General features: G+C 39.4%; 2 protein-coding genes and 1 pseudogene across 2 annotated transcripts; all 3 read right to left on the reverse strand.

Moving 5' to 3' along the window:
* Positions 1-10964: 10964 nt before the first annotated feature.
* Positions 10965-47558, reverse strand: LOC127488955 (vomeronasal type-2 receptor 116-like). The gene is made up of 7 exons (XM_089315560.1): positions 47509-47558; positions 28109-28400; positions 26485-26871; positions 26065-26376; positions 16045-16272; positions 14443-14566; positions 10965-11878 (listed from the first exon to the last, which is right to left on the reverse strand). Exons 1-7 carry the CDS (start codon positions 47556-47558, stop codon positions 10965-10967), a joined length of 2307 nt encoding a protein of 768 aa, XP_089171686.1.
* A 5409-nt stretch (positions 47559-52967) lies between these two features.
* On the reverse strand, positions 52968-53553 carry LOC138847760 (protein LSM12 pseudogene; annotated as a pseudogene).
* A 6185-nt stretch (positions 53554-59738) lies between these two features.
* On the reverse strand, positions 59739-65012 carry LOC149121522 (vomeronasal type-2 receptor 116-like). The gene is made up of 4 exons (XM_089315561.1): positions 64863-65012; positions 63546-63669; positions 63004-63009; positions 59739-60652 (listed from the first exon to the last, which is right to left on the reverse strand). The coding sequence occupies exons 1-4, from the start codon at positions 65010-65012 to the stop codon at positions 59739-59741; spliced, it is 1194 nt and encodes a 397-aa protein (XP_089171687.1).
* Positions 65013-72089: the final 7077 nt, after the last annotated feature.

The raw sequence follows: 72089 nt of genomic DNA on the forward strand, positions 1-72089 counted from the left end.
AAGATTGATTCGAGAATCTGGTATCTGGAGGTAGAACAAGATGTATGATTGCTCAAAGTTTTTTGCCAGATGTGTAAGTTTTAGATGACACCAATGGTATAGTTTATATCCAGAAGATTAAAATTATATATTCTTAATATTCTTAACCTATAATAGCTAACCAGAAGTATCTTGATACCTATTTATACCTAGTTATTAAGATATTATGAGAAAAGTATGCTACATGTTGGTACAAACCACAAAATGGATAGAGCATGAAGACATTGTGCAGTGAAAGGTGCCAGTCAACAGAGGTTTATTTGAATCAATTTATATGAAGTCCCCACAACAGGCAGATCCATAGAGACACAAGGTATGCAAGAGGATGGACTGAAGAATGGGGAGACAATGGGTATGGGAATTTGTGAGGTAACAGAAATGAGTAGTTTTATCAGCAAGGATTTGTCAAGAAGTATCAAAAGCTTTATAAGGGAACATACTTCATGATCCAAGAATTTTCCCTAATTATTTTCATCAGATAAATATGCAAATAAAATGATCATCAGTATAATACATATAGTTGCACAAAATGCATGGCATTCCAAGTATCTAATATTGAGTAAACAAGTGAGGGTTATGCATACAAAATGACACTTGGTGGTCATGGAAACAATACCATAATGTCCATCAGTTATGAGGAAATACTTTCATAACATATAGCTTCATGTGTAAGTCTAATGACACATAGAATTGGCAGACTGTGCCCATAAAGGAATTTTCTACATCTAGGAATAGTAAATTCTGGGACATGACAAGTACACACATGATGGCAGGCTCTCTTCTGCATAGAATGGAGATGGACAGACATCTGCCAGTTGGAAAACAGAAAGTAGAATGCAGAATTTGGCCTCCACACTTGTCTCATGGGCTCCTGAACAAGGCAGGCCCTGACTTTTCCCATATAGAATACCAGTGATTAAGGATTGTCCCTTATTTTCAGGATCTGATGCCCAAAAGACTTCTATGGAGTAGATTTCAAATGTTGATATATGGGGGGACAGGCTGTATTTTGAGTGGTGGATCTCAGGCATGAACAGCTTCTCTACCAGACACACTTGTTAGCAATGACACCCAGTGTGAGTGCCTTAGACCTAACACTGACTTCAGTCCCTTCTCTCTTCCATGTGTCTGCTGGTGCAGGCAGGTGGTGGGGGCAGGTATGGGAGCTGGAGTTCCATTAGTCTCACTCATTTTAAGATCTTCAGAAGCTGATCAGGAGATGAGAACAATAGAGTGGTACAGAATATGTCTATCTGTCTCTGAATGGAGAGCAAAATAAAATGGAAAGAGAAGGTGGTAAAAGGAAAAAGAAGGGAAGGACCTCCATCCTTCATTGATCTGCTTTCTTGCTACTTCTGTGTACAGTTTTTAGAATTCTTAAGCAGGTTAACCAGTGAAAGCACACACTTACGTGCAGTCTGAACAATAGTTAACACATAACTTGATGTTGAACTTACCAATTAACTGCATAAAAATACAAGAAAGATTCTCACCATATATGATTAAGTGATTTAGAATGTATACAGAAATATATGTGGTATCTATAAGTTTCTGTGTATGTGTGTGTGTACTTCTGTCTTCTTAGTTTGCTTCTTTCTCCATGTATTAATTTTTTTTTCCTACCATTTACTCAGCTGCTGGTACAAACTTGCACATCTGATAGATATTGGCTGAGGATGAGGACGTGTATGAGGAACATCATATTTTATGCCTATATGTGAAATGAGAATTGAATGCATATTTAAAAGTTTCATACTTCATCTCCTCTCAGCTCTCTTTGTTTCTAATTCATCTCATGGGCCTACAATTTCTTGAATGCAGTAGGCCATTCTATCATCTGCATTGGTGACCAAGGCTTGGTCATGTACACTCTTGCAGGGAAGTTCTCCAATTTTAGCCAGCAACCCAAGGTCCAGAGGAAAATCCACACACTATGGATATCATAGTGTGTCATATGATGCCTTGATCGTGGAAGGATACATCACCCCCAGCATTGTTTGCAAATTGGCTTTTCCTTGGAAGTTACTGAAGCTGTGGGACAGGCATAATTGGAAAGAAAGAGCACTCAAATGAGAGGTGGGAGGTGCATGTGTACTCAGCAGTCCTTATTTTTCCTCACCCTCCCTATCCTCTAGGTGTCTTTTGGTTGAAATACATTTTTTTTTTTTTGGTGGCCACCATCTCATGAGTTCAAATGGTGAGAAATTATTTGTCCATGTACCCTTCCAGCAAATCTTGGAGTATTTTATTCAGTGTAGGCGTATGATATAGTTCAAGGGTGCCTAGGATGTGACTTCTTGTTTAACCTATCTCACAAAGGTTTGGTTGCAAGTTTATGGAAGCTAATCATAGTACTTCAATAACATAACAGAGAGGCCGGCGCTGTGGCTCACTTGGTTAATCCTCTGCCTGTGGCACTGGTATCCCATATGGGTGCCAATTCTAGTCCCGGTTGCACTTCTTCCAGTCCAGCTCTCTGCTGTAGCCCAGGATTGCAGTGGAGGATGGCTGAAGTGCTTTGGCCCTGCACCCCCACGGGAGACCAGGAAGAAGCACCTGGATCCTGGCTTTGGATCAGTGCAGTGCTGGCCATGGTGGCCATTTGGGGGGGTGAACCAACAGAAGGAAGACCTTTCTCTCTGTCTCTCTCTCTCTGTCTATAACTCTACCTGGATGGAAATGTTATTATGATTTTTGTGTAGGTTGGACAAATGACAAGTATGTACATACAGGGAGAGGTTTTTTTTAAAATTCTATTCAAGTTCAAAAAATGAAATTCAAGCTACTTTTTTTGTTCAACAATTACAAATGCACGCATAGATTTTTCAGAATTCACAATTTCTGTTTTTATGCACCTTGTATCATCTGGTAGGCCCAAGCTTACAAAAATGTATACATTATATAAGTGCAATTCTTTGTATACATATTACTTAAGTTATTTTCTGTCTCTACCATTGGACTATTTTATGAGAATGGCATTTCTTTCATATTATAAGAATCAGGGTATGACCAAAAAGAAAACTTCCAAATCTTCTGACTATATTTAAATTATCTATATTGTGAGCTAACCCTTGTCTTCTGGGTCACATGTTACCTAATGTAGTGTATATTAGAAATATATCTTTGTAATCCATTGACAAATTCATTTCTTTTCTAAAAACTGACTAAATAAGAACACAGGGTATTTCTAATCCTATTGCTATACGTACAAATAGAAATTAGATGGTGATATGAATTTTCTGTGATTAATTGTTACGGATGGTTATTTGCCTTTTTCTTATACTTTAATTTCTCCAGCTAATTTATTTAATGTGTTTGTCCCATGTACAGGCATATATGAGTTCTAAATATATTGTACATGTTAGTGATGTATTCTGATAATAAAGGGATAAAATCCAGACAAATCCATCTATCACTGAGGAAGAAAAGGCATGCTCAGAATATAGTTATATTGCTTTCAAGATGAACACAATAATTTCCTCTGCAAATGTGCACATACTATGTGGTGATTTAAAGAGTCTTGTCACTGTACACATTGTGGAAAAGTGCTTCTTTACATGAGGAAGGTGTGGTTCGTGGAAGCCACATGAGGCATTGCTGTGGATGAGGCAGTCCCCATGCTGCTCTATGTTGTTCTGTGCACAGATATGCTCACATTTCATATGCCCAGTGTTTAAGGAGAGTGACTTACTGCTCTTAGCATGCAAGAAAACACGCATGATCTCCATGGGCTCTGTACGCTTTGCAATTTCAACTGATGAGGCATGAACTTTGGATGTAGCATCATCAGGACAGTGGTATTTTCCTCATTTTCTCCCCATGTCTCTGAGGAGCACAATCCCTTCTCTCAGAACCCAATGTTATATGTTTACTCTGAGACTAATGTAAATCTTTACTGCATTGATATCTTACAACTTTGGGTTTCATGTGCTCTGTATTACCATGGAAATAAAATAAATTTCCAGCCCAGAATCCTCTAAAGCTACTGTGTTCTGGTTTTGGCAGTGATATTTCCTGATAGAGGTTTGTTTGAAATGGTCCTTCCATTATGAATCTCTGAGATGCTAATGCAGACCATTGGAGGCAGCAGAAATGGCTCAAGTAGTTGGATTTCTGTATGTAGATGGGGAACCTCGATTGAGTTCCTGGCTCTTGCTGTCTGGTTAAGGCCAATTGGGCTTATTCTATGAAGATCTTCCAATGAGTTTGTTTTCATTCATTTATTTGTTTACTTATTTTTAAAGGAAAGAGTGAATTGGAGGAAGCCTGACAGACTGGAGGGAAGGGCAAAGAAGGAAAATAGGGAGGAGAATGTAAGAGAGAGAGAGAGAGAGAGAGAGAGAGAGAGAGAGAGAGAGAGAAGATATTGAGACAGAGAGAGAGAGGATATATATATATATATATATATAGAGAGAGAGAGAGAGAGAGAGAGAGAGATCAGGAGATGGAGAGAAAGAGAGCCACATGTTCAGGAACAGGCCCTCCAAAAATTTTCCTGGGGGATGGGCAGGGAAGTAGGAGCAGTGATTCCCATTAGGAAAGGGGTGGAGCTGACACTGGTGGTTTGGCCATGTGGTCACCTGGCTTCCAGCAATGTCAGTGGGGGCTAGAGCCTAGGATGGTGTCCAGGTGTAGATCAAGCCATAGATAAGAATGTGGCATTTTACTGACATTCCCCCCTTGTGTTTTTTATAAAGTAAGGGTTGCATGGGATTATATTCACCCCAAAAGACCAGGAAGGGTAGAGGGGTGATGTTCAGTGTTTAAAGCTACTTTCTGCTAACATTGAGCAATGAGGTTCTCTTTGCTACATGGAGTGATGTCTCAAGCCACTGTCTCCTGGGTGGGGAGCTGAGTATATCCCTGTAGCAGCATTTGGTTGACCACCTGGATGGTGAAGGCCTTGATTTGTTCCATTATCACTTCCTGTAAACGCTGTAAACATTATCATTTCCAGTAAATAGCAGGAAGTTAGTAAAATGCCACAATCTTATCTATGGATTGATCTACACCTGGACACCTTCCTAGGCTCTAGCCCCTGCTGACATTGCTGGAACCCAGGTGACCACATGGCCCAACCACCAGACACAGACATGGTAGAATAAAAGACAGGGTGATAATAGCAACTAATGATCCTAAGAGTGGCATTAACCAAGTAATGCGAGGATCTCATAGAGGAGAGGAAATGAGGGGGTGTGTCTCTGGACCCTTGGGAGGACTTTGATGGATATGGTTTAAAGCTGATTCCAGCCAAGACTTGGAGAAAAGCCACTCATCTTTTTTGGGTAGAGGGGTTTTTCTGTAGAGAAATTCTGAAAAATCATGCAACATTAAGTGGGTTAGAGAACCATCAATACACACAGGCCAGGAGTAGAGCCATTGATATTAGAGTAGAGGTTATGATTACAAAGGAATGAGGCCCCAGATGAGCTAGATATGATCTAGAACAAAAGAACAAAAGACAAAAGTTCTCATTATTGGAGAACCTAAGAAAGGTGCTTTCAAAGTCACACATGAGTTCTCCAATTTGGAGGCAAATAGAAACTGACAGAAAGGGCCTGATAATAATCTGGTGGGTTTTAAGGCCTTGTCAGTTATGAGGTCCAGACCTCATCTCTTCCCATGGGGTACATCCTAAGGGAGGTGTGAACCTCCTTGGGAAGGCATCCTGTTGACTTCCATTACCTACTTGGCCTGTGAGGAGAGCTGGCCAGGTAAAGGCAGGTGGCATCTCTAACAGGAAATTTACAGTTCTGCCTGCAATATTACTGACCTTACTTGGCCATTCCCTCAGCAGTGGTGGTTACTCTGGAAGCTGGACTGAGTGAAGGGCTTTCAGCTTAGAGCCAGAAAGATCTGTGGTTCTGACCTGGGTGTTCTTTGACTCCAGGACAGTTTCATTTCCAGTGATCCAACTCTTGGCTGGCAGCTGCCAGGGCTCTTCATAAGCTGACTTATGCTGAAGCCCTGGATTTCCACATTGAAAGCCACTGCAGTGAACAGGCCTGTTGGGTCTCTTTGAGGGCAGATCCCTGTAGAGAGCTGCCTTTAATAGGCCTGCCACCTATTTGTGGTGGAATGAGAAAGCCATGGCAAAATGGCCACTGGCAGGTGAGTGTCAGTTATTCAGGAATGGGTTCGAAACCCACCTGGCAATGGAGCCTGCCTGGCTTCAGGCTGTGATTGGTTAGGGCATAAATGCACCTTGACCGGATTGGCTGCCTCAGCTATATAAGCTGCTGTACCAACTGAAATAAATGGGTCTGTGGGCTGCTTGCCTCTGGCCCGCTTCCACCCGACTCCTGGTATCTGTGTGGTGACTCTGCACTTGTTGCTCACACTGGACTCCTCCTCAGAATGAATCCACAGCAACACCTATGTTTACATTGCTTCTAATACCTAGCTTTCTTCTGCTCCTGGCTTTTGTTAAAGCAGACCAGAGAATGAAAGTCAAGGGGTGCTCAAGTCCCATCTCTAGTCTTCATTAGGTGAAACTAGAAGTCTATAGTCACAGGCAGGTTCTGGTAGTGGTTTTTTTCTGAGGCAGACAATGCACATGAGGAAAGCTATGTCCTCACTTTAAATTTTTTTCTCCCATTTTTGGTCTATTTACTGTGTCATGTCAAGGTAAACCTAGCTGTGAAATCATAATCTAAGCTCTCATTTTTGACTATTCTATTATTAGAGAAAATGTTAGTCATCCCTTTTATAAGATCTAAATTCAAATTGTGCATCTTAGAGAATCCTTCAGTATAGAGTCAGTTTCCCACCTTGAAGAAAATAGAGAAATAAGGGAAGAAGAATAGAGAAATGAGGGAGCAAGTCCCAGATCACTTACTGACAATAGCAATATCAAATAAAAACTTAGAAAGGTATTTCAACCATTAGATAACAACTTAGGAAAACATTTACCAGAAGGTCTAATGCTTCTATGAATTCTAAGAATACATGTAACAACTAACTGAGCACCAAAAAGGAAACCTGTTAAAGTGAAATGAACACTATGAGAGACAGTGACTTGATCAGCCCTCACCCTGACTGTTGATGAGCAACTTAATATGTTATCCCTCTTAGTATTTTTTTTTGTTTGTTCTACTTAATACTTTTGGTTGAATACTGTAATCAATACACAATTCTTCTTAAGTGCTGAAACTTAACTGAAAAGTGATTGCTGTTAAATATAAGAGCAGGAATAAGAGAGGGAAGAGATGTGCAATCCAGGACATGCTCAAGCTGACTTACCTCAAATGGTAGAGTTAGCAACATACCAGGGGATTCCAATTCAATCCCATCAAGGTGACATGTACCAATGTCATCTCACTAGTCCAAGTGATCAATTTCTGTTCACAATTGATCATGATGATAGGACTAAGAACCAAAGGGAGCACATAAACAAGAATAGTGTCTGCAAATAGTAGCTGATAGAATAAAAAAGGGAGAGAATGATCCAACATGGGAAGTGAGATACACAGCAGACCCATAGAATGGCAGATGTCCTAAACAGCACTCTGGCCTCAGAATCAGCCCTTAAGGCATGCGGATCCAGCTGAAAAGCCCATGAGAGTATTTCAGACATGGAAAGCCAAGACACTCTGGGGGAAAAAAACCTAAATGAAAGATCTCTACAAGTGAGATCCCAGTGGAAAGAAGGGGTCATCAAAGAAGGAGGTACCTTTCTCTGAAAGGAGGAGAGAACTTCCACTTTGACCATGGCCTTGTCTAAATATGATCAGAGTCAGTGAACTCAGGGGACTTCCATAGCCTTGGCAGGTCATGACAAGAGCCTAGGGTGATTACTGATGCCGTAAACAAGAGTGTCAATTTGTTAAGTCAACAACAGGAGTCATTGTGCACTTACTCCTCATGTAGGATCTTTGTCCTTAATGTGCTGTACATTGAGATCTAATGCTATAACTAGTACTCAAACAGTATTTTTCACTTTACGTTTCTGTGTGGGAGCCAACTGCTGAAATCTTTACTTAATGTATGCTAAACTGATCTTCTGTATATAAAGAGAATCGAAAATGAATCAATGTGAATGGAAGGGGAGAGAGAGCAGGAAAGGGGAGGATTGCGGGTGGGAGGGACGTTATGGGGGGAAGCCATTGTAATCCATAAGCTGTACTTTGGAAATTCATATTCATTAAATAAAAGTTAAAAAAAAGAATACATGTATTTGGAAACATCTCTAAAGTATCGAACATTGTGTAGCTTGTTTAAGCAGCAAACTCAAGCACAAGCACATAAAATATTTTTAGTTTCTTTGTACTAGCAGATTTAAAACATCTGAAATAGAGATTCAGGTCACATGGATTAAAATGTATCTTTGATTATTTTTAGCAGTTTAAATCGATGAGCAATCTTTTTATCTATAAGGCAATTAAAACAAAGCTCTTAATAAATCTTCCCATATAGACATACAATATGTGCACATGTGTAACATACAAGGTAGAACAATAAAGCAGTTTCATTAATAGCTTCTTGAAATCTTTAGGTCTTTTTTATTACCATATATAAAACTGTAGATGTCAAAAGATTAAATTGCCACATTAAAAGTTATAACCTCATTAACCAACAAGAGGCACTTGCTTACTCCATTGTTTTTGAAAGCACCTGTAGTATTTTACAGAACAGTTAACCCTTTAGGCCTCTGGGCCTTTCTCATTAAGATAACCATCACGTCTAGTAACACAAAATCATTAGACTTTTTAACTTTCAGACATTTATATCAGCAGCATTTTATATTATCAAAACTTAAAATTTAGCACCACTTCACATATTGACAGTACTTTTGATATAATCCAAATAGCCAACAGACACATGAAAAAATGTTCGAGATCAGTAGCCATCAGTGAAATGCAAATCTAAACCACAATGAGATTTCGCCTCACCCCAGTTAGAATGGCTCTCATACAGAAATTAACAAACAACAAATGCTGGTGCGATTGTGGGGAAAAAGGAAACCTAATCCACTGTTGGTGGAATGTAGACTTGGAAAACCATTATAGAAGGCAGTTTGGAGACATGTCAGAAATCTGAATGTAGTCCTACCATATGAGCTAGCCATCCCACTCCTGGGAATTTACCCAAGGGAAATGAAATCAGCATATGCAAGAGTTATCTGCATTCCCATGTTTATTGCAGCTCAATTTATAATAGCTAAGACATGGAATCAACATGAATGTCCATCAACTAAGACTGGGTAGAGCAATTTTGGGATATGTACTCTATGGAATACTACACAGTGGTAAAAAAGGTGAAATCTGATCATTTGCAACAAAATGGATGAATCTGGAAAACGTCATACTTAGAGAGAAATAAGCCAGTCTCAAAGGGTCAAAACCATATGTTCTCCATGATCTGTGATAACTAACAGAGCACCTAAAATGAAAGCTATATAAATCAAACTGTCACTATGAGAAGCAATGACTTAAACAACCTTTGTCTTATCTGTTGAGGAACAGTTTTTAATTATTTTTATTTTTGCCTACTTAATAACATTGGTTGAACTCTTTCTTTAACATAGAATTAATCATATGTGTATAAAGTCAATTGAAAGTAGATCCCTATAAAAATAAAGGTGGGAATAAGAGAGAGAGGAACTGTATAGTTTTGCATACATCCCCATGGACTTACTTCTAAGGGTAAACCTAAAATCTCACTCTGATACTCCAAATCCCATGAAACTGGGTGGTAATAATGCCATCTTACATGTTAAAGTGATCATATTATGTTTAATTGATCATATAGATAGGATTAACTGTCAGAGGGATTATATAAATATGATCAAGTGTTTGGTAATAACAATAGAGAGAATTAAAATGGAGAGAATGTTACAACATGGGAAGCAGTCCACACAAAAGATTATAGAATGACAGGAGTCCTAAGCAGCAAACAGTGTGTATATTTTCAGGGATAGCCCTATCATATAAAATGGCATTGGTATTTATAACTTGCTGGTCAGCTCTGTTTCCATTTTAAATATCACTCTTATTTTTTATTAAACTATTTCTAGATGGCATTGTGTTTTTTGAGAGGTAGAGAGAAATGGAGAGAGAGATGGCTGAGAAACCAACCTTTCACTGCTTCACATCTCAGTGCCCACAGTAGCTGAGCCTGAACTGAGGCCAGGGCCAGGAGCCAGGAAAAATATTGATTGAAAGGGACCCAATATCTCTGAGTCATCACCACTCACTGAAAGGGTTTATTTCCTGGGAATCTGGGGTCAGGGGTCAGAACCAAATTACAAACCCAAATACTGTCATGTGGAACAAGGTGATTTTTTTGGTAAATAAATCCACTTTATTGCAGAATCTATAGCAGAAGCAGCAAGAAACTTAAAAATTTAATAGAAAAAAGATCTGACTTGATACTAGAAACAGAAGTTGTACATAGAAAAAAAGCTGACAAAGACATACAAGAGTTTTATCACCAAATTAGGAAATGTTTTTGAAGGATATTTAAAAAGCAACATAATATTAATATATTGGATGACAGAATTTTATAAAGATGTCATAGCTCCCCAGATTGAACCTATAAATTTAACTCAGCAAAATACCAAAAAAGATTTTTAGTGGAACTCGACAAACTGAAACTAAAGTTAGTATAGAAGTCCAAAAACAGATAGTACAATTCTGAAAATGAACAAAGGTACACACCCTTCTACATATCAAAACTTTTTATTACACCACAGTAAGTAAGAGTGTGGCATTGGCTCAGAATTGGTTTGATCAGTGGAAAAGGACAAACTGAGGACATATCCATGCATATATGGAAACTGTACAATCATGGAACAAGGTGATCTTAATTGCTGGACTCATTGCCTAAACAACAACGGTTTTTAGTTTTGCTTATTTTACAGTGTTGGAATGCAACTTCCTTTTGATTACAAAGTTGAAAATGTGAAGAAATGCATGAGAAAAATTTCAGGATCCCCTAGAACTGCGTTGGTTCTTTAAAGCTTTCAAAGAATTTTTATCAGGTTTTATGAGAATAATGTAGCACTTGGGGAGGAAGATGCAGCCCAGGAGCCCTGCACTGGAGGCCAAGATGGAGAAGATCTCCACAGCCACCATGACCTTCCCCTTGGTGCTGTGGTAGACAGGAAGGAAGGTCACCCAGACACTGCAGAACACCAGCATGCTGAAGGTCAGGAACTTGGCTTCATTGAATGTGTCAGGCAGATTCCTGGCTAGGAAAGCCACAGTGAAGCTTGCCAGGGCCAAGGAGCCCAGGTAGCCCAGGACACAGTAGAAGGCAGTGACTGAACCCTTATTGCACACCAGGATGATGTGGTCAGGCTCAGAATGTGCATCTAACTCAATAAATGGAGGAGAAATTCCCAACCAGATGACACAGAGAGCCACTTGGATCAAGGAGCAGATGGGAATGATGAGGTTAGAAGCTCCTGATACCAGCAATCGCCTGATAGTTCTTCCAGGTTTTGTAACTTTGAAAGCAAGAATCACAGTGATGGTCTTGGCCAGCACGGTGGAAACAGCCACTGTGAACACAAGGCCAAATGCTATTTGCTGGAGAAGGCAGGTGGCTGTGTTTGGACGGCCAAGGAAGAGTAAGGAGCAGAGGAAGCACAGGAGGAGGGTGATGAGCAGGATGTAGCTGAGGGTCCTGTTATTGGCCTTGACGATGGGAGTGTCTCGGTGCTTCACAAAGACCCAGAGGACTGCAGCTGTGAGGACAGAGAAGGACAGAGCCACGGAGGCCAGAGCCGTCCCCAGGGCATCCTCAAAGGCTAAGAATATCACCAGCTTGGGGAGGCAGCGGTTTCTCTCCATGTTTGGGTACTCGTGATCTGCACATGGGATGCACTGCTCTGCATCTGCGGAGAAAAGGAAGACTGTCTCCACTTCACAATTTGCTCCTTTTTCCCTGTTAAGGAAAATGGTCCCCTTTGCAATGTCATGGTGAGTCCAGCCTGCTCTAATGTGTACCAGGACACACTAAAGTATATTTCTGTACTCCTGACCCAGAGAGAATGCTCGTCTCTAGGTGTAGGAAGCTCACTGAAACAAGCTCCTTAGCACATGGGGCTCTGGGGACTCATTTTGTCACTCAGAGATATTTCTTTCAGTGTTTTATTTTCTCAAAGTGATGTATTTCCTGTATTTCATATGGGCATAGATTCTTCCAAACCCTCTTCTCTACTGTCCCTAGTGTTTTTCTCTGGAGAAGCTTTTGTTCACATGGGTTAAAATATTTGTCTGCAGGCCGGCGCCGTGGCTCAATAGGCTAATCCTCCACCTTGCGGCGCCGGCACACCGGGTTCTGGTCCCGGTCGGGGCGCCGGATTCTGTCCCGGTTGCCCCTCTTCCAGGCCAGCTCTCTGCTGTGGCCAGGGAGTGCAGTGGAGGATGGCCCAGGTGCTTGGGCCCTGCACCCCATGGGAGACCAGGAAAAGCACCTGGATCCTGGCTCCTGCCATCGGATCAGCGCGGTGCGCCGGCTGCAGCGGCGGCCATTGGAGGGTGAACCAACGGCAAAGGAAGACCTTTCTCTCTGTGTCTCTCTCTCGCTGTCCACTCTGCCTGTCAAAAAAAAAAAAAAAAAAAAAAAAAAAAAAAGAAAATATTTGTCTGCAGTCACCAGGTTTAAGGTTTTTTTTTTTTAATACTCAAATGTAGATGACCTATTTAAAATATCTATCACTCCTAGGACTTCCATACATCAGTCAATACTCTAATTTACTGCATGGACTCATCACTCTTTCCATATAAATGTTGATATGCTGTGATTGCATAGAAAAGAATTATTGCTACTAGTTTTTTTTAAAGTTTTTTTATTTTTTTTTAATTTTTTGACAGGCAGAGTGGACAGTGAGAGAGAGAGACAGAGATTAAGGTCTTCCTTTGCCGTTGGTTCACCCTCCAATGGCTGCTGCGGCCAGCGCACTGTGGCCGGCACACTGCGCTGATCCGATGGCAGGAGCCAGGTACTTATCCTGGTCTCCCATGGGGTGCAGGGCCCAAGGACTCAGGCCATCCTCCACTGCACTCCCTGGCCACAGCAGAGAGCTGGCCTGGAAGAGGGGCAACCGGGACAGAATCCGGCGCCCCCACCCGGGACTAGAACCCAGTGTGCCGGCGCCACGAGGCGGAGGATTAGCCTAGTGAGCCGCGGCGCCACCACTACTAGTTTTTTAATGGTTGTATGGGAGTAAGTGATATTTTCATCACAGTATTGAAAGAGAACTTTCCACTCCTTTTCACTGAAAGCATGGCTTGTTCATCATTTTAGTCATGTGAACACCACATGGACACCACATTGTCTCTGTTGAAGTAATACACTTCTGCAGCAGCAGCATGAAGGAAGTCATTAAGAACAGGCCAGTTGGTGACCATGTCTCTCTCTCAATCATATGTCAATTTAAGAAACAAAAGTAGATTCAGTGTTGTGGCATGATATGTAAAGCCACCAGCTGCAATGCCAGCATCCCTTATGGACATTGTTTTGTGTTCCAGTAATCCATTTCCAATCCAGCTCCCTGCTAATGGCCTGGAAAAAGCCGCAGAAGATGGCCCAAGTACTTGGGTCCCCTGAACCCATGTGGGAGACCCAAATGAACCTGGCTGCTGGCATCTGCCTTGCCAAACCTGGTCAATTGTGCATGTCTGGGGCTTGAATAAGTAGATGGAATCTCTCTCTCTCTCTCTCTCTCTCTCTCTCTCTCCTCTGTAACTCTTTGAAATTAAAAAAATATTTTTTAAAAGAAAGGAAATGATATTAGTTGGTCCACACTTGTAGTAAAGTGCTTCTCAGGTTTTAAGTTGGTAATCATACAAGCTTCATGGACTGGAGGACTGGAGGTGTTATGTAGTTGCATAGTTATTAGGATGTTTTGTCTGTATATTTCACACTTATTTTCTCTTATTCTAGTATAGAAAACAAAAGGACAAAGGGAGGCATTCATTATGTGTACTACACAGCACGCACTATGTAAAAGACCCAGCACAGAAAGTAATACAGTATTCCCATCACAATTCCTGTGAAGTAGCTCCCTGTTTCTCAGGTGTGTATGGAAAAGTTTTGATTTCAAGATTTCTAGAAATCCTTAGAGAGCCTTAACAAATGCTCATCTGATATTTTTTGTTCAGACATTAGTAGGCCTACTAGAAGATCTCAGATTGAGACAGCCTCATCTAGCACTGGATGGAAAAGAAGGATATCAGAGAGAATCAGTGTCAGTGTTGAGCTAGAGAGGATGAGCACCACCAGACTACTGAGATGGCGAGAGTGAGCATACAACAAGTATATGGAAAGAGTGAGTGAAAGTGTGCATAGAGAACAATGGGGCACTCTTATCCCATTATAAAGATTCTTGGTTTCCTTTTTATCTAGAAATAGTTAAGATGGTGGAGTTTTCATAGTGAGTTACATGTTTTCTACCTGTATGATTGGAAATGTCTCTCTCTGTACAAATAACACAAATATAGCAGCAGACAGCTCTTCCTTCCTGTGGCATTTTCCTGAATCCTGGACCACACCTCTGGCCACATAAAGACTGAGGAGTCTGATGGGGAAAGAGAAGCGATGGTCATTGTTTTGCACATCATTAGGCACTGTGATAAGATGTCTCTATTTGCCCCATCACTCTGAAGGTCATCACTGTCTTCCCCATTCTCTGTCTTGTTGATTTTTTCATACATCCAATTTGTAGTTTCTATGATGCTCATTCCAGGTTTGTCAATTGTCTACCAAACATTATGAGGGTACCTGATTGCTGTAATTTTGTTCATCACCAGATCTATTCTTCTAGGCCTTTGTTTCTTTCTACTACATTTCTTTCTCTGAAATCTTTAACATTCATATCATTATTCTGTAATGTGTATATTTGAGACTGAGTATTCAGAAAAAGACAAGGCCACAGAGAAATGATGAGCAAATGTTATAAAGATATGGATTGTGTATCTAATCCTCTTCTGGACTTCTAGATTCAGGAAGAGTATCAATTTCAAGAAACTAAGAATGCATTTTGGGCATAAAGCATGATAGTTACACAAATCACCCACAAAATTCCCTGGGGGATTTCAACAGTAGAATGATGATAAAACATTTGACCACAGCTGTGAGATGCTATGCAGAAAAGAAACTGCACTTATTGGCAACCACAATGACAATGAAAATGAGAATGCTTGCTACAAATAGGCGATGGATAGATCAACTTATAATTTACTTGTGTTCATGCTGCATTAAAATATATGACTCTCACCATATTTAAGATATCACTGTTCTTCTAAATCTATATATCTATATATATACATGAAGTGAAAATTTTTCACCTTATATAAATAAAAAATTGAAAAAATTTAGAATTTCTGTACACATGTATTTTGTAATTTTATGTCTATATACTGATATCTATCTCTATTCATTAACATTGCTCATTTTAGTCACTCAACATCTGAATGCATAATTATTTCCAAAGTAAAAACAGCAATAACTAATACAAACATAAACTTCTTTTTTTTTTTTTTTTTTTTTTTTTTTTTTGACAGGCAGAGTGGACAGTGAGAGAGAGAGACAGAGAGAAAGGTCTTCCTTTGCCGTTGGTTCACCCTCCAATGGCCGCCGCGGCCGGCGCGCTGCGGCCGGCGCACCGCGCTGATCCGATGGCAGGAGCCAGGAGCCAGGTGCTTTTCCTGGTCTCCCATGGGGTGCAGGGCCCAAGCACCTGGGCCATCCTCCACTGCACTCCCTGGCCACAGCAGAGGGCTGGCCTGGAAGAGGGGCAACCGGGACAGAATCCGGCGCCCCGACCGGGACTAGAACCCGGTGTGCCGGCGCCGCTAGGCGGAGGATTAGCCTACTGAGCCGCGGCGCCGGCCCACAAACATAAACTTCTAATACACATTGACTCATATATGTGTAAGGGACACCATATCTTTTGAAGCCAAGATGATAATTGAGAATTGAATGCTTATTTAAAATCTCGCACTTAATCTCCTCTCAGACCCTCTGTATGTATCGAATATTTCCATGGATCCACACCTTCTTGAATGCTATAGGCCATTCTATCATCTCTTCATTGAGGACCAAGCCTTGGTCATGTGCACTCTCAGAGGAGAACTCCCCGATTTTAATCAGCAACCGAAATCCAGCAGGAAAATTCACAATGTTGTGGATATCATAATGTGCCATATGGTGTCTTGTTTCATGGAAGGAAACATCCTCCCCAGCACTGTTGGTAAATTGGATTTTCTTCAGGAGTGGATGAAGCTGGAGGGGAGGCACAATTGGAAAGAGGGAGAACATTCAGATGAGAGGTGGGAGCTGCATATGACTGAGAAATCCTTCTTTTGCCTCCTGTGTATCCTCAGGTTTTCTATTTGGTGGAGGCTGACTTTTGTCTGAATGATCATCATATCATTGTTCAAATGCAGGGAATTCTACCCCCCAACACCCATTAAAATGATGGGGACCATTTGAATCCAGAGAAATCACAGGATGTGTCCCACAGGGTGGCTGACCATGAAAGATTGTTAGAGGTTTAGGAAAGCTCATCTTAGTTTTCCAAATGTAAACAACATGGCTTTATATATGTGATATCTTGATTATTGTGATGGTTCCATAGGTGAGTGCAAACATGTGCACTTTTCAAAATATACCCCCTACCAAATAGAATGAAATCCTCTCTTTGACAAAAAATGGATGCAACTGGAGACCTTTATGCTTATGCTTACTGAAATAAACCAGTTCCAATCAGAAAATACAATTTGTTTTCTGTGATGTGTAGTAGTTACTATAGATGCGAAGAAAAACCCCACCATGTATCAAAATGAAACTGATATCTTGGATTTCATTTTTGCTTATCATCTTGTGTAAGTTCCTGTGGAACATGGTCTTTCTACTTTTCATTTATGAATCATTATGATTACTGTGGCATTACACCTGTGATTATAAAGGAAATTGAAATGCTATTTTTGCAAAAATTAAAAAGAAAGGAAGGAGGGGAGAATGAGAGAGGGAGGGAAGGAAGAATGGATATCTTCTTAGAAATGTATCTATGAAATACATGAAATCTATTATGTTCATATCAATATTTTTTTACTTTAGCAAATTTGGGCTGGCCTTGTGGTGCAGCAGGTGAAGCTGCTGTCCACAGTGCCCAGCATCCCTGTGAGTGCTGGTTAAATTACTGTTGTTCTACTGCTGGTTCAGGTCTCTGCCAATGTACATGGAAAATCATTAGATGATGGTCCAACTGCCTGGGCTCCTACACTCACATGAGAGACCCAGTTGAAGCTCCTGCATCCTGGCTTAGAGTGTTCCCAGTCCTGGTCCTTGCAGCCATTGTGGAGTGAATCAGCAGATGCAAGATCTGTCTCCTTTTCTCTTTCTGTCTCTCACTCTCTTACAGTAACTTTGATTTTCAAATAATTTTTTTAGAGTTTAACAATATTGAATAAAATATCAGATGAATTCTGTTAAATAAATTAGAAATCCAAGCATAATTTTTCATAATAAAGTTTCTGGAACCTGACATCCCTGGCTGTTGCTGGCAAGTCCAAACTGATAAACATGTGTATACAGTTTATGTGTAATTCTATTTGTATAACATTTTCAATGAAATAATATCAGAAAACTTCCAACAGAGGCAAATTAATAGAAACAACCAAATTCAACAAATACTCAGGAGCCCCAACAAATTAGACCAGAAGAGAAATTCACTGCAACACATTGTGGCAACACTCAGCTCAGTGAAACACAAAGAAGAAATCCTAAATTGTGCCAGAGAGAAACGATGAATCACATTCAAGGATAATTTAATCAGACTCACCCCAGATTTATCGCAAACACTACAGGCAAGGAGATAATGGCATGATATATTCCAAGTTTTAAAAGACAAACAATGACAACCTAAAATAATATACCTTGAAAAGCTATCATATATGAATGTAGGGAAAATAAAGATTTTCCACGACAAACAGAAACTGAAGGAATTTGTATCCTCACATCCAACCCTACAACACTGGCTCAAAGATGTGCTGCACACAGAAATACAGAAACAAGAACTTCATTACAAAAAAAGGTGAATGTAGAAAATGAGCCAACTAAACTACAAACAAATCTCAAAATACATAAACAGCTTGTTTAAGGAACCATGACTGGAAAAAGACAGTATTTAATAATAGTCACAGTGAATATAAATGGCCTCAACTCGACAACCAAGAAAGACAGACTAGCGGATTGAATTAAAAAAGAGAATCTATCTATATGCTGCCTTCAGGAAACACACCTTATCAGCAAAGATGCATGCAGACTGAAAGTGAAAGGGTGGAAAAAGATATTTCAAGCTAACAGAAATCAAAAAAGAGCTGGGGTGGCCATCCTAATATCAGACAAAATAGACTTTAACACAAAAACTATTAAAAGAGAGAAAGAAGAGCATTATATAATGATTAAAGGATCAATCCAACATGAAGACATTACTATTATAAATGTATATGCACCTAATTACAGGGCACCTGACTACTTGAAAGAATTACTAAAGAACTTAAAGGGAGATATAGATTCAAATACAATGGTTACAGGGGCATTCAGCATGCCACTCTCACCAATGGACAGATCAACCAGACAGAAATTCAACAAGGAAACAACAGAGTTAATTGATGCTATAGACCAAATAGACCTAATAGATATCTTCAGAACCTTTCACCCCACAGCCACAGAGTTCACGTATTTCTCCCCAGTACATGGAACGTTCTCTAGGATTGACCATATGCTAGGCCATAAAGGGAGCCTCAACAAATTCAAAAAAATTGAAACTATACCATGCAGCTTCTCAGACCATAGCACAGTGAAACTCAAAATCAACAACCCAAGAATCTCTACACCATATGCAAATACATGGAGAATGAACAACATGATTCTGAATGAACAGTGGGTCATAGAAGAAATCAAGAGAAATCAAAGGATTTCTAGAAACAAATGAAAATGACAGCACAACCTATCAAAACTTGTGGGATACAGTAAAAGCAGTGCTAGGAGGAAAGCTTATAGCAATTGGTGCCTACATCAAGAAACTGGAAAGGAACCAAATAAATGACCTCTCAATGCACCTCAAGGATATAGAGAAACAGCAGCAAATCCAACCCAAACCAGGCAGAAGAAAAGAACTACTATAGATTAGAGAAGAAATAAACAGAATTGAAACAAACAAACAAAAAAACAATACAAAAGATCAACAAAACCAGGAGCTGGTTCTTTGAAAAAATAAACAAAATAGACACACCATTGGACCAACGAACTGACAAAAGGAGAGAGAAGACCCAAATCCATAAAAGTAATGATGGTAATGGAAATGTAACAGCAGACACAACAGAAATAAAAAGAATCATCAGAAACCATTACAAAGAGATGTAAGCTAACAAATTGAGGAACCTGGAAGAAATGGATAGATTCCTGGACCCTTACAACCTTCCTAAACTGAGCCATGAAGATATACAAAACATAAACAGACCCATAACCATGAAAGAAATTGAATCAGCAATAAACACACTACCAAAAAAGAAGAGCCCAGGACTGGATGGCTTCACCACTGAATTCTACCAGACTTTTGAAGAACAACTAACCCCAGTTTTTCTCAAGTTATTCAAAACAATTGAAAGGGGGGAATCCTCCCAAATTCTTTCTATGAAGCCAATATCATCTTTTCTTTTTGACAGGGGAGTTAGACAGTGGGAGAGAGAGACAGAGAGAAAGGTCTTCCTTCCGTTGGTTCACCCCCCAGATGGCCACTGCAGCCGGCGTGCTGCACGGATCTGAAGATAGGAGCCTGGTGCTTCCTCCTGGTCTCCTGTGTGGGTGCAGGGCCCAAGCACTTGGCCATCCTCCACTGCTTTTTCAATCCACAGCAGAGAGCTGGACTGGAAGAGTAGCAACCAGGCAGAACCGGCACCCCAACCGGGACTAGAACCTGGGGTTCCAGTGCTGCAGGCAGAAGATTAGCCTAGTAAGCCATGACGCTGGCCACCAATATTTCCTTAATCCCTAAGCCCTGGAAAGACACAGCAGAGAAAGAAAACTATAGACCTATCTCCCTGATGAACATGGATGCAAAAATACTAAACAAAATCCTGGCAAACCGAATCTAACTACACATCAGAAAGATCATTCACATGAACCAAGTGGGATTTATCCCTGGTATGCAGGGATGGTTCAGTGTTTGAGAATCAATCACATTAACAAGTTGAGAAACTGAAATCATATGATTATCTCAATAGCAGCAGATAAAGCATTTGACAAAATACAATACCTTTTCATGATGAAACTTTAAGCAAATTGGGGTTAGAAGGAACATTCCTCAACACAACTAAGGCAATTTATGATAAACTCATGGCCAGCATCATATTGAATGGGGAACAGTTAGAGGCATTTCCATTGAAACTGACATCAGACAGGGATGCCCACTCTCACTATTGCTATTCAATATAGTCCTAGAAGCTTTAGCCAGAGACATTAGGCAAGAAAAAGAAATTAAAGGAATACAAATGGGAAAAGAGGAAGTCAAACTATCCCCGTTAGCAGATGACATGATCCTATGTATAGGGGATCCCAAAAATTTTTGTAAGAGAATATTGAATCTCATAGAAGAGTTTGGTAATGTAGCAGGATACAAAGTTAATGCTCAGAAATCAACAGGCTTTGTATACACTGACAATGCTGTGGCCGAGCAAGAACTTCTAAGATAAATCCCAATCACAATAGCCACAAAATATTGAAGTACGTTGGGATAAATTTAACCAAGGATATCAAAGACCTCTATGAGGAAAATTACAAAACACTAAAGAAAGAAATAGAAGAAGAAACAAAAAAATGGAAAAATCTGCCATGTTCATGGATTGGAAGAATCAATATCATCAAAATGTCCATTATCCCAAAAGCAATTTACAGGTTCAATGCAATACCAATCAAAATACCAAAGTCATTCTTTACAGACCCAGAAAAAATGATGCTAAAATTCATATGGAGAAGCAGGAGACCGTGAATAGCTAAAGCAATCCTTTACAATAAAAACAAATCCGGAGTATTCACAATTCCAGAATTCAAGACATATTACAGGGCAGTTATTATCAAAACAGCCTGGTACTGGTTCAAAAACAGATGGACAGATCAATGGAAACACTGGAAATCAATCCAAACATCTATAACCAATTCATATTCAACAAAGGAGCTAAAACCAACCCCCTGGAACAGGGACAGCCTCTTCAACAAATGGTGCAGTGAAAACTGGATGTCAACATGTTGAAGTATGAAACAAGACCCCTATCATCATACACCATATACAAAAATCCACTCACCATGGATCAAAGATCTAGATATATGCCATAACACAATGAAATTAATTGAGAGCATAGGGGAAACCCTTCAAGACATTGGAACAGGCAAAGAATTCTTGAGAAAACACCAGAGGCACAGGTAGTCAAAGCTAAAATAGTCAAATGGGATTACCTCAAATTGAGAAGTTTCTTTACAGCAAAAGAAATAGTCAGGAAAGTGAAGAGGCAACCAACACAATGGGAGAAATTATTTGCAAACTATATGACTGGTAAAGAATTAACAACTAGACTCTATAAAATGATCAAGAAACTCCACAACAACCAACCCAATATAAAGATGGGCCAAGGACCTTAACAGACATTTTTCAAAAGAGGAAATCCAAATGGCCAACAGACTCATGAAAAAATGCTCAGGATCTCTAGCCATCAGGGAAATGCAAATCAAAACCACAATGAGGTTTCACCTCACCCCAGTTAGAATGGCTCACATACAGAAATCAACTAACAACAGATGCTGGCGAGGATGTGGGGAAAAAGGGACACTAATCCACTGTTGGTGAGAAGGCAAACTGATAAAGCCACTATGGAAGACAGTTTGGAGAGTCCTCAGTAACCAGAATATAGCCTTACCACATGACCCAGCCATCGCACTCCTTGGAATTTACCCAAAGGAAATTAAACTGGAAAAAAAGAGCTGTGTGCACTTCAATGTTTATTGCAGCTCAATTCACAATAGCTAAGACATGGAATCAACCTAAATGCCCATCAACAGATGACTGGATAAAGAAATTATGGGATATGTACTCTACAGAATACTGTACAGCTGTTTAATAAATGAAATCTGGACATTTGCAACAAAATGAAGGTATCTGGAAATCATCATGCTGAGTGAATTAAGCCAGTCCCAAAGGGACAAATATCGTATGTTCTCACTTATTGATGACAACTAACTGAGCACCAAAGGGGAAACTTGTTGAAGTGAAATGGACACTATGAGAAACAATGACCAGATAAGCCCTTGTCTTGACTGTTGAGGAAGAACTTACTATTTTATTCCTTTTAGTATTTTTTGTTCTGCTTAATACCATTGGTTGAACTCCTTAGTTAATACACAATTATTCTTAGGCATTTAAAATTAACAGAAAAGTGATCTCTGTTAAATATAAGAGTGGGAGTAAGAGATTGAGGAGATATACAGTTTGGCACATGCACACCCAACTTACCTCCAATGGTAGAGTTAGAAATATGCCAGGGGATTCCAATTCAATCCCATCAAGGTGGCATGTACCCATTCCATCTCACTTGTTAAAGTGATCATTTTAAGTACATAATTGTCAAAGAGATTTCACAAATAAGACCAGTGTCTGTAAATAATGAAGGATAGAATTAAAAGGGAGACAATGATCCTATGGGGGAAGCAGGATGCACAGCAGCCTCATAGAATGGCAAATGCCCTGAACAGCACTCCAGACTCAGAATCAACCCTTGGGGCATTCGGATCTGGCTAAAAGGCCCATGAGAGTCTCACAGGCATGGAAAGCCAAGGCACTGTGGCAAAAATGACCTGAATGAAACATCTCGGTGAATGAGATCGCAGCAGAAAGAATGTGCCATCAAAGAAGGAGGCACCTTTCTCTGAAGGGAGGAATGGACCCTCACTGTGATATGGCCTTGACTAAATAAGATCAGAGTTGGTGAACTCAGGAGGCTTCCAAAGCCTTGACAGCTCATGGCAAGAGCCTCGGGTGATTACTGACTTATAGATAAGAGTGTCAATTGTTAACTCAACAATGGGAGTCACTGTGCACCTGCTCTCCATGTAGGATTTCTGTCCTTAAAGTGTTGTACTGTAAGAATTAACAGTAAAACAACTAGTCAAACAGTACTCTATATCTTGTGCGGTTGGGTGGGTGCAGTCTTTTTGAAATCTTTACTTAGTATATACTAAGTTGATCACCTGTATATAAAGATAATTGAAAATGAATCTTGATGAAGAGTGGGATGGGAGAGGGAGTGGGAGATAGGGCGGTTATGGGTGGGAGAGAGGTTATGGGGGAAAAAGCTACAACAATGCAAAAGTTGTACTTTGTAAATTTTTATTTACTATATAAAAAAAAAATACCCTGATGGCAGTTAGTATCTGAACAGTGTGTATTAACTCTTGACTTTCAGAGTCTCCTGACACCTGTTGTGGGACAGCCAATTCTTTAAAGGACTATCATTATGTCTTCACTAATTTGAACCAAGAACTTCATAAATATTCTCTAATCTTATATTTGTAAGCCTTCTCGGCCAGTACATTTACTTTTAAAATGTGAGTCTATCAAATCACAAATAGGATGTTAATTAATATTGGATGTAATCCCAGAAATTACATAGTGAAGTAAACATGCTGAAGTCAATTTAATTTACATATATGTATAATATAGAATATATATTTATCTTCTGTGAGACATTCAATTTATTTGATTTACTCAAATAATTTGATCAGGATATTTTCCTGTTTCAGAGTCATTTTATGATAAAATGTGCACCCCACTGCTATTTGCCCCAGTAATGTCTCACAGAGGGCGTGGACTACAGCACACCTGTAGGGGATATTATTATAGGGTATATAGTTGTTGTGGGATATGTCCAGAGTCCACATTTCCTAACCTTACATACATTCCAACAAAAAGAGTACTTTTGATCATTTTTTCTTCCCAGTCTTTGTAATGAGCTGTGTTAGGATATTCTAAACATTGCACTATACTCTGAGAAACATTATTCTATGATATGTCATTATAGAATCTGTATTGAAAATGTTACATGGAGCTAAACTCACTCCCTAGATTAAGTCTCATCAACAAATGCAGACATTTGGATTTCCACATGCAGAGATTTTAAATCAGACTGCTACCTCATACCCTATACAAATATCAACTCATAATTTATCAAGGATCTAAACCTAAAACCTGAAACCATCAAATTACAAGAGGCAAACATTGGGGAAACACTACAAGTCATTTCCCTGGCAAGAATTTCTTGGATAAAATCCAAGAAGTAAAGGCAATAAAGGCAAGAATATACATTAAGCTAAGTAACTTCTCATCAGCAAAAGACACACTCATCTAAGCGAAGACACTACTTACAAAATGGGAAAAAATATTTGCAAAACATGGTTCCAATAAAGTATTAATCTCCAGATGTATAAGGAATTCAAGAAACTTAACAACAACATAACCAACAATCTAGTTAAGAAATGAACTAAGGATATGAACAGGGATTTTTTCACAGGATGAAATACAAATGCCCAAGAGAAACATGAAAAGAGGTTCATGATCACTAACCATCAGGGAAGCACCAATAAAAACTAACGTGGGATTTCACTTCACCCCACTTTGAATGAATATTATCCAAAATTTGAAAAATAGCAAATTCTGCTGAGGATCAGGAAAAAAAGGTACCCCAATACAATGTTGATGGGAAGGATTATAAGCCAGTACAAACATAATGGAAGACAATAGAGGAACTCCTCAGAAAACCAATATTGGTTCTACAACATGGCCTAGTTGTCTCAGACCTGGGAATGTATCCAAATGAATTGAAATCAGCACAAGAAAGAGTCTCCTACACTCCCAACTTTATAGAAGCTCAATGCACAACACATAAGATGTAGAATCATCTAGAGGTCCATCAACTGATGGCTGGGAGAAGGAATTGGTGAGATACTTATATATATATAAAATATCATATTATATCATCTCACATATATGAATACTACACAGCCATAATTAAGAATGAAATCTTGACATTTAAAACTGGAGGTCATCACAGTAAATTACATAAGCCAGAGGTACAAAAATATTATGTTTCCTCTCATTTGTGTTAGTTAATATATGAGTATAAAATTGTGTGGACTTTAGATAATTTCCTATGTAATTATAAGCAGTGCTTTGCTAAATCAAATCATAGGCCGGCGCCATGGCTCAATAGGCTAATCCTGCACCTAGCGGCGCCAGCACACAGGGTTCTAGTCCCAGTCAGGGCACCAGATTCTGTCCCGGTTGCCCCCCTTCCAGGCCAGCTCTCTGCTGTGGCCCGGGAGTGCAGTGGAGGATGGCCCAAGTGCTTGGGCCCTGCACCCCATTGGAGACCAGGATAAGCACCTGCCTCCTGCCTTCGGATCAGTGTTGTGCACCACCCATGGCAGCCATTGGAGGGTGCACCAATGGCAAAGGAAGACCTTTCTCTCTGTCTCTCTCTCTCTCTAACTGTCCACTCTACCTGTAAAAAAAAATAAAAAAATAAATCAAATCATATTATTGACAATATGTTCCTCTTTCACACATTAAAAAAAATTAAGTGGTTGCTACTGAGGACTCTTGCAGTACTAGTAATGCTATGTTATTAATATGGGTGTTGGTTGTAGTATGATCAGATGATAAAAAACTCTTTTATCTGTAGACTTATGTGCATTTCTTAGCATATAGACCATTTTAAAATTATTTTTAACATGTTGCATAGCAGAAAATATATTTAAAATGTTCCATAGCAGATAACAAATTCTCCACACACAGATAACAATTACAGATGTATCTATGCCCAGTCTGTTGTGAAAGAACCCACTCTCCATTATACCTGATCATGGCAATCTCAACATGAAAACATGGTCATGTGGTACTGCAATAAAAATACCTGAGGATGCAAACAGATGTTCAATAAATGTCCTGTTCTGGGAGATGTTTACCTGCCATGGAAAAATCCTTGGTTGAGTTGCATCTCCTGGAGATCCCTTTTCTATTTGCTCTGAAAGCATCTTATGGAGGGCATGGGCCACTGCATACACAGCATTGTAGATGAAATAGCTGGAGTCAGATATGGTCAGCATGTCAATGCGTCCTGGGAAAAACTCAAAGGAAGCATTTGGTGGGCAGACTCCAATTGTTCCACAAAGTGGCCCAGGAGGTAAGCAGTGAAAAGCATGAAGCCATAGTTGACTGAGGAAGAAATCTTCTGGGTAGTGGGAAGGGTCCACTGTCTTGACAAAGTGGTTGAGGCCAGGGATTTCCCCCTTGTGGTGTGAAAATGAGAAGCCTCCATGAAAAGAGTGCAGCATGTGGTCTGTCTCATGCACAACAATCTCCCACTTTGCAGCCATGATCCACACCTTCCCCAGGGTTAAATAGTATTTGCTTAGAAATTCCATGGTATAGAGACTCCTCACATCACCATATAGAATATGCACATTTGCTGATGAAATTCGAAGCCTTGCTAGGAAGGACATTTCAGTTTTTTCATATCTTGACTTAGTGTCTGGGAGCTTTATTATATTGGCCCAGCAGACACCTTCCTTTACCATCTCAGTTTGAATATCCCAAAGGAACTTCTCTCCTTTAATATCATTAGATACAAAGATCACCACCCAAATCCAGCCAAAATGTAGTAACAAGGAGAGCATTCCACGGGCCAGAGAGCTGTCACTTGTGGCCATCTGATAGAGCGATGGAAACTTGTCTCTCTCACTTAGCATGGGATCAAAAGGGCCATATGTGATCTGAATGGAAAGAAAACCGCTGTGATTTGACTTTTGTGGGTTTTGAGTTTTCTGTCTTGGGAAGTGATTTTAAAAAAGTCCTATGAAGAAATATCATGTGTAGGCATAAGAAAATTCTATCACTTGGGATCAGAGTAACTGTGCTTCAATGCCTGTTGCTTTTAGCAGAAGAAATGTACATCTTCATGCATAGCATGAAAGATAATGTGTAAGATACCCACGTTCTTCATGTATACTTAGGAAGAAGAAGGCATGTATTTTGGATTCAGAATCACCAGGACATTGGTCTTTCCCACCTCTCACCTCATGAGACATGTGGAGAACAGCTCCCACTGCAACTGGTGTTGTGTGTTTCCTCGGGGACAAATATTTTGTGTGGGTTGATCTCCTGATACTTTGAATTTCATTTGTTTTCACAGCATATCCTAAATTGTCTTGAAAAATTTATTCACCTATCATCTCTGAGTATACATAAAATTGCTTTTCAGACCACAGCTATTGCAGTCTGAGCTTGATGGTAATGTGTGCAGATTGCTACCTCTTTGTAGTGGGTCTCCATTCAGAATCCTGGAAATGTGAATACAGGCCCTGGGAAGCAGCTTGATTGGTTATGTGATTGGTTTCCTAACACCTACTTGTAAGATTTGGATTGAGTACTTTCACCATGGCCAGTGAGCACCAGCACTATGGTGGCTATTTTGTGATTATACTGTGAATGGGTGCACACTGTCTGCCTGTATTTGTTTTTTATTCTGTCAAACACTAAGATCTAAATATCTTAGTTGCACATGGAAGTGAACTGGGAGTCCTGTGAAGGAATCTGCTGAATGTGAGGAAGTCAGGATTAGGTATAGGAGAGGGTAAAATCTCATCTAAGTGTAACTCAGCCCCAAACACTCCTTGATGATCTTCGGGACTGTCATGGACCTCAGTGGGTTCCAAATGGAAAGTCTGGGCCCAGGTCTTGATATACCCATGTCTAACATTCAGTCTTCCTAGGATATCTCTGCGCTGTGGGTATTTCCTGTCAATAGTCAGCAGTCAACTTTCTCAGCAGGTGGGGATGGATACATTGGGCCTAGACAGTGATCTCTCTCACAATCTAAGGAATTCCCCAGAATCTGTTTCAAATCGTGGTGCTATATGTGCAGTTGTGTTCCACATGACCCTTGCTTCAAATTGGACATGTCTGGTGGGAGATGGCAGAATTTCTCACCAGAATTCACAACAGATTTACCTGTGGGGTTTTGTACAGCTCCAACATTGTTCCAATTTCAGCTGAAAATGCTGACATGGTTCCAGCAATTATGGCAACTGTCTTGCCTTGTGTCTGGCAGGTGAAGTTAGGGATGAAATAAATGTTTCCAGTCAGCCAGTGCAGAGTGCTCCTCAGGGTGAACTGATCACTGGTAACAGAATTGTAGAGCTGGAAACCCAGGGTCAGGTTGGGGAGGAGCTGGGGGTCCTTATTGATCTCCTGGATAGCAAAGTGGAAGGCCAGCACATATTGGTAGTTCTTCCACAGCCACCTAAAGAGAGGGGCAGCATCAGGGAGAAGGGTGAGACTATGGAATTCAGAGCAACAACACAGCCACACCCTGAGGCAGCAATGGTCAGACTCAGGCTTCCACACTGTGGTGCCTCAGCTCTGGCACATGGAGGAGGTGTGAGTGAGGTTCCAAGGGCTCTTAGAAGATTTTGGAATGACCCTCAGATTCCTCTGAAGCAAACTGTGTCCATGATCACACTCACCTTCCCTAGTCCTTCAGGAAAGCCTTGATGTGTCCCAACATGGGATTTCACTTTTACTTAGGGATGGAACCCAAGAGGCAAGCATCTCTGACTTGTCAGTCATTTTAGCGTTTGGAAGCATCTCTAATCTATTCACCATAGGGATTTTCATGAGCCCTTTCTGTAATTTTCTGTTATAATATACAAATACCAACAGAAGTATTTTCATTCAGTTATGTTTGTCTTGAAAATGAGCATTTCATTCAGAATTTCAAATTGTCAGAATACTTACAATGTTTATTTTAATTCACTCTTTTCCTCATGCACGAAATTCCATTTTATCTATTTCTCTATCTATATGCTACTGAAGTCTGTTTAGTTCTTAGATTTACTTATTTGAATGGCAAATTAATAGCATTAATTGAAATGTTTCTTGCTTTTAATCATTCTGCTTAAATGCAATTAATTATTTCATGAAGGGCTTTATTTTTCAGTGCTTGGTTACTTGTAGCTCTTGCTGTCAGTTGAAAGCTGAGAAGTTTGCTTCTTTTTCCCCCAAATACATGCCTGCCCAGTATTAAGTTCTGGACCATGTACAAAGTTGATAAAAATCCTATAGAGATCATAAGCATTAGTGCTAGATATGTGTATTCATGACTGACATCTCACTCAAAACCCAAATTTTTTCAGTGTTCTTAACTCATCTTTCAAGTGTATGCAATAAGCTGCAGTGATAATAAAATAGAGATCTCTCCAAACTATTACTGTGATTCCTATAACCTTGAAACAAATTTAAAATATAAGAAATGTTTTTAATTAGATTCCACTTAGTGATCTCAATGCTATTATTTCACAAAACATGGAACTTAAAGCAGTTTAGAATGGTGATTTGACACAGGATCCATGTTTTGAAATATGGCCTTGTTTCATAAAAATGTGCAAAAGTACTTGTGTATGAAATATTTTTTAAACTTGTAAGATGTTTAAAAATTTGATGATAAAGCAAGATTGATTTTAGAATATGATGTCTAGAGGCAGAACAAGTCTATGATTGCTTCATTGATCAATTTTGCCAAATATTTAGTTTATAGGTAACACCAATGGTAAAGTTTATATTCAGAACATTGAAAAACATATATTCTTAGTAAATACATATGAAGTAATTACATTTCATCTACAAAGATGCTGGACACTTGCTGGTAGGGGAACAAGCATTTTATAAACCTTTAACTTTATCATAATAAGAATTTTGTTTTGTAGTAGTAATATCCTTAATTAGCAGATGAAGAACATAAGGCTTGATGTCATCAACAGAGAGAAGGCACAGTCAGAACTTTATCTCCTTTCTGTAAACAGTTCTCATACTCCTTCCAGTATCTACAGTGACCATGTAATTGACCTTCCAAACTGGTACACTTTTAACAATAATATAGGATGATATTAATGAATACACAAGGATTATTGGCATAAATAGGCTGTAGGAAGCAAACCAGGATGTGTGATCATTCTAGATAAAATAAGTCTGTCTCACATGTAGACATCCACTAATTTCATGATGCATACTGTAACCATGCATAGCGTGTTTAGTTTGTCACATGAGAGGTGCTTGGTAAATTATTTGATGAATAACCAATATTTTGTTCAGTATATCCTAACATTCATAAAGTTTAGGTTTTCCAAGTTGTGAGATATAAATCATATGAAATAAGTTATATAAAAAAGACTGAATAGAATTTTGATAATAAAGAAAAACATGTATTCTTAATAGTTACATCAATAATTTACATCAATATTTTACATCAATAATAAGTAAGCACAAGTATCTTGATACCAAATGTAGACCTAGCTATTAAGATATTATGAGAAGGGGGCCAGCAGTGTGGCATACCCCGTAAAGCTGCCGCCTGCAATGCTGTCATCCCATATGGTTGCCAGTTCAGGTCCTGGCTGCTCCACTTCCAATCCAGGTCTCTGTTATGGCCTGGGAAAGCAGTAGATAGCCCAAGTGCTTGGGCCTCTGCACAAATGTAGGAGACTCCAAGGAGGCTGCTGGCTCCTGGCACAGCTCTGGCCATTGTAGCCAACTGGGGAATGAACCAATAGATGGAAGACCTCTCTCTGCCTCTCCTCTCTCTGTGTAACTCTGACTTTCAAATAAATAAATAAATCTTTAAAAAATAGTATGAGAAAAGTATGCTACAGGTTGATAAAAGCCACAAAATGGATAAAACATGGAAACATTGTGCAGTGAAAGGTGCCAGTCAATGGATGATAACAAATCAATTTCTATGCAGTCTCCACAACAGGCATCTATGCTTGTGGCATGGGCTCCTCCTGAGCAAAAGAAATTCTCAAAGTTCCCATACAGAATACCATAGATTAAAGAGTAAAGATTTATTTTCAGGGGCAGGTTCCCAAAAGACTTCCATTGAGTAGATTGCAAGTGTTGATGTATGGGAGGCAGTGTGTATGTCAGGTGGTGGATCTCAGACAAAAACAGCTTCTCTACCAGGCACATTTGTTAGCAATGACACCTAGAGTGAGTGCCTTAGATATAACACTGTCCTCAGGCCATTCTCTGTTCCATGGGTTTTGGATGGGGCAGGCAGGGGTGGGGATGGGGATGGGGATATGGGCTGGAGTTCCATTTGTCTCATTAATTTCAAGATTCTAGGAGTCTGTTCAGGATATCAGATGAATACAAAATATATCCATCTCTCTCTCCTCCCATGAAGGAGTAGAGAAAAAAGTAAAATGGAAAGGGAAGGAACACCAGCCTTCATTGATCTGCATTCCTGAAACTTCTGTGTACATTTTTTAGAATTCTTAAGCCGATTAACCAATACAAGCACACACTCACTTGCAGTCTGAACCACAGTTAACACATAACTCAATGTTGGACTTACCAGTTTACTGTCATTTTATCCTTTGGCCTGGATAAAAAAGATAACCGGACCATGTCTGATTCTGGTTCCAGGAAGTAAAGGGGGAAAAACCCACCCAGTACCAGGTCTCCATCTCTGTAGACACTTGACCTCATGGAATTATCACAGTTCCAGGGAGGTATGTCCTGTGAACTGTACAAAGGATTCAGGAGTAGGTTGAGAAAAATCACAGTAAAGAACATGTCAACTCAACCCAACATAAAGTTAAAGTCTCTGTTGATATTAGGAAAAAATTCTTTTGGATTATATCTTCTGTCTCAGCCCCCTGCAGGGAGAATAGATCTCTATGTAGGCACAGCTGGTCCCAGTATTGCTGTATGCCCTCAACCTATAAACAGTGTGTGCTAGTCTACTGAGTCACACAGGGACACAGCTAGAATCACAAGGAAGACATTTCAAAGGGAGTCACAGGGCTGAGGCCTTGCCTTAATGTTCCTAAGATCAGATGAGCTCTGACTTCTATATATTTTCATTGCTAAACTTCTGCCCCATCCCAGAACTCATGGCATCACCTGAGGCTATGCACCTGCCACTCTCCATTGTGGGAAAAACAGCTTTGGAAAAACATGCTTTGGACTCTATTTTGTCCCTGGAGCATTGTGGGATATAGTTCTGTAAACCTGTGTGCATAGGGGCCAAGCATTGTTAGGTCAGTCACCTGTTTTTGGGATTTGGTAATTGTAGAAAAATTAGTGTTGGAATTAAAAAAAAAAAAAAAACACAATCAGTTTCACTATTTCACATGATTCTTCATAGAGAAGACCAAAGGTCACATTCACCACTGATGACCCTATGTGTATCATAGAAAATCTCTTCATGGCTGTGCCTAATGTCTCTCCCAGGCCTGCAGTATTCAAATGGAGAAATGGGCTTCATGATTTGCCAATGAGTATGCATATCCAGAGAAGGGCAGAAGTTCATCCCCAAACTGACCCCTCCACAAAATTAATCCACTTACACATCTTCTTGTGTAATCTGCTTGAGTCCATAGTGCATCAAAATACAGTAATGATTCTCACCATATACGATTTAGCATTTCAGAATGTGTACAGGAAAATATGTAGCATCTATGTGTTTGTGTGTGTGCCTCTGTCACTTAATTTGCTTTTTTCTTCATGTTCCTATCATTCTCTCCACTGCTGATACCAACTTCCACGTCTAATAGACACTGGCTGAGGACATGTGTGAGAAACTTCATATTTTATGCATACATGTGAAGTGAGAATTAAATGCATATTTCAAAGTTTCACACTTCAACTCCTCTCACCTCCCTCTGTTTCTAATTCATCTCATGAAGCCACACTTTCTTGAATGCAGTAGGCCGTTCTATCATCTCTTCACTGGTGACCAAGGCTTGGTCATGTGCACTCTTTCAGGGAAACTCTCCAATTTTAGCCAACAACCCAAGACCCAGAGGAAAATCCACACACTGTGGATATCATCGTGTTCCAAATGGCGCCTTGGTCATGGAATGATATGTCATCCCAAGCACTGTTTGCAAATTGGATTTCCATTGGAAGTCACTGAAGCTGTAGGACAGGCATAATTGGAAAGAGAGAGCAGTGCAATGAGTGGTGAGAGGTGCATGTGTACTCAAAAGTCCTTATTTTTCCTCAACCTCCCTATTCTCAAGGTTTCTTTTTGGTTGAAGTGTAGTTTTTTTTTTGTTTTTTTTTTGTTTTTTTTTTTTTTGTATATTTGAGGCCACCATTTCATGAGTTTAAATTGTGAGAAATTGATCGTTCATGCACCCTTGCAACAAACTGGGAATTGTTTTAACTCAATCAAGAAAAGTGTATGGGCCAGTGCTGCGACTCAATAGGCTAATCCTCTGCCTGAGGTGCCAGCACCCCGGGTTCTAGTCTCAGTCAGGGTGTGGGATTCTGTGCTGGTTGCTCCTCTTCCAGTCCAGCTCTCTGTTGTGGCCTGGGAGGGAAGTGGAGGATGGCCCAGGTCCTTGGGCCCTGCACCTGCATGGGAGACCAGGGAAAGCACCTGGCTCCTGGCTTCGGATCAGTGCAGTGCGCAGGCCTCAGCAGCCATTGGGGGGTGAACCAATGGAAAAGGAAGACCTTTCTCTCTGTCTCTCTTTCTCTCTTACTGTCTACTCTTCCTGTCCAAAGAAAAAAGTGTATGAAGTAATTGCAAGGGTGGTTAGGGTATGAGTTGTTGTAGAGTCCATTCCACAAAGCTTTGGTTGCAACTTTAAGGAAGCTAATTTAGTACTTCAATAACATAAGCAAAACATGGATGGAGATATTAATATTAATTTGTGTAGCTCACACAAGTGTGAACATACAGGATTAGGTTTTTTTAAAATAATTTCATTTTAGTTCAGAATTGAAATTCAAGATGTTTTTTGTTCAACAATTACAAATAAATCCAGGGATTTTTTTCAGATTTCACAATTTCTGTTTATAGACACCTTGTATTACCTGGTAGGCTCAAACTTACAAAAATGTAAAAATGCAATTTTATGTATACATGTCATATTATATAGATTATTTTCTGTCTCTATCATTGGACTATTTATTGAGTGTGATTTTCTTTGATATTATGGGAATCTGGGTATGACCAAAAAGAAAACTTCCAAATCTTCTGACTATATTGAAATTATCTATACTGTGAATTAACCCTTTTCTTCTGGATCACATGATGCCTGATGTAGGATATATTAGGAATATATCATTGGAATCCTTTGACAAATTCACTTCTTTTCTAAGGACTAAATAAGAACACAGAGTATTTGAAATAATATTATTATAAGTGCAAATAGACATTAGATGGTGAAATAAACTTTCTGAAGTTAAATTTTACATCTGGGTATTTGCGTTTTCCCTAGACTTTAATTCATTTAATTAATTATATAATAATTATATAAAATATGTATATTATATATTATATTATCATGTATATATTATATAGTATACATAATATATATTATATTAATTATATAATATATATAATATATATTATATTAATTCAATAGAAGCATATATAATCTATAGAAGCATTGATCTTCTATAGAACTTTCTTTAAGATATTATTATATAAATATATTTATTATTTATTATTTATACAATATATAAACATATAAATATTATTATATAATTATTATATATTATATTAATATCAATGTATTAATTAATGCATTATATAATTAATGTAATATTAATATAATATATAATAATAATATAATATATTATTATATATTATATAAATATGTAAATAATTATATAAATATATAAATATAATAATAAATTAATTATATATAAATAAAATTAAATATATTTCTTAAATATATTCTACACATAAGTGATGGATTCAAATAATAAAGGTATAAATTTCATAAAAATCCATCTATAACTCCTGGAAAAAAAGGCCTCCAGATATTGTAGTGATATTGCTTTCAAGATGAGCATGAGCATGTCTTCTACAAATATGCACAGACTACATGGTGATGTGAAGAATCTTGTCATTGTACACATTGTGGAAAAGTGCTTCTGCACATTGGGAAGATGTAGATCGTGGCAGCACCGTGGGGCATTGTTGTGGGTGAGGCAGTCCCCATGCTGTTCTACATCATTGTGAGCACAGATAAGATCACATTTCACATGCCCAGTGCTTTAGGAAGAGTGACTCCCCACTCATAGCATGAAAGAAAAAATGCACCATCACCGAGGCTGTGTATGCTTTACAATTCCGACTGAGGAAGACATGAACATTGCATGTAGCATCATCAGGACAGTGGTCTTTCCCTTATTTTCTCCTCTTGTTTATGGGGAGCACAACCCCCTCTCTCAGCAACTACTGTTATATGTTCACTCCGTGACTAATGTAAATCTTTACTGCATTAATGTCTTACAACTTTGGGGTTCATGTGTCACCACAGCATAACCTGAGTTACCTTTTGAAAAACAATCAATTTCTAGCCCAGAACCCTCCAAAGCTACTGTATTCTGTGTTTGGCAGTTATATGTCCTGACTGTGGCATGTTTGAAATGGTTCTTCCATTAAGAATCTCTGAGCTGCTAATGCAGACCATTGGAGTCAGCAGAAATGGCCCATGTAGTTGGATTCCTAACACCTATATTGGAGACTTCTATTGAGTGCCTGGCTCTTGGTTTCTTACCAGAGCCAGATGGGCTTCTGCCATTGATGTGTGCTTTTAGTGAGAAAACAGCAGATAGGAGCTCTCTGTCTTTCTCTCCCTGTTTCTCTGCCTCTCAAACAAAACAGTAAGAGGTTGTAATGGGAATGTTCACTGGGTGTGCTTTGATGAAATCTGCTTTTGTGGAAGAGATTGTGGCAGGCTTGGGCTTGGGCAGATGAGTGTGTGAATTCCAGTGTAACTGTAACTGAGCCTTAAATGCTCTTTGGAGAATCTTCAGGACTAGCACGGCCCTCAGCTTCATCTGAAGTGGAAACCAGATGTCCAGGTCTTTACCTCTACACATCGAACAACCCTTGGTCCCTGGATGCCTTCTAAGAGAGTCTTGTCTTAGGACAAGACATTTTTGTGTGCTGTAAATATTGCTTATGAACCACAGTTCTGTGATTAGTCAATAGCCAATATTCACAGAAGGTGCAAATAGGTATATTATCCCAGACAGGAATAAGAATGGGGTCTCTCAGGTTGCACTGCTTCCTACCTGTATTACTTCTTCCACTTGTCAATATTCTCAGAATCCAGCCAACTCTCTGGGATATGTTTTATGCCATGGTAGGATACCCATCCTTGGCTTCTACATTTCCCTTTCATCAGATGCAAGAGAATGGTGTGGGTGGAGATTCACATATGGCTCTTTAGAATTAGGAATCCATTTGGCGTTGGGGTTTTTAGAGTTCCAACGTGTTCTGGTCTAGGCAGAAACTGCTGACAGGGTTCCAGCAATGACAGCAAGTGCTTTGTATTGTGTATGGCAGTTATAGTTAGGGGGAGTAAATGCTCTTTGTAAAGAAAATGCAAAACATTCCTAAGGATGAATTGGTCCATGACAAAGGTATTGAGATTTGGAATCACATGGATAGATTGGGATGGAATTGGCGCTCCTTATTGATCTCCTGGATGGCAAAATAAAAGGCCAACATGTTTGGGCAGTTCTTCCCTAACCACCTAAATGAAGTAGCAGATTTAGAGAGAAGGGTGATAGCCTGTCTTTCAGTGCAGTTTCACAGCCAAACCCTGAGGTAGCCAAGTCTGGATTCAGGGTGTTAGTGATGCTTCAGGGTCCCTGGAGGATCGTGGAATGTCCCTCTGACTTCTCGGAGGCAAACTGTGTCCGTGCACCACTTCATCTTCATGAGCCCTTTGGGGAAGCTTTGGTAGACTCCCATGTGATAGGTCATTTTTGCATAAGAACAGAAACCAAGGTTCATCTCTGTTTCCTGTAAGTTCTGGAATAGTTTGAATAGAACCTTGTTTGCCACTTGTTCATATATGTGAGAGTATTATCATCTCTGACCATATTCACCAGTGTGATTTTCCCAGCCTTTTTGATAATTTTCTACTCTTGTATATCAACTCTTGTCAAATAGGTTTATTAAGTTAGATTTTCAGTGAAACAAATGCATCCAATTCAGGACTTCTGGTATCAGAGAATTTACAGTGTTTACTTTGCTTCTATTGATTGATTTCCTGGATACTGAATTTACCTTTGTCTTTTCACATTTGGCAATTGAACGTTCTCTGTATTTTCCCACATTTCCTGCCTGAAAATATGAGTTCTTGGAATTTTAGATGGGTTTATGTTATTGTGAATAAGAAAACAGTTGTTCTGTTTTCTCACTATGAGTTGTTTTGCTCAGCTTTCCTTGGAATTCTGGACTTTACCTTATTTCCTACATTTTATCCACAATTTGAATGTCAGGAAAATTGTTACTTGTTAATTATATGGGAAGAAATATATTTATCCAATCATTTCTTCAGTTGGAATACATTATTTTTTAGTTTTCAATATTGAATTAACTAATAAAGTGCCATTTCAGTTTTGTTCCTTCATATGAAGTATTTTCAGTTTCAAGTTTGCAGTGTTTCATCTTTAGTATAAAGGTACTTTTCTATTTTGTCACACTGTGTTGTATGTATTATCTTTACACATGAATTTACAATTTTCTCCTGTGGTCTAAAAGGTGTTGCTTTCCCATACACCCCTGACTAAAATTGGATTTCTGATCACAGAGAGTACTCACCTGTGGGACACTAATAGATCTGGTACAAAAATTACTTTGCGGATGTCTTCTATTGAGTCATTTTATGTATTTTTTAGACAAGTTTTATTTAATAAATATAAATTTCCAAAGTACAACTTTTGGATTATAGTGGTTTTTCCACCATAACCACCCTCCCACTCACAAACCATCCCATCTCCTACTCCCTCTCCCATCACATTCTTCATTAAGATTTATTTTATTTTATTTTATTGACAGGGAGAGTTAATGAGAGAGAGAGAGAGAGAGGTCTTCGTTTTCCGTTGGTTCATCCCCCAAATGGCTGGCATGCTGTGCCAATCTGAAGCCAGGAGCCAGGTGCTTCCTGCTGGTCTCCCATGTGGGTGCAAGGCCCAAGCACTTGGGCCATCCTCCACTGCCTTCGTGGGCCACAGCAGAGAGCTGGACTGGGAAAGAAGGAATCGGGACAGAACCGCCACCCCAACCAGGACTAGACCCCGGGGTGCCAGTGCCACAGGTGGAGGATTAGCCTAGTGAGTCACAGCACTGGCCCAGATTCATTTTAAATTATTTTTATATACAGAAGATCAGCTTAGTATATACTACATAAAGATTTCAACAGTTTGCACCCACACAGGCACACAAAATACAAAGTACTATTTTAGTACTCGTTTTACCATTAATTCTCGTAGTACAACACATTAAGGACAGAAATTCTACATGGGGAGCAAGTGCACAGTGACTCCTGTTGTTGATTTAGCAATTGGCACTCTTATTTATGACGTGAGTGATCACCCAAGGCTCTTGTCGTGAGCTGCCAAGGCAATGGAAGCCTCTTGAGTTCAAAAACCCTGACCTTATTTAGACAAGGCCATAATCAAAGTGGAAGTTCTCTCCTCCCTTCAGAGAAAGGTACCTTCTTCTTTGATGGCTCATTCTTTTCACTGGAATCTCACTCACAGAAATCTTTCATTTTGGGTCATTTTTTTCCAAGGTGTCTTGGCTTTTCATGCCTGAGAAACTCTCCTGGGCTTTTTAAACAGATCTGAATGAGTTAAGGGCTGATTCTGAGGCCAGAGTGCTGTTTAGAGCATTTGCCATTATATGAGTTTGCTGTGTATCCTGTTTCCCATGTTGGATCATATCTATTAAGTTCTGTACTATGACAAAGTTAGTAGAAAACTTGAAGACTGATGAATATATACTTGTAAAATTCCCATCTTATTATAAGCAACTGGAAATATACTAATGCAAAAAGTCTGAGTAAATGTTATGAGAAAAGTGTATTTCACACTGATACAGGGTATAACCTGTGTAAAACATGAAAATATTGGGCAGGGAATGAAGCTCATCACAAAGGGTGACAAAGTGAAATAGAGATTCTTGTCTTCCCATAAGAACTGAATGTCAGACATAAGATGGAACTGTGATAAGCAAGGCAGCAACATTGAATGAGGTAGTGCACGCATCAGAATAGATTGGCACCTCTCTAGACAGATCTGGACACTGGAAGTCATGGTCCTGTGTTCCAACAGTCTCTTCCAGGCCAAGGCCCCCAGAACTGTATCAGGGGATGTGCTTATGGGGTAGGCACAAAAATCTTGGTGCTTGTCCTCTGCCTTTGAAAGGCCTGGGAGCAAATGGAAAAGTCTATGGAAAACAAAACAAGGGTGAGGATTTCAGATTTCATGATCTTCTTTCCTCCTATACATTTCAGAATTGCCAATAGGGACAGAACATGCGCAGGCACAAACATACACTGACATACAGTCACAGTCGTACCTAACACATACACACAACCTTGAGCTTACAAGATTTCTGGCTTGAACATAAGAGTCTGGTTGTGTCTCTTTCTGTGTGTCTCTTTCTGTAGACTTTCTCTGTGGACATTTAGTTTGGCAGCTACTGACATATTTTCCAGTGAAGTGTGCAAGGGAAGCAGAAGCAGGCAGAGAAAAATCAGAGATGATGGCATGTCAAAATCTCCCCAACATAGAGTCAGAGACCAGAGTCTCAGCTGAAATGGGGATAACATGGGGTAGATGCTACCTGCAGTCCACCCTCTACAGGGAGAACTGATCTCTGTGTAGGGCACAGCCAAATCCCAGGATTTCTGTGTCCTCAGCCTATAGAATATGCATGACAGTCTAGTGAACCAGCCAAAAACACAGCTAAAAGACAAAGAGAGACATTACTAAGTCACAGTACTGAGACCTTGCCTTTTTGTCACTGTGGTCAGAACAGGTCTGACCTCTTGGTCATTTTATTGCTTTCTCCCTCTCTGTCCCATGAACTCATGGAAGCACCCTGCCATGATGCTCTGCACCTATCACCTGCATTTTGTTGAAAAAACTGTTTGGAAAAATATATATTTTGACTGGCTCTCCTCCCTGCCCTCTATAATTTCATCATGATTCAATAAGTGTTTAGGGACCACAGAACCCTCAGAAAGAAGCAAGCAGCTCTGCAAACTGTGTGCACAGAGCTCTTAGGGCTGTTGCTTCAGTAGAATGTTCATGGTATTTGCACAGTTTGAAAGAATTGATAATGTAATCAACAAATACCCAATTATAGCATTCCATATGAAGCCTTATCAAGAAGATGAAGTGAGAACATCAAGGTGCACCCCAGGAACTCTATCCACTATTGTCTCCTATCACTTCCAGGTTTACAAAACCCTGCTGGATTTATAAATGGCAGAACACATTCCAGATAAAGGTGCACTTTCATCTTTCTCACCTACCCCTGCACAGAATTAATCCACTCACTCATTATCCTGATTCTTTATTGATGGTCATTATTCTTCACTGCAAAATTTAGCAGGTTATCTTAAATTTTAAGCAAACTAGAAATTTCTAATGTTTTAACTGGGAAAAAGTGCATCTCCTTAATGTTTTGAATGCTCACTTGAGTGTCATTTTTAAGAATAGCTGTAGTTTTTCTGATTATTGTAGTAGCTGTGTAAATGTGAAGAGTTTGGGATGAGTATACTCATCGGCAAAGCACTTAAACTGCTTGAGTATTTTTTCACCATTTACTACTATCAAACAACATCATAACCAAGTTTCAGAAAACATGTATTTTTAAAAATTGATATAAATAATTAAATGAATATGAAATAGATGTTTAAGAAAATAGTCATTAAAAAGCAACATAAGGAAAAAGTCATATGTTAAACATACTTTACTGGCTATAGCTTTGTAAGTTATATGTGCCCAGAAATTTAACTCCACATATTTATATTTAAGTATTTTGTTATTTGTATAGTAGGGTCTTCCTTCTTCAGTATCTCCACTATTTTCAAAAACTTTTCCTTTGATTGTCACTTATTTTGGGGAGTGTCTTTTTTCCCTAAGTTTCAGAAAGTTGACTAAACATGAGTAAATAAAGGCTAAAAATTTTTACTAAAATAAACATATATATTCACTACAGTTTCCTAAGAACCACTCTGCACTCAGAAGAGCTGAAGGTACCTACCCAAACATATATTTTTACAAGAATGCTCAGAACAATCTGTTCATAACACTGAAAGTGTGGAGACAACAGAAATAGACATTTGTGAATGAATAAATTGAGTGTGGGAAATCCGTAAGAATGAATGTTATACAGCTATAAAAATAACGAAGGATACCTGCTATAAATTGGATGAATTGAAAATGCAATGCCATCTGAAAGAATTTAGATCCAAGAGGTCATATGTTATCTCATTCCATTGCTAGGAACTGTCCAGAATAGGTAAACCCATAGCAACTAAAAGAGATGAATGGTTGCATGAACCACATTCATGGAAGCTTGCAAGCGGCTGCTTGGTGGAGAAATGCTTTGAAAATAGGTGATGCACCATTTGGCTGACTGGCTCACAGAACACACCCCAACTATGTGTTGCCTACAAGAAACACATCTCTCTAACAAAGAGGCATGCAGACTGAAAGTGAAAGGTTGGAAAAAGATATTCCATGCCAACAGAAACCAAAAAAAAGCAGGTGTAACCATATTAATATCAGACAAAATAAACTTTAATACAAAAACTGTTAAGAGAGACAAAGAGGGACACTATATAATGATTAAGGGTTCAATTCAACAGGAAGATGTAACTATTATAAATGTATATGCACCTAATTACAGGGCACCGGTCTATTTAAAAGATATGTTAAGGGACTTAAAGGGAGATTTAGATTCCAATACAATAGTACTGGGGGACTTCAATACTCCACTCTCAGAAATAGACAGATCATCCGGACAGAAGATTAACAAGGAAACAGCAGATTTAATTGACACTATAGCCCAAATGGATCTAACAGATATCTACAGAACTTTCAACCCTACATCTACAGACTTAACATTCTTCTCAGCAGTGCATGGAACCTTCTCTAGGATTGACCACATACTAGGCCATAAAGCAAGTCTCAGCAAATTTAGAAGAATTAGAATCATACCATGCAGCTTCTCAGACCACAGCAGAATGAAGCTGGAAATTAGCAACTCAGGAAACCCCAGAAAGTATGCAAACACATGGAGACTGAAAACATGCTCCTGAATGAACACTGGGTCATTCAAGAAATCAAAAGAGAAATCAAAAACTTTCTGGAAGTAAATGAAGACAACAACACAACATATCAAAACTTATGGGATACAGCAAAAGCAGTATTGAGAGGCAAATTTATAGCAATAGGTGCCTATATCAAGAAATTGGAAAGGCACCAAATAAATCAGCTTTCAGCGCACCTCAAGGACCTAGAAAAACTGCAGCAAACCAAACCCAAATCTAGTAGGAGAAGAGAAATAATTAAAACCAGAGAAGAAATTAACAGGATTGAATCCAAAAAACCATTACAAAAAATCAGCCAAGCGAGAAGCTGGTTTTTTGAAAAAATAAACAAAATTGACATCCCATTGGCCCAACTAACTAAAAAAAGAAGAGAAAAGACCCAAATCAATAAAATCAGAGATGAAAAAGGAAACGTAACAACAGACACCACAGAAATAAAAAGAATCATCAGAAATTACTACAAGGACCTGTATGCCAGCAAACAGGAAAACCTATCAGAAATGGATAGATTCCTGGACACATGCAATCTACCAAAATTGAACCAGGAAGACATCAAAAACCTAAATAGACCCATAACTGAAACAGAAATTGAAACAGTAATAAAGGCCCTCCCAACAAAGAAAAGCCCAGGACCAGATGGATTCACTGCTGAATTCTACCAGACATTTAAAGAAGAACTAACTCCAATTCTTCTCAAACTATTCAGAACAATCGAAAAAGAGGGAATCCTCCCAAATTCTTTCTATGAAGCCAGCATCACCTTAATCCCTAAGCCAGAGAAAGATGCAGCACTGAAAGAAAATTACAGACCAATATCCCTGATGAACATAGACGCAAAAATCCTCAATAAAATTCTGGCCAATAGAGTACAACAACACATCAGGAAAATCATCCACCCAGACCAAGTGGGATTCATCTCTGGTATGCAGGGATGGTTCAACATTCGCAAATCAATCAACGTGATTCACCACATTAACAGACTGCAAAAGAAAAACCATATGATTATCTCAATTGATGCAGAGAAAGCATTTGATAAAATTCAACACCCTTTCATGATGAAAACTCTAAGCAAATTGGGTATAGAAGGAACATTCCTCAATATAATCAAAGCAATTTATAAAAAACGCACGGCCAGCATCCTATTGAATGGGGAAAAGTTGGAAGCATTTTCACTGAAATCTGGCACCAGGCAGGGATGCGCACTCTCACCACTGCTATTTAACATAGTTCTGGAAGTTTTAGCCAGAGCCATCAGACAAGAAAAAGAAATCAAAGGAATACAAATCAAGAAGGAAGAAGTCAAACTATCCCTCTTTGCAGACGATTTGATTCTTTACTTAGAGGATCCAAATAATTCTACTAAGAGACTATTGGAACTCATAGAGGAGTTTGGCAAAGTGGCAGGATATAAAATCAATGCACAAAAATCAACAGCCTTTGTATACACAAGCAATTCCATGACTGAGAAAGAACTGCTAAGATCAATCCCATTCACAATAGCTACAAAAACAATCAAATACCTTGGAATAAACTTAACCAAGGACGTTAAAGATCTCTACGATGAAAATTACAAAATCTTAAAGAAAGAAATAGAAGAGGATACCAAGAAATGGAAAAATCTTCCATGCTCATGGATTGGAAGAATCAACATCATCAAAATGTCCATTCTCCCAAAAGCAATTTATAGATTCATTGCAATCCCAATCAAGATACCAAAGACCTTCTTCTCAGATCTAGAAAAAATGATGCTGAAATTCATATGGAGGCACTAGAGACCTCGAATAGCTAAAGCAATCTTGTACAACTAAAAGGAAGCTGGAGGCATCACAATACCAGATTTCAGGACATACTACAGGGCAGTTGCAATCAAAACAGCATGGTACTGGTACAGAAACAGATGGATAGACCAATGGAACAGAATTGAAACACCAGAAATCAACCCAAACATCTACAGCCAATTCATATTTGATCAAGGATCTAAAACAATTCCTGGAGCAAGGACAGTCTATTCAATAAATGGTGCTGGGAAAACTGGATTTCCACGTGCAGAAGCATGAAGCAAGACTCCTACCTTACACCTTACACAAAAAGCCACTCAACGTGGATTAAAGACCTAAATCTGCGACCTGACACCATCAAGTTACTAGAGAACATTGGAGAAACCCTTCAAGATATTGGCACAGGCAAAGAGTTTCTGGAACAGACCCGGGAGGCACAGGCACTCTAAGCCAAAATCAACTATTGGGATTGCATCAAATTGAGAAGTTTCTGTACTGCAAAAGAAACAGTCAGGAGAGTGAAGAGACAACCGACAGAATGGGAAAAACTATTTGCAAACTATGCAACAAATAAAGGGTTAATAACCAGAATCTACAAAGAGATCAAGAAACTCCACAAAAACAAAACCAACAACCCACTTGAGAGATGGGCCAAGGACTTCAATAGACATTTTTCAAAAGAGGAAATCCAAATGGCCAACAGGCACATGAAAAAATGTTCAAGGTCACTAGCAATCAGGGAAATGCAAATCAAAACCACAATGAGGTTTCACCTCACCCCGGTTAGAATGGCTCACATACAGAAATCTACCAAGAACAGATGCTGGCGAGGATGTGGGGAAAAAGGGACACTAACCCACTGTTGGTGGGAATGCAAACTGGTCAAGCCACTATGGAAATCAGTCTGGAGATTCCTCAGAAACCTGAATATAACCCTACCGTTCGACCCAGCCATCCCACTCCTTGGAATTTACCCAAAGGAGTTTAAATTGACAAACAAAAAAGCGGTCTGCACCCTAATGTTTATTGCAGCACAATTCACAATAGCCAAGACCTGGAACCAACCTAAATGCCCATCAACGGTAGACTGGATAAAGAAATTATGGGATATGTATTCTTTACAATACTATACCGCAGTAAGAAACAATGAAATCTCGTCATTTGCAACAAAATGGAGGAATCTGGAACACATCATGCTGAGTGAAATAAGCCAGTCCCAAAGGGACAAATAACATATGTTCTCCCTGATTGGTGACAACTGACTGAACACCAAAAAGGAAACCTCCTGAAGTGAAATGGACACTATGAGAAATGGTGACTCGATCAGCATAGCCCTGACTGTTAATGGACAACTTAATACATTATCCCTCTTAGTATTTTTTTTTCGTCTGTTCTACTTAATATGACTGGTTTAATTCTGTAATTATCACACAGTTATTCTTAAGTGTTGAAAATTAAGTGAAATGTGATCCCTGTTAAACATAAGAATGGGAATAAGAGAGGGAAGAGATGTATAATTTGGGGCATGCTCAGGCTGACTTGCCCCAATTGGTAGAGTTGGAAACATACCAGGGTATTCCAGTTCAATCCCATCAAGGTGGCATGTGCCAATGCCATCTCACTATTCCAAGTGATCAATTTCAGTTCTCAATTGATCATAATGAAAGGACTAAGAGTCAAAGGGAGCACATAAACAAGTCTAGTACCTGCTAACACTAACCGATAGAGTAAATAAAGGGGAGAGTTATCCAACATGGGAAGTGAGATACTCAGCAGACTCATAGAATGGTGGATGTCCTAAATAGCACTCTGGCCTCAGAATCAGCCCTAAAGGCACTCGGATCTGGCTGAAAAGCCCATGAGAGTATTTCAGGCATGGAAAGCCAAGACACTCTGGTAAAAAGATCTCTGAGTGAGATCCCAGTGGAAAGAACAGGTCTTCAAAGAGGGAGGTACCTTTCTCTGAAGGGAGGAGAGAACCTCCACTTTGACTATGACCGTGTCTAAACAAGATAAGAGTTGCAGAACTCAAGGGGCTCCATAGCCTTGGAAACTCATGACTGGAGCATAGGGAGATTACTGATGCCATAAACAGGAGTGTCAATTTGTAAAGTCAACAACAGGAGTCACTGTGCACTTACTCCTCATGTAGGATCTCTGTCCTTAATGTGCTGTACATTGAGGCTTAATGCTATAACGAGTACTCAAACAGTATATTTCACTTTGTGTTTCTATGGGGGTGCAAACTGTTGAAATCTTTACTTAATGTACACTAAACTGATCTTCTGTAAAAAAAAAAAAAGAAAGAAATTATCAACTCCCAACTTGACTCTCACTGGGATTAAACATGACAATAGGTCTGATCTGATTTCATCATCATTAAAAAAAAAATCATCTATTATTTTTCACTTTATGTTTCTGTGTGGGAGCAAACTGTTGAAATCCTTACTTAATGTATGCTAAGCAGATCTTCTGTATATTAAGATAATCGAAAATGAATCTTGATGTGAATGGAAGGGGAGAGGGAGTGGGAAAGGGGAGGGTTGTGGGTGGGAGGGACGGTATGGGGGGGGAGCCATTGTAACCCATGAGTCATACTTTGGAAATTTGTATTCATTAAATAAAAGATAAAAAAAAGAAAATGGGTGATGCAAAGGGCTTCAATCTACACAGACATGAAAATTGCAAAAACTTGTGAAAATATTATATGCAAAATCATTGTAGAATGAGACTGTGGAAGTATGATAATACCACTTTCTTGTACAATACTTCATTGATTCATATTGGGTATATGAATTTCAGCAAAATAGAAACATCATTCTTTTTTTTGTTAATAAACCTCATACTTTATTGATATTTCCTCAGTTCTAACCAAGTATAATTTTCTTTTTCTTTTTTTTTTTGGTGATTACTGGGCTTTTTCTTTAACTTATACTCAATGCATATAGATTTCCAAAGTACAGCTTATGGATTACTTTGGCTTCCCCCGCCAATGACTTCCCTCCCGCCCGCAATCCTCCCCTTTCCCGCTCTCTCTCCCCTTCCATTCATATCAAAATTCATTTTCAATTGTCTATATACACAGAAGATGAGTTCAGTATACATTAAGTAAAGATTTCAACAGTTTGCACCCACACAGAAACATAAAGTGAAAAATACTGTTTGAGTACTCGTTATAGCATTAAATCTCAATGTACAGCACATTAAGGACAGAGATCCTACATGAGGAGTAAGTGCACAGTGACTCCTGTTGTTGACTTAACAAATTGACACTCTTGTTTATGGCCTCAGTAATCACCCTAGGCTCTTGTCATGACCTGCCAAGGCTATGGAAGCCCCCTGAGTTCACTGACTCTGATCACATTTAGACAAGGCCATGGTCAAAGTGGAAGTTCTCTCCTCACTTCAGAGAAAGGTACCTCCTTCTTTGATGACCTGTTCATTCCACTGGGATCTCACTCACAGACATCTTTCATTTCGGTCCTTTTTTTCCAGAGCGCCTTGGCTTTCCATGCCTAAAATACTCTCATGGGCCTTTCAGCTGGATCCGCAAGCCTTTAGGGCTGATTCTGAGGCCAGAGTGCTGTTTAGGACATCTGCCATTCTATGGGTCTGCTGTGTATCTCGCTTCCCATGTTGGATTGTTCTCTCCCTTTTTTATTCTATCAGTTAGTATTAGCAGGCACCAGACTTGTTTATGTGATCCCTTTGACTCTTAGTCCTTTCATTATGATCAATTGAGAACTGAAATTGATCACTTGGACTAGTGAGATGGCATTGGTACATGCCACCTTGATGGGATTGAACTGGAATACCCTGGTATGTTTCTAACTACCATTTGGGGCAAGTCAGCTTGAGCATGTCCCAAATTGTACATTTCTTCCCTCTCTTATTCCCACTCTTATATTTCACAGGGATCACATTTCAGTTAAATTTCAACACTTAAGAATAATTGTGTATTAATTGCAGAATTAAACCAGTCATATTAAGTAGAACAGACAAAAAATACTAAGAGGGATAATGTATTAAGTTGTTCATTAACAGTCAGGGCTATGCTGATTAAGTCACCGTTTCTCATAGTGTCCATTTCACAACAGGTTTCCTTTTTGGTGTTCAGTCAGTTGTCACTGATCAGGGAGAATGTATGATATTTGTCCCTTTGGGACTGGCTTATTTCACTCAGCATGATGTGTTCCAGATTCCTCCATTTTGTTGCAAATGACTGGATTTCATTGTTTTTTTTTACTGCAGAATAGTATTCTAAAGAGTACATATCCCATAATTTCTTTATCCAGCCTACCGTTGATGGGCATTTAGGTTGGTTCCAGGTCTTGGCTATTGTGAATTGTGCTGCAATAAACATTAGGGTGCAGACCGCTTTTTTGTTTGTCAATTTAAATTCCTTTGGGTAAATTCCAAGGAGTGGGATGGCTGGGTCGAACGGTAGGGTAATCTTCAGGTTTTTGAGGAATCCCCTGTCTGACTTATATAGTGGCTTGACCAGTTTGCATTCCCACCAACAGTGGGTTAGTGTCTCTTTTTCCCCACATCCTCGCCAGCATCTGTTGTTGGTAGATTTCTGCATGTGAGCCATTCTCACTGGGGTGAGGTGAAACCTCATTGTGGTTTTGATTTGCATTTCCCTGATTGCTAGTGACCTTGAACATTTTTTCATGTGCCTGTTGGCCATTTGGATTTCCTCTTTTGAAAAATGTCTATTGAGGTCCTTGGCCCATCTCTTAAGTGGGTTGTTTGTTTTGATGTTGTGGAGTTTCTTGATCTCTTTGTAGATTCTGGTTATTAACCCTTTATTTGTTGCATAATTTGCAAATAGTTTTTCCCATTCTGTCAGTTGTCTCTTCACTCTCCTGACTGTTTCTTTTGCAGTACAGAAACTTCTCAATTTGATGCAATCCCAATAGTTGATTTTGGCTTAGAGTGCCTGTGCCTCCCGGGTCTGTTCCAGAAACTCTTTGCCTGTGCCAATATCTTGAAGGGTTTCTCCAATGTTCTCTAGTAACTTGATGGTGTCAGGTCATAGATTTAGGTCTTTAATCCACGTTGAGTGGCTTTTTGTGTAAGGTGTAAGGTAGGAGTCTTGCTTCATGCTTCTGCACGTGGAAATCCAGTTTTCCCAGCACCATTTATTGAATAGACTGTCCTTGCTCCAGGAATTAGTTTTAGATCCTTGATCAAATATAAGTTGGCTGTAGATGTTTGGGTTGATTTCTGGTGTTTCAATTCTGTTCCATTTGTCTATCCATCTGTTTCTGTACCAGTACCATGCTGTTTTGATTACAACTGCCCTATAGTATGTCCTGAAATCTGGTATTGTGATGCCTCCAGCTTCCTTTTAGTTGTACAAGATTGCTTTAGCTATTCGAGGTCTCTAGTGCCTCCATATGAATTTCAGCATCATTTTTTCTAGATCTGAGAAGAAGGTCTTTAGCATCTTGATTGGGATTGCATTGAATCTATAGATAGAAACATCATTCTTTCCTGTGTGAAACTGGAATAAGAACTCTAAGCAATGGCCAAAGAGAAAGTAATCAAACGATAGGGGACACAATTATAGAATCATTCCTATGTAACCATGGAAACTACCTACATATGTGATAAAGATACCGTTTCAAAATAGTTAGGAGGTAATTATTTAATAAGAGGTTTATGAACAATACAGTGTCCAAAGAGAAGACTGCTCAAGGACAAATTGACTCTTCTATTTGGGAAAGAAATTCTACTTATTTTTTTTTTAACTTTTATTTAATGAATATAAATTTCAAAGTACAGCTTATGGATTACAATGGCTTCCCCCCCATAACTCCCCTCAACCCACAACCCTTCCTTTTCCCGCTCCCTCTCCTCTTCCATTCATATCAAGATTCATTTTCAATTCTCTTTATATACAGAAGATCAGTTTAGCATATATTAAGTAAAGATTTCAACAGTTTGTACCCACGTAGAAACACAAAGTGAAAAATACTCTTTGAGTACTAGTTATAGCATTGAATTGCAATTACAGCACATTAAGGACAGAGATCCTACATGAGGAGTAAGTGCACAGTGACTCCTGTTGTTGACTAAACAAGTTGACACTCTCGTTTATGGCATCAGTAATAACCCTAGGCTCTTGTCATGAGCTGCCAAGGCTATGGAAGCCTTTTGAGTCACCGACTCTTATCTTATATGTAGACAAGCTCATAGTCAAAATGGAAGTTCTCTCCTCCCTTCAGAGAAAGGTACCTCCTTCTTTGATGACCTGTTCTTTTTTTTTTTTTTTTTGACAGAGTGGACAGGGAGAGAGAGACAGAAAGAAAGGTCTTCCTTTGCCGTTGGTTCACCCTCCAATGGCCGCTGTGGCTGGTGTGCTGTGGCCGGTGCACCATGCTAATCTGAAGGCAGGAGCCAGGTGCTTCTTCTGGTCTCCCAAGGGGTGCAGGGCCCAAGCACTTGGGCCATCCTCCATTGCACTCCCGGGCCATAGCAGAGAGCTGGCCTGGAAGAGGGGCAACGGGGACAGAATCCGGCATCCCAATTGGGACTAGCACCTCGATGCTGGTGCTGCTAGGTTGAGGATTAGCCTGTTGAACCTCATCACTGGCCAACCTGTTCTTTCCACTGGGATCTCACTCGCGGAGTTCTTTCATTTAGGTCATTTTTTTTAGCCATAGTATCTTGGCTTTACATGCCTGAAATACTCTCATAGGCTTTTCAGCAGGATCCGCATGCCTTAAGGGCTGATTCTGAGGCCAGAGTGCTGTTTCTGCTTCTGCCATTCTATGAGTCTGCTGTGTATCTCGCTTCCCATGTTGGATCGTCCTCTCCCTTTTTTATTCTAGCAGTTAGTATTCGCAGACACTAGTCTTGTTTATGTGATCCCTTTGGCTCTTAGTCCTATCATTATGGTCAATTGTGAACAGAAATTCATCTCTGGGTCTAGTGAGGTGGCATTGGTACATGTCACCTTGATGGGATTGAATTGGAATCCCCTGGTATGTTTCTAACTCTACCGGTTGGGGCAAGTCAGCTTGAGCATGTCCCAAATTGCACATCTCTTCCCTCTCATATTCTTGCTCTTATATTTAACAGTGATCACTTTTCATTAAGTTTAAACACTTAAGAATAACTGTGTATTGATTACATTATTCAACCAAAAGTATTAAGTAGAACAAACCAAAAATATACTAAGAGGGATAACGTATTACGTTGTTCATTAACAGTCAGGGCAAAGACTGATCAAGTCACCGTTTCTCATAGTGTTCATTTCACTTTAACAGGTTTCCTTTTTGGTGTTCAGTCAGTTGTCACCGATCAGGGAGAACATATGGTATTTGTCCCTTTGGGACTGGCTTATTTCACTCAGCATAATGTTTTACAAATTCCTAACAGGGATCACTTTTCAGTTAAAATTTTAACACCGAAGAATAATTGTGTGTTAATTACAGAGTTCACCAATAGTACTTGAACCAAAAAATACTAAAATGGATAATGTATTACATTGTACATCAACAGTCGGGAATATGGCTGATCAAGTCACCATTTCTCATAGAGTCCATTTCACTTCAACATGTTTCCTGTTTGGTGCTCAGTTAGTTGTCACTGATCAGGGAGAACATATGATATTTGTCCCTCTGCTTCTGGCTTAATTCACTGAGCATAATGTTTTCCATATTCCTTCATTTTGTTGCAAATGACCGGATTTCATTGTTTTTGACTGCTGTGTAGTATTCTATGGAGTACATGTCCCATTATTTCTTTATCCATTTTACTGTTGATGGGCATTTAGGCTGATTCCAGGTCTTAGCTATTGTGAATTGAGCTGCAATAAACATTAAGGTGCAGACGGCTTTTTTGTTTGCCAATTTAATTTCCTTTGGTTAAATTCCAAGGTTTGGAAAGCTGGGTTGTATGCTAGGGTTTTACTCATGTTTCTGAGGAATCCCCTGTCTGACTTGCATAGTGACTTTACCAGTTTGCATTCCCACCAACAGTGGGTTAGTGTTCCTTTTTCCCCACATCCTCGCCTGCATGTGTTGTTGGAAGATTTCTGTATGTGATCCAATCTCACCGGAGTGTTGTGAAATCTCATTGTGGTTTTGCTTTGATTTTCCCTGTTTGCTAATGATCCTGAACATTTTTTCATGTGCCTGTTAGCCATTTGGATTTCCTCTGTTGAAAAATGTCTATTGAGGTCCTTGGCCCATCTCTCAAGTGACCTGTAGTAGCACCTTGACAGTAGGCACTCCATTTTGTAGCACTTGAGACTCCATTCTGGGAAAGCACCCCTCCCCCCCACTGTGAGACTCTGGTCTGAAACTATGATCTCAAATATTCGGACAATAGCAGTACACTACATCACCCTTGGCAGAGCACAAAAACCCCCTAGCATGATTGCTCAAGCTTGAAAGTAGAAAGGTTGCACCTGGGTTAATGATGAATATGTGATTTGTCTATGTCTTACCTATAATTTGGATTAATGTCAAGATCATAATTGATAATTGTACGATTGTAACTGGTATTGTCAAGATTATAATGGATATTAATTTCACTTAGGACTTTTTTTATGTTGACCCCAGTAACTATGTACTCTCTTTTGATTTTAGCAACCGTGTATCCCCCCTCCCGATTCTGTGGTTTTTGCCTTTATAAACCCTGTGCTTTAGTTCCTCGGGGCTCCTCTGTTCTTGCACGTTCAGAGAGCCCCAGCATGCTGGATCAATAAATCCTTAACCCTTTGCTGATTGCATGAGAGAGTCTCTTGGAGTCATTCTTGGGGGTGGCAGACATTTTTTTAAACTCTAACAGACCCTCTGTTAACAAGAGCCAACAGGAAATACAGGATCCCTTCCCTCCCGGCCTGCCTCCGCCGAAGCCACCGCCCTGTGGGGCAGGATGCTGGAAGAGTCCTGGGTGTGTGTGGACTCAGGACAGGGCAGCCTCCTTCTGTGGTTGCTGGGCTTGTGAACACTGCAGGATCTTTTGGCTTTCCACGTCTCTAAAATGCTTTTCAACTATTTTGCATACATGGCTCAGTGCACTCCCCTCTTTGCCTTTACAGTTTTCCACTTGATATGGGGGTGTAATAACAACTTCTTCCATAACTACAATGTTTTTTTTCTTGCCACTTACAGTCTTTATTGGTCTTGTGGATGGTCTGGAAGAGCTGCTGGCCCTCTAGGCAGACACCAGCACTGATTGCATAGGCCTGGCTCAGCTTCTTGTCCTTCTCCATCCGCGCTTTGCTGGCAAGCTTACTGATATTGAGTGAAGCTAAGGGAGGAGGGGTTTCTGTGCGGTTGTTCATAATTTCCACTTCTGAAACATACTGTAAGTTTATGAGCAAGATGTCTGTGTGGTTGGGCTTTCCGCTGGAAGAGGGACATTTTAAAGCCAGCATTTTGGACTGGTAGTCGAAGGCTACCACCTCGCCCTGCAACCGCTGCTCCTGGCACATCTGGCACAACACCTGGCTCCCATCGCTGAAGTACTCGCCCCAAGGAGCTGCCATCTTGGGAGAGCAGCCGCAGCCAGCCTGAAGTAAGCATTCTAAACATTAAGGAAATGTATTTCCCCTGTTGAATCATAGAAACTTTGGATTTGTTTAAAATCTATTAAGAAAACCTGCTTATCTAAATAAATTTTAAATGTCAATTTATAGAAAGAGGGACTGCAATACTCAGGTAAGTTTAATTGGAGAGAAAGAATACCCTTGGACCTGGGATGCAGTCAGGTCCTCACACATCCTGGGGAAGAAACTCAGAATCATGCACAAGGATGATTCAAATCCTGGCATCAGGAGAGATAATTCACAGATGTCCATCTCCACGCATCCTTTATAATCTATTTCCCAGTCACAGGCACAGAGCATCAGGGCAGGGTGCTTTCCTGATTTCCTGGGATGGAGAGGGATAAAGCAATAAAATGACCAGAGGTCTGACCTTTCCTGACAACAGAGACACAAAGGCGAGTTCTTGGCAAAGTGACTGACTTAGAAATGTCTCAATTTGGCTACTAGCTGTGTCTTTGAATCACTAGACTGTCACACACATTAAATAGGCTGAGGACACAGCTATCCTGGGACTTGGTTGTGCCCTACACAGAGACCAGTTCTCCCTGCAGAGGGCTGACCCTGCAGACAGTATCTACCCCATGTTCTCCCTATTTCAGCTGACACTCTGGTCTCTGACTCAATGCTGGAGATATCTTGACATGTCATCATCTCTGATTTTTCTCTACCTACAGCTTTACCACTTGCACACTTCAGTGGATCTGAAGGTCAGCAGCTGCCAAAATTCTCTGAAAATAAATGTCTACAAAGATGGTCTGTAGAAAGAGGCACAACTCGATGCTTATATTCAAGCCAGGAAATACAGTGTCAGCATTTTGGCAAGTTGAAGATCGTGTGTATGTGTTAGGTATCATTGTGACTGCATGTGAGTGTATTTTGTGCCTGTGTGTTCTGTCCCTATTGGTAATTCTGAAAAATGTATTGGAGGAAGGCAGACCAATGAAATCAGAGGTCCTCATCCTTGTGCTTCCATAGAATTTTTCATTTGCTCTCCAGCCTTTTAGAAGCAGAGGGCAGGTATCAAGATTTTTGTGTCCACCCCATGAGCACATCCCTTTGATCCAACTCTTGGGGTCTTGGCATTGGTGAGACTGTTGGGACCCAGAACCACTACTGCCACTGTCCAGATCTGCCAGGAGAGGTGCCTATCTATTCTGATATATGCACTACCTCATTAAATGTTGTTGCCTTTCTCATCATTGTTCCACCTAATGCCTGACAATCTAGAACCTCTATTTCACTTTGTTACCCTTTGGAATGAGCTTCTTTCACTGCCCAATATTTCCCTGTTTACCAAGGTTGTAGCTTGTATCATTGTGTTGATGTTTTTCTCATAACACTTAGGCCTACTTTTTGTATTAGTATATTTCTGTTTGATCTTAATAAGACAGGAATTTAATGAGTGTATATTCTTCAGTCTTCAGGTTTTCTACTAACTTTATGCATGGTATAGAATAGCTGACAACTTCCCATTTGGGGAAAGCAGATTAAGTTATTCAATATTCAGCTGATAGCAAGAGCTAAAAGTAACCCTGGGGTGAACAAATGTATCCTCCATAATAAAAAAGTGTATCACTAAGGTAAAATGATTAAAGAAAAATTTAATTCATCACTCCTATCATTAAAATAAATATAATGACACATTGGAAGACTCCGTTGCATAATTTTTTTTTTTGACAGGCAGAGTTAGACAGTGAGAGAGAGAGAGACAGAGAGAAAGGTCTTCCTTTTTCCATTGGTTCACCCCCCAAGCGGCCGCAATGGTCAGCACGTTGTGGCCAGTATGCTGCACCAATCCGAAACCAGGAGCCAGGTGCTTCACCCTGGTCTCCCACGTGGTTGCAGAGCCCAAGGACATGGTCCATCCCCCACTGCACTCCTGGGCCACAGCAGAGAGCTGGACTGGAAGAAGAGCAACCGGGACAGAATCCGGCGCCCCAACCGGGACTAGAACCTGGGGTGCTGGCACTGCAGGCAGAGGATTAGCCTAGTGAGCAGTGGCACCAGCCCATAGCATAATTTTGGTACCACATTTATTTAGTGTCCAAAAGTAATTGCTCCTTGTGAACAGAACACCAATTTTGGTTCAGGTGTGTATGGGAAAGCAATATTTGTTTAGAACACAGAAAAAAAATTTTAATAGATATGTAATGATACTATGTGCAACATAATATGACAAAATAGGAAAGTATCTTTATGCTAAAAAGGAAACACTGTCATCTTGATACTGTAAAAATTTTCATATGATTGAGCAAAAGTGCTATGGCACTTTATTATTTAATTCAACACTGAAAACTAAGAATCAATGTACTCCAACTGAAAAATGATTGGATAAATGTATTTCTCCCTGCATAGTGAACAAGTAACAGTTTACTTGACATTCAAATTATGGATGAAATGTAGGAAATTAGAAAAGTCCAGATTTCCAAGGAAAGGGGAACAAAGAAATTCATAGAGAGAAAACAGAACATCTGTTCTCTTCTTCACAATAACATAAACACATTTTAAATTGCAAAAATTCATATATTTGCCTAAGAAATATGGCAATCTATAGTGAAGGTTCCATTGTAAAATGTGAAAAGACATAGATAAATTCAGTACCCAGGAAATCAATAAATGAAGATGAAGTGAACATTTTGAATTATCTGACCACTTGAAGCCCTGAATTGGATGCATTTATTTCACTGAAAATCTAAATTTGGGGCTGGCACTGTGGCATAGCGGGTAAAGCCAATGCCTGCAGTGCTGGCATCCCAAAAGATTGCTGGTTCAAGTCCCAGTTGCTCCACTTCTGATCCAGCTCTCTGCTATGGCCTGGCAAAGCAGTGGAAGAAGGTCCAAGTCCTTGGGCCCCTGTACCTGCATGGGAGATCTGGAAGAAGCTCCTGACTACTGGCTTCTGATAGGTGTAGCTCTGGCTGTTGTGGCTAATAGAGGAGTGGACCAGTGGATTGAAGACCTCTCTCTCTCTCTCTCTCTCTCTCTCTCTCTCTCTCCCTTTCTGTCCTTCATTCTCTGTGTAACTCTTTCAAATTAATAAATAGATCTTAAAAAAAAGTAAATCTAACTTAAGAATCCTAATTTGACAAGAGTTGATATATTCGAGTATAAAATCTTCAAAGAGCCTACAAAAAAGAACATAATTAGCTAGTTTTAGAAAATATTTCCTTTTTAAAAAATTAATATAAAATAAATAAATGAATTATGAAATGGATATTTAAGAAATATTCATTAAAAAGCAAGCCATTAAGAAATGTCATGAAGAAGTCATATGATAGAAAATACTACTATACTGACTATACTTTTATAAGTTATATTAGTCTAAAATTTTAACACTCAACATATTTATATCTAAGTATTTCATATATTTGGATAATAGAAAGTTTTGTTTCTTCAGTATCTTCATTACTTTCTAAAACTTTTCACTTGTAAGTCAATTATTTTGGGGTGTGTGTTTTTAATTGCTTTCAGCTTTAGATACTTGTTTAAAACATGAATAAATAAAAACTAAAAGTTTTTACTGAAATGAACATATATATTCACTGCATTTTTCTCAGAACCATTGGAAATACCCTGTGCACTCAGAAGAGCTGAAGGTGCGTACCAAATATATATTTTTACAAGAATGCTCAGAACAATCTGTTCATAACATGAAAGTTTGCAGACAACCCAAATCATCATTTTTGAATGATTGAATACATTGAATGTGGAAAAGCCATAAGATTGAATCTTATACAGCTATAAAAATAATGAAGGGTACTTGCTATAATTGGGTGAATCAAAAATGTAATTCCATGGGAAAGAAGCTAGATCTAAGAGGTCTCATATTATCTCACTCCATTGCCAGCAACTGTCCAGAGTAGGTAAACACATAGCAACTAAAGGAGATGAATGGTTGCATAAACAACGTTCATGAAAACTTGCAAGTGGCTGCTTAATGCAGAAAGGCTTTGATTACAGGGTGATGCAAAAGGCTCAATCTACAGACATGATTATTGCTCAAACTTTTGAACATACTTTATAGAAAATCAATGTAGAATTTGAATGTGAAAGTACTGTAATACCACATCCTTGTCAAATACTACAGTGGTTCTTACTGGGTATGTGAATTTCACCTCAATAATAGCATCATTGTCTCCTGGAATAAGAACTCTAAGCAAAGGCCAAAATGATAGCAGTCCAATGGTAGATGAGACAGTTATAGAATCACTCCTATGTAATCATGAAAAACACCTCCAGATGTGGTAAAAATAAAAATGCCATTTCCAAATAGCTAGAAAATACTTAGTAACTAAGATGTTTGTGAACAATACAGTGTTCAAAGAGAAGAATGCTCATGGACTAGTTGACTCTTGTATTTGGAAACAAATTCCACTTTATAACCACAAAATGACAAATTCTCCATGACATTTAGAGAAACAACATAAAGCAGTTATAACTGAGACATGTTTTCAAATATGAACATAAAAAACTTAATACTTTATCCCTTTTAGTGTTTTTTGTTCAACTTAATGCTATAGGTTGAACACTTTAATAAACACAAAATTATTCTTAGGTGTTTAAATTTAACTGAAAAGTGATCCCTGTTAAATATAAGAGTGGGAATAAGAGAGGCAGGAGATGTACAACTGGGACATGCTCAAGCTGACTTGCCCCAAATAGTAGAGTTAGAAACGTGCCAGGGAATTCCAATTCAATCCCATCAAGGTGGCATGTACCAATGCCATCTCACTAGTCCAAGTGGTCAGTTTCCGTTCACAATGGATCAAATTGAAAGGATTAAGAGTCAAAGGGATCACATAAACAAGACTAGTGTCTGCTAATACTAACTGATATCATCAAAAAGTGAGAGAACGATCCAACATGGGAAGTGAGATACACAGCAGACTCATAGAATGGCAGATGTCCTAAACAGCACTCTGGCCTCAGAATCAGCCCTTAAGACATTTGGTTCTGGCTGAAGAGACCATGAGAGTGTTTTAGGCATGAAAGCCAAGACACTCTGGCAAAAAAAAAAGACCTAAATGAAAGATCTCTGTGAATGAGATCCCAGTGGAAAGAATGGGCCATCAAAGAAGGAGGTACCTTTCTTTGAATGGAGGAGAGAACTTCCGCTTTGACTATGATCTTGTCTAAATAAGATTGAATTGGTGAACTCAAAAGACTTCCATATCCTTGGCAGCTCATGACAAGTGCCTAGGGTGAATACTGACGCCATAAATAAGAGTGTGAATTGTTAAGACAATAATAAGTCACTGTGCACTTACTCCTCATGTAGAATCTCTGTCCTTAATGTGTTGTACACTGTGAATTAATGTTATAACTAGTACTCAAACTGTACTTTATACTTTGTGTTTCTGTGTGGGTGCAAACTGTTGCAATCTTTACTTATTATATACTAAATTGATCTTCTGTATATAAAGATAACTGAAAATGCATCTTGATGTGAATGGAATGGGAGAGGTGCTGGGAATTGGAGGGTTGTGGATGTGAGGGAAGTTATGGGGGGAAAAGCCACTGTAATCCAAAAGCTGTACTTTGGAAATTTCTATTAATTAAAGAAAAGTTAAAACAACAAATAAGAACATATATGGTATCTAAGTAATAAACAAAGATGAAATTAATTACTCTGCATATTTTCAGGGATAGCCCTATCATATGAAATGTAATTGCTATTTATATGTTGATGCTCAGCTTTGTTTCAGTTTTAAACAGTGATTCCTTATACTTTATATGAAAATATTTCTAGCCTGCTTTGCATTTTTGAGAGGGAGAGAGAGAAGCAGAGAGAAAGAGAGAGATGGTTGAGAGTCCAACCTTTCACTACTTCACGTCTCATTTCCCATAGTGGTTTATCTTGGATTGAGTCCAGAAGCCAGGAGCCAGGGAAAAAATTGACAGGGACACAAAGTGTTTAATATCCTAGCAATCTGATATCAGGGGTCAGAACCAAATCACAAACCTAGCTACTGTCATGTGGGACAAGATTAATTAATTGCTAGGCCAAATACCTAAACAAAAATGTTTTTTTAGTTTTGCTTATTTTACAATGTTGGAAATCTACTACCAATTTGGTTTTTGTTTACAAAATTTGAAAATGTAGAGAAACCATTGAGAAAAATATTTTAGGGTCTCCTACAACTGCATTGGTTCCTTAAAGCTTTCAAAGAATTTTTATCAGGTTTTATGAGAATAACATAGCACTTGGGGGCAAAGATGCAGCCCAGGAGCCCGGCACTGGAGGCCAAAATGGAGAAGACTTCCACAGCCACCATGACCTTCCCCTTGGTGCTGTGGTAGACAGGCAGGAAGGTCACCCAGACACTGCAGAACACCAGCATGCTGAACGTCAGAAACTTGGCTTCATTGAATGTGTCAGGCAGATTCCTGGCTAGGAAAGCCACAATGAAGCTGGCCAGGGCCAAGGAACCCAGGTAGCCCAGGACACAGTAGAAGGCAGTGACTGAGCCCTTATTGCACACCAGGATGATGTAGTCGTGCTCAGAATGTTTATCTACCTCAATAAAGGGAGGAGAGGTTCCCAACCAGATGCCACAGAGAACCAGTTGGATCATGGAGCAGATGGGAATGATGAAGTTAGAAGTGCCTGATACCAATAACCGCCTTATCGTTCTTCCAGGTTTCAGAGCTTTGAAGGCCAGAATCACAGTGATGGTCTTGGCCAGCACAGCGGAAACAGCCACTGTGAACACAAGGCCAAATGCTATTTGCTGGAGGAGGCAGGTGGCTGTGTTGGGACGGCCAAGGAAGAGTAAGGAGCAGAGGAAGCACAGGAAGAGGGCGATGAGCAGGATGTAGCTGAGGGTCCTGTTATTGGCCTTGACGATGGGAGTGTCTCGGTGCTTCACAAAGACCCAGAGGACGGCAGCTGTTAGGACAGAGAAACACAGAGCCATGCAGGCCAGGGCCATCCCCAGGAATTCCTCAAAGGCTAAGAAGGTCACCAGCTTGGGGAGGCAGCGGTTTCTCTCCATGTTTGGGTACTCGTGATCTGCACATGGGATGCACTGCTCTGCATCTGTGGGGAAAAGGAAGACTCTGTGTTTCCATTTAACAATTTGCTCCTTTTTCCCTGTTAAGGAAAAAGCTCACCTTTGCAATTTCATGGTGAATTCAGCCTGGGGTGATGTATACCAAGAAACACTAAAGTATTTCTGTGCACCTAACCAAGGCAGAATGCTCATCTGCAGGTGGAGGAAATTCATTCAAACTAGCTCTTTAGCACATGGGGCTCTGTGTTCTCATCCTATCTGTCAGAGATTTTTTTCAGTGTTTAATTTCTAAACAATGAGGAATTTTCTATATTTCATATGGGCTTGGATTCTTCCCAGCCCTCCTCTCTACAGTCCTCAGTGTCATTTCTGGAGAAATCCTTTGTTCACATGGGTTAGAATATTTATCTGGGATCATCAGGTTTAAGGATTTTCTTCCTTATCCTCAAATGGAAATGTCCTATATAAATTATCTTTCATTCCTGGGACCTCCATTCCTAATTTCCTACATGGATTCATCTTGTCCATGTTTCCATATAAATGTTGTGATACTGAGGTTGAATAGATGGGAACTGTAGCTGATTGTCATTCTGTGGTTCTATGGAAATAAGTGGTATTTTCATCATGTTACTCAAAGACAACTAGGCATTCTTCTTAACTTCAAATTATGGCTTGTTCACCATTATAGCTCATGTGAACAGCATGTTGGACACCACATTGTCTCACTTGAAATAATGCACTTCTACTGCTACACCATGAAAGAAGTCATTAAGAACAGGCCAGTTGGAAAATATTTCTTTCTTTCAATCAAATTTCAATTGTACAAACCAAAATAGGGTTGGTGTTGTCGCATGGTAGGTAAAGCCACCAACTGCAATGCCAGATCCCTTATGGACATTGTTTTGTGTTTAAGTTGATGAATTTCCAATCCAGCTCCCTGCTAATCACCTAGAAAGAGCAGCAGAAAATTCCACAAGCACTTGTGACCCCAACACCCATGTGGGAGACCCAAAAGGAAGCTCCTGGCTCCCAGTACCTGCTGGCCCATCCCAGGCCATTGTTCCATCTGAGGAGTGAACAATTAGATTCTCTCTCTCTCTCTCTCTCTCTCTCTCATTCACTGACTCTCTGATTTTCAAATAAAATAATCTTTTTTAAAAAGAAAGAAAATGGTGGGCTGGCACTGTGGCTCACTAGGCTAACCCTCCACCTAACGGCGCTGGCACACCGGGTTCTAGTCCCGGTCAGGGCGCCGGATTCTGTCCCGGTTGCCCCTCTTCCAGGCCAGCTCTCTGCTATGGCCCGGGAGTGCAGTGGAGGATGGCCCAGGTCCTTGGGCCCTGCACCCCATGGGAGACCAGGAGAAGTACCTGGCTCCTGCCATCGGATCAGCACGGTGCATAGGCCTCTGCATGCCAGCCTCAGCGGCCATTGGAGGGTGAACCAACGGCAAAGGAAGACCTTTCTCTCTCTGTCTCTCTCTCTCACTGTCCACTCTGCCTGTAAAAAAAAGAAAGAAAGAAAATGGTGTTAGTTGAGCTATACTTGCAGTAAGAGTCCTACTCTGTTTTTATCCTTGGTACTCATGCAAGAGTACAAGCTTCAGGGAGTGGAGTTGTGATGTAGTGGTTAAAGCCACTGCCTGCAATGATGGCATCTGAACAGGTTCCTGCTCATGTCTTGACTGCTGCACTTCCAAACGATCTCCATGCCAATGTGCCTAGGAAACCAGCAGAGGAAGGCCCAAATGCTTGGGCCTCTGCAAGACCTGGAAGAAGCTCCTGGTTTCTGACTTTGGCCTGGCCCAGTCTAGGCCATTGGAGCTATCTGGAGAGTGAATCTACCTGATGGAAGATCCTCACTGTATCCTGTCTCCCTCTCTATTATGCTCTCCCCCTCTCTTCAACTCCGACTTTCAAACAAATAAATAAATTATTTTGTAAAAAAAATAGAATATAAACATTTGCAAAAATTTAGAGGAATTTTCTCCTCCAATTCTTTTCAATGTGTTCCCTTTACTTTTCATAGAATCTGTAGGTACATCTGGCACCTATCTTGGAGATACACCAGGAATATATAGGCAAGTGTATATTGTACAATGGGTCAGTGCATGATACTTTAGTTTTCTTTCTTTCACTAAATTACTGCATGTTGAATATTTTCACTGACACTTGAAGTCATTTTTCTGTTTTCTTCATACTGGAAACTCTGTATAGAATGTTTGAAGATACTGAAATCAAAATATCTCTAGAGCTAAGATGATGTGAATTGAAACATTATTTTGGAAGAATTCAAATTATTATAAACATATTTATTATACATTGAACAGTGGAACTATTTACCAATGAGTCTTAGTACACTTTTACATTTCTCAAACATTTGGCTTTGATATATAATTTGATATTTGTGTCTATATTTCAGCTTATTTTTTCTCTTCTTCTTGTATATCCATAAAGGACAAGTGGTGTCATTCATTCTGTGTACTGAACAGCATGCACCATGTCAAAGATGTAGCACAGAAAGTAATGCAATATTCCCATCACAATTCATGTGGATTAGCTCCCTGTTTTTCAGTTGTCTATGAAAAAGTTTTGAATTCAAGACTTCTAGATAACCATACAGAGCCTTAACAAATACAAATATTATATTTCTTGTTTAGATTTCAGATTGAGAGAGTCTCATTCAGTGCTGGATCGAAAAGAAGGATACCAGATCAAATCAGTGTCACAGTTGAGCTTGAGATGATTAGCACCTCCAGAAAACAGCTTACACATAATGAGATGGCAATAGTGAACATACAACAAGGGTATGGAAATAGTGAGTGAAAACTATTATCTCATTGCAAATATTCTTGGTTTCCTTTTTATCAAGAAATAGTTAAGATGGTAGAGTTCTCAAGGTAAGTTATATGTATTCTACCTGTATGATTGGAAATGTCTCTCTCTGGACAAACAACGCAAGTATAGCAGCAGACATGTTTTCCTTCCTGTGGCATTTTCCTGAATCCTGGACCACACCTTTGGCTACACAAAGACTGAGGAGTCTGATGGGGAAAGAGAAGTGATGGTCATTGCTTTGCATGACATTAGGCACTGTGATAGGATGTCTCTAATTGCCTTTTCACCCCAAGGCCATCACTATGTCTTCCTCAGGCTGTATCTTATTGATTTTATTTAGACATCCAAATGGAGTTTCTAAGATGCTCATTCCAGGTTTGTCAATTGCCTACCAAATATTATGAGGCCACCTGATGGGTTTAATTTTGCTCATCACTGGATCTATGCTTCTGGGCATTTGTCTCTTTATTGAATTGCTTCCTCTGAAATATTTTCAGTTTAGCTTTTTATGTGGTAATTCTTCTAGAATGTGTATGTCTGATACTATTTTACACTCCTCTTTCTTTGATTGAGTAGAAGATTTTACATGCCAGAAAAATATTCAAAAAGCCTGATGACTAGATACACTTCTGATAGTAACTACTAAGAAAAAGACAAGCCTGCAAAGAAAAGGTGAACAAATGTAATAATCCATTGATTGTGCATCTATCTGCTTCTGGACTTCTATACCCAGGGAGGGCATCAATTCCTGATACTGACAATGCATTTGTTATATAACACACAATATTTATAAATATTACCCGCAAAACTGTCTGGGGTATTTCAACAGCACAATGATGATAAAATTTTTGATCACAGCTGTGAGGTGGTATTCAGAAAAAAAAAACAAAAACTGAACTGATTAGCACCCACAATGACAAAGGAAAATCAGAAATTTTTCTACAAATGGTCAATTCATAATTTACTGTGTTCGTACTGCATCAAAACATAATAATGACTCACTAAATGATGAAAATATCACTATCTTTATAAATATACATGTAATACATGAAGTTTTTCACATTATATAAATAAAAAGTTGAAATAAAATTTTAGAATTTGTAGTGACATACATTTAGTAATTTTATGTCTAAGTATTGATCTCTATCTCTATTTCTTAACATTCTTTCTAGTCACTCAACCTAGGAATGCATTAACATGCCCAGAGAAAAACAACAATATCTAATCCAAACATGCACTTCTAATACACACTGGTTCATATATGTGTAAGGAACACCATATCTTTTGAAGCCAATATGTGAATTGAGAATTGAATGCTTATGTAAATTCTCACACATAATATCCTCCCATACTTTCATCAAGCCCTCTGTATGTATCCAATATTCCCATGGATCCACACCTCCTTGAATGCAACTGGCCATTCTATCATCTCTTCATTGAGGACCAAGGATTCTCCACGTGCACACTCAGGGGAAAACTCCCCGATTTTAATCAGCAAACGAAATCCAGCAGGAAAATTCACAATGTTGTGGATATCATAGTGTGGCATATGGTGTCTCGTTTCATGGAAGGAAACATCCTCCCCAGCACTGTTGGTAAATTGGATTTTCCTCAGAAGTGGATGAAGCTGGAGGGGAGGCACAATTGGAAAGAGAGAGAACATTCAGATTAGAGGTGGAGGTGCACACGACTTAGAAATCCTTCTTTTGCCTCTTGTGTATCCTCAGGGTTTCTACTGGGCGGAGGCTGTTTTTTCTGACTGATCAAAATATCATGGGTTTGGGGCTGGCGCCATGGCTCACTTGGTTAATCCTCCGTCTGCAGTGTCAGCATCCAATATAGGCACTGGGTCCTAGTGCCAGTTGCTCCTCTTCCAGTCCAGCTCTCTTCTGTGGCCCGGGAAAGCAGTGGAGGAGGCCCAAGTGCTTGGGCTTCTGAATCCTCATGGGAGACCAGGAAGAATCACCTGGCTCTTGGCTTTGGATCTATGCAGTGCCGGCCATAGCGGCCATTTGGAGAGTGAACTAATGGAAGGAAGAGCTTTCTCTCTGTCTGTCTCCTCACTGTCTATAACTCTACCCGTGAAATACATTAAAAAAATCATGGGTTCAAGTGTGGGGAATTCTGCCTCCCCCCTATTAAAGTGATGGGGAGCATCTGATTCTAAACAGAGAAATCACAGGATGAGTCCCACAGGGTTGCTGACCATGAAAGATTGGTTATTGGTTTAGGAAAGCTCATCTTAGTTCTTCCACATGAGAATAGCATGACTTTTTTATAGCATGACTTTATATGCAAAATATCTTGATTATTGTGAGTGCACTTGTGTGCACTTTTAAAATTTTGACCCTGTCTCCCCACCAAAAAGTGAAATTCTCTCTTTAGCAAAAAAATAGATTCACATGGATACCATTATGCATAGTGAAATATACCAGTTCCTTAAATAGAATATATAAGTGTGTTTTGGTGATGGGTACTATATAATATAGAATAGAAGAAAAAAAAACACAATATATAAAAATGAAACTGACATCTCAGGCTTTGATTTGTGTTTATCACCCTTGTGTAAATTCCTTGGAGCAGTTATCTTTCTACTTTTCATTTGAGGAACATTATGATTAGTGAGGCATTAACTCTGTGATTTAAAGTAAATTGAAATTACGTTGTTGCAAAAATTAAAAGGAAAAAAGGAATGGAAGAAGGGGGGACTGAGAAGGGAAAGGAAGAAAGGATGGTTATCTTCTTAAAATTGTATCAATGAAATACATGAAATCTGTTCTTTTATATCAGTAAATTTTGTTTTAATTTAACAGCATTTGGGCTGATCTTGTGGTGCAGCAGGTCAAGCCACTTTCCACAATTCCCAGCACCCCTGTGAGTGCCGATGGAAACCCCAACTGCTCTACTCCTGATTCAGCTTTCTGCTAATGTGCCTGGGAAAGCAGCACTTGAGGTTCCAAGTGCTTGGGCCCCTGCACTCATGTAGGAGAGCAACTGATGCTCCTGCATCCTGGCTTGACCTGGCCTAATCCTGGTACATGCAGCCATTGTGGAGTGAATCAGCAGATGCTAGATCTGTCTCCTCTTTTCTCTGCCTCTCTCTTTCTCATAGTAATTCTGATTTTGAAATAATTTTTAAAAGTTTAAGAAAACTGAAAATAATATCAGTTGAATTAAATTCAATGAATTAGAAATCCAAGCATAATTTTTCTAAATAAACATTTTACCAAATCTGCTTGTACATCTCTGGCTGCCGCTGGTAGCTCTTAACTTACAAAAATGTGTATGCTGTGTATGTGTAGTTTATTTGTATAACATTTTTTACCTCAGTAGAGTTTATTGTTCCATGGCTTTTATTTCTCTCTTTGCACTTTGACTATTTTTTGTTGAGAATACAGCTACCTTTTGAGATTATAGGGAATATTTATATTATAACCAAATAGATTTTTAGCTGCTGTGGGATACATGATAGTCCATATTTCCTAGCTTTGCAATCCTTCCAAACAAAAGAGTAGTTTTAATCATTTCCTTCTTCCAAGTCTTTGTAATGAGCTTTATTAAGGTATTTTATAGCATTTCATCCTACAGTGAATAACATTATTCTTCTATGACCTGTCGTTATTGAGTATGAATTGAAAATTTTACATGGAGCTAAATTGATTCCCAAGAAAAAGACAGTTCTTCAACAAGTGGTGTTGGGAAATTTGGATTTCCACATCTAGAGATATGAAATCAGACTGCTACCTTACACCCTATACAAATATCAATTTAAAATTTATCAAGGATTTAAGCTTTAAACCAAAACCATCAAATTACAAGAGGAAAACATTGGGGAAACACTGCAAGATATTTACCTAGGCAACAATTTCTTGGATAAAATCCAAGAAATAAAGGCAATAAAGGCAACAATATACATTAAGCTAAGTAACTTCTGCTCAGCAAAAGACACACTCATCCAAGTGAAGACACTACTTACAGAATGGGGGAAAATATTTGCAAAACATGGATCCAAGAAAGTATTAATGTCCAGATTGTATAAGGAGTTCAAAAAACTTAACAACGACATAACCAACAATCTAGTTAAGAAGTGAACTAAAGATATGAACAGGCATTTTTCAAAGGATGAAATACAAATGGTCAAGAGAAACATGAAAAGATGCTCAGGACCAGTAACCATCAGGGAAGTGCCAATAAAAACTAAAGTGAGATTTCACTTGCCCCAAATTTGAATGAATATTATCCAAAATTTGAAAAATAAATTCTGCTGAGGGTCTGGAAAAAATACCCCAATACATTTTATGGGAATGATTGTAAGCTGGTACAACCATAATGGAAGACAGGAGAGGAATTTTTCAGAAAACCAATACTAGTTCTACCACATGGCCCAGTAGTCTCACACCTGAGAATGTATTCAAAGGAAATGACATCAACACATGAAAGAGTCGCCTGCACTCAGAATTCTATAGCAGCTCGATGTGCAATACCTTAGAAGTGCAACCATCTAGATGTCCATCAACTGATGACTGGGTGAAGGAATTGTGATATATATTTGAATATTACTCAGACATGATTCAGAATGAAATCATGACATTTAAAACTGGAGGTCATTACAGTAAATTATATAAGCCTGAACTACAAAAATATCATGTTTCTCTTATTTGTCCTAGTTAATATATAGAGTATAAAATTCTGTGGTGTCAGATCATTGGCTATGTAATTTTAATATTGCTTCACTGGATCATATCTTGTTAATGACAATATGCTCCTCTTTCACATGTAAAAAAAGAAATTGAGTGGGAGGGATACGGAGATCATTTGGGTACTAGAAATACTATGTTGTATATTTGCGTGTTGGTTATCAGTGTGATCAGATGACCAAAACTATTTATCTGTAGACTTAAGTGCATTTCTAAGTATGTATACTGTTTTTAAATATTTTCAACAAGTTCCATAGCAGGAAATGTTTTTTAAGTGTTCGATAGCAGATAAAAATTCCTCCACACACAGATAACAATTAAAGGTGTATCTATGCCTGGTGTGGTGTGAAAGAGCCCACTAATCATCATGCCAATCTCAGCATGAAAACACGGTCATGTGGTACTACAATAGAAATACCCGAGAATGCCATCAGAAGTGCAATGCATATCCTGTTTTGAGAGACATTTACCTGCCATGGAAGAATCCTAGGTTGAGATGCGTCTCCTGGAGAACTCTTTTCTATTTGTTCTGAAAGCATCTTATGGAGGGCATGGGCCACTGCATACACAGCATTGTAGATGAAATAGCTGGAGTCAGATATGGTCAGCATGTCAATGCGTCCTGGGAAAAACTCAAAGGAAGCATTTGGTGGGCAGACTCCAATTGTTCCACAAAGTGACCCAGGAGGTAAGCAGTGAAAAGCATGAAGCCATAGTTGACTGAGGAAGAAATCTTCTGGGTAGTGGGAAGGGTCCACTGTCTTGACAAAATGGTTGAGGCCAGGGATTTCTTCCTTGTGGTGTGAAAATGAGAAGCCTCCATGAAAAGAGTGCAGCATGTGGTCTGTCTCCTTCACAACTATCTCCCACTTTGTAGCCATGATCCACACCTTCCCCAGGGTTAAATAGTATTTGCTTAGAAATTCCACGGTATAGAGGCCCCTCACATCACCATATAGAATATGCACATTTGCTGATGAAATTCGGATCCCCTCTAGGAAAGAGATTTCAGTTTCTTCATACCTTGACTTAGTGTCAGGGAGCTTTACTGAATAGGCCAAGCAGACACCTTTCTTTACCATCTCAGCTTCAATATCCTGGAGGAACTGCTCTCCTTTCATGTCATTAGATACAAAGATCGCCACCCAAATCCAGCCAAAATGTAGCAGCAAGGAGAGCATTCCACAGGCCAGAGAGCTGTCACTAGTGGCCATCTGATAGAGTGATGGAAACTTGTCTCTCTCACTTAGCAGGGGATCAAAAGGACCGTATGTGATCTGAATGGAAAGAAAATCATGATGATCTGAGGTTTGTGGGTAGAGAAGACCACGTTCTATCATCTGGGTTCAGAGAAATCCATGCTTCAAAGCTTATTGCTTTCAGGATGAGAATGGATATCCTCATTCACAGCATGCAAAAATGTGTATGATACCTGTAAATCTTCATATTCATTTGAGGGAAGAAGAGTGCATGGATTTTGGACCAGGACATTGGTCCTTCGCACTTCTCACCCCATGTCGTATGTGGAAAATTTCCCCCTGAAACTGGTGTTATATGTTACCTCTGAGACAATTTTTACTGTGTTGATTTCTTGATAGTTTGAATTTCATTAATTTTGCTTGCATAACCTAAATTGCCTTGAAGAATACACTCACCTATGATCTCACAGTTTTGTTAAAATTGCTTTTCACAAAGAATTTTTCTATACCGTTCCTGTCTGCGCTTGCTGGTGATGTGTGTAGATTGCTACTTGTTTGAAGTGGGTCTCCTTTAAAAGTCCTGGGAATGTGAATGCAGACCCTTGGTAGAAGATTAATTGGCTTATGTAATTGGGTTCCTGACACCTACTTGGGAGATTGGAATTGAGTCCCAGGCCCCTCGGTTTTCGAAGGACAATCAGCACCAGCACCATAGTCAGTATTTGGTGATTAAACTAGTGAAGGGGTGTACACTGTCTACCTACGTCTTTGTTTCTCCGTCCATGAAACTCACACTAAGATTGAAATGTCTGAGTAGAACATGGAAAGTGAACTGGAGGCCCTGTGAAGGAATCTGCTGAATGTGAGGAAGGAAGGACTGAGCGTAGGGAGAGAGTGAAATATCTAAATCTAGCTCAGCCCCAAACACTCTTTGATGATCTTTGGAACTGCCATTGTCCTAAGTGGGTTCCAAATGGACAGTACTGTCCTAGGTCTTTATATATGCATATCTAACATGCAGTCATCCTAGGATATCTCTTTGCTGTGTGTATTTTCTCTGAAAGTCAACAATCAACATTCCCAGCAGGTGGGGATGGATACATTGGCCCTAGATGTGGATCTGGGCTGAGGCTCTCACCTTCCACTGCTCCTTCCCTTTCTCACAATCCAAGGAATTCCCCAAAGTCTGTTTCAACTAATACTGGATTATGTCACTTGGCTTCCACAGGACCTTGCCTTAGATGTCACAGGTCTGGTGGGAGATGGAAGCATTTCTCACAAGAATTCACAACCCATTTACCTGTGGGGTTTTGTATAGCTCCAACATTGTCCCAATTTCAGCCGAAAATGCTGATGTGGTTCCAGCAATTATGGCAACCATCTTGCCTTGTGTCTGGCAGGTGTAGTTAGGGATGAGATGGTGCTTTCCAGTCAGCCAGTGCAGAGTGCTCCTCAGGGTGAACTGGCCACTGGTAACAGAATTGTAGAGTTGGAAACCCAGGGTCAGGTTGGGGAGGAGCTGGGGGTCCTTATTGATCTCCTGGATAGCAAAGCGGAAGGCCAGCACGTATTGGTAGTTCTTCCACAGCCACCTAAAGAGAGGAGCAACATCAGGGAGATGGGTGAGACCAAGGAATTCAGAGCAACACCACAGCCATGCCGTGAAGCAGCAATGGTCAGACTCAGACTGTTACTGAGTGGTGTCTCAGCTCTGGCAACTGGAGGAGATGTGAGTGAGGTTCCAAGGGCTCTAGGAAATTGTGGGATTCCCCTTTGGACTCCTCTGAAGCAAATTTTGTAATGATCACATTCACCTACTCAATCCCTTAAAAAAAAGCCTTGATGTGTCCCAACATGGGATTTCACTTCTACTTAGGGGTGGAACCCAAGAGGCAAACATCTCTATTTTCAGTACCTTCTGAAATAGTTGAATACCATCTGGCTTATCAGTCATTTTATCATTTGGGAACATCTCTAATCTATTCACCAAAGCCATTTTCATGAGCCCTTTCTGTAATTTCCCTGTATCATCATTCACAGAAGCAATTTTGTTCAAATATATTTGCCTTGAAAAAGAGCATTTTTTCAGAATGTGAAATTTCAGAATATTTACAATGTTCACCTTAGTTTTATACACTGTTTTCCACATCACTGAATTCTATTTTATCATTTCATTTTTTTATTCTTTAACATTTTCTGCATGACTTATGCAGAATTATAATTTGTTGGTATTAGTAATGGCTCTCAAATGTTACCTGAACAAGAGTGTAGATGTTTTGTTTTCACACAGTGGATAGCTTTTTGACTCTTCTTTGAAATTTTTCCTTACTTCTATATTTCAAATGTAATTTGAGTGTCAATAAAATACATATTTGTCAATAGATTATGTGGGATTAAATAAATTTATGCAATTATCTGCTGTTTAGGTGCATTGATTCATGTGTTTGAATGTTGAAGTTGTTAGATTGTCATTTCAAGATGATTTACATTCATGCACTATGTCTACCTATTTTGCAAATGGCAGTGTTTGATTTTAGGGCAAGTGCATTTTTCTCAAGTTTCACACAATTTTGTATTATTCTTACAGAATTTGAAACTTTGCTTTTTTACCTAAAAATAGTCAAATTTTGTTCCATTCAGTAAATGGTTGATTTCAAAAGCTTTTTATATAGAAACAGTGTTTACTTATAATATACTAAGTAGAACCATCAAAAAATATGCTACTGAAAA

Source organism: Oryctolagus cuniculus, chromosome 16 (assembly GCF_051225735.1).
Source record: "Oryctolagus cuniculus isolate XC-2025 breed Fujian yellow rabbit chromosome 16, ASM5122573v1, whole genome shotgun sequence".
NCBI classification, from domain to species: Eukaryota; Metazoa; Chordata; class Mammalia; order Lagomorpha; family Leporidae; genus Oryctolagus; species Oryctolagus cuniculus.

What these genes read in the sequence shown, in the direction of transcription:
- LOC127488955 (XM_089315560.1), bottom strand. Translation starts at nt 47,558, where the DNA reads ATGGAAAGCCAAGGCGCTCTGGAAAAAAAGGACCGAAATGAAAGATGT. An exon ending in ACTATTTAACCCTGGGGAAG is followed by an intron (nt 26,377 to 26,484) that starts GTGTGGATCATG and finishes GGGGAAATCCCT; the next exon opens with GGCCTCAACCACTTTGTCAA. An exon ending in AGACATTTCCAATCATACAG is followed by an intron (nt 11,879 to 14,442) that starts GTAGAAAACATG and finishes TTTTCTCCGCAG; the next exon opens with ATGCAGAGCAGTGCATCCCA.
- LOC149121522 (XM_089315561.1), bottom strand. Translation starts at nt 65,012, where the DNA reads ATGCCACACTATGATATCCACAACATTGTGAATTTTCCTGCTGGATTT. An exon ending in GGCCAGTTGCATTCAAGGAG is followed by an intron (nt 63,670 to 64,862) that starts GTGTGGATCCAT and finishes TTTCCCCATCAG; the next exon opens with ACTCCTCAGTCTTTGTGTAG.